Here is a 72,089-nt window from a genome sequence, read left to right as displayed (position 1 = left end):
GAACAAGATCAGGAGAAACCCAAATTGATAATACCAGAATCCCATACATTTTAGAACATGTTAAACTACACGGTTATATAACAACTGGATATGTATGCAAGTATGTAGGACAGTATCTACACCACTGCTTCCCAAACTGTGGTACGGGTACTCCCAGTACAATGGTTAGACATTATTTTGAACTTCCTGCCTTATCAGAATGTTTAAAGTTTTTAGAGAGAGAAACATGTTTGTATGATGTGTGAAGCCTCCAGATATTTTTTCTCTAATTCAGCTCATTCAAGTGACTAGCATAATAAATTTGGCTACTGACCTGACGATGCAGGTGAGAGGATAGAGGCTGGCACCGAACACGAAGAATGAAAACACAGACTGCATGTCTTTTTTTTTTAAACTGGCAGCACCGCCCATAGATAACAAATGCCCGCCTGTGTCTACAGTAATGTCTCTGGTTTAAAATAAATCATGTGAGCAGCTGAACTATACTTTGTACGGACATGTGCAAAGGAAAACCAATGGAAAAAATATGAATCTATATTGTTTTATAGATGTTTTTGTCAGTGGTCACTTATGCCTTTATTTTCCTAAGTTTCTTTTTTTAAATGGAAGCCTGGTGGTTAATACCATTGCTGATTAAAAAAAAAAAAAAAACAACTTACATACAAAGAATGAATTACCTGCTGTGAGTTTGGAAAAGTTCTCCACCTTACTTCTCCCTCTCCAGATTGAGTGGGCCGTATGTACCATCAGACTACGAGGAAACAAAGGCAAATTTTAAGATCCTTCACTATGACAAAATAATTTTCTTTCACAGTAAACCAGCAAAAAAATGACACAACGTGTGTATAACAAACAATTAAATTAAAAACAGTTCTATCCATAAACTTTATAAAACATTCTATTTATTTATTAAATAAGACTTGAGGTGCATCTCTCTTTCGTTCTTCTCATTTACTTGTGCCCCATCTTCATTGTAAAAGGTTAGTTCAGTACTCACCTGTTGTACATGGCAGAAGTCTGATGCAAACGATCATAAAGGCTTTTTATACTTGACCGTCACCTGGCACTGCCCTCTGGGGATTACCGCTGCTTTCGATTGTCATTGTTTTTATTGTCTTGTCTTGTGCCATGACTTCTAAACATCATTGCTGAACAAGGGCTCCATCATCTGCCTGTCTCTTTTGAAAAGTTATTTCTTTCCCTGAAATGCTTCACAGTGTGACTTTAAACTCATTTATCATGAAAATACTATGCAGTCTTTCTGAGAGCAGATGTGACCTCTGACTTATCCTTGTGGCATAGCAGAGTGTAGACATTCTGCCAGAAAAGTTACACAGTGCACTTTCAATTCCTCATCGTCTCATCTCTTCAGCTACCAACCTCTAAATGTTATTTACATTGTGATAGACACTTTATAATTTGTGTGTAGAGTAGCCACAATAATGAGAACTATATTCTGCTACAATGAGCTTATATTCTGCGTGCAATGTCATTTACAAAAAATCATGCATCACTTCTTAAAAATCATGTGACATTGTGTTTATATTTGGTGTTGATCTTGAGTATGACAGCAAGGTTTATCTTTCATTCTTGTATTTACATAACGATAGTTTTAAAAGGACACCGTTCTAAACTGGACTGAGCCACCAGTTTTTTATTTTGTTATGTTTTTGTTTAGAGGTAACTATCTGAGCACTGCAATGAAATAATTATAGAAATATTTGAAAAGGCACTGAATACTGAAGGATAAGTCGAAATCAAATAGTTCTTTACGGATATTTAAAGGGGCTCTAAGTTCTATTTTTCATGCATAATGTTTCATCTTTCTGTGTATATTTTTTTCATGCAGGGCTCCCTCTGGCCCCATGGAAACTGAGTTTTTTGATACCATTCACTGGTTTATGTTCAGTCTCGCTTACTACTAGACAGTGTTGGGGAGTAACGGATTACATGTACCCCCGTTACGTAATCAGAGTACAAATTATGAGTAACTGTATTCCGTTACAGTTACTGTTTCAATGAGTGGTAATTGGATTACAGTTACTTTGCTGAAATAAGTGGATTACAAGGCAGTATTTTCCTGTTTTCACATTTTGTGCTACATCCCATTTATTTATTTTTTTATTTCGGTAATTCCACTCATTGCCTGAAGCCCAAACAGAACGCGCGCAATAAGAGCGATGGAAACGTCATATTAAAGTTGGCGGTGTCAGTCACACAGTGGAAGCAGCAGTGCATTGGTAAAAACGCATTTGTGTCTTGGAAATTCTTCTCCCGATGTGAGATTATATATAAAAAAAAAAAAAAAATATATAAATCGCCTACAACTTAAATGTGAAACCGGAGCTACTGGCACTGGTGAAAACAACCTGCACATAGACTCATAATATCTGCACCACTGTCCTATACAAAACACACACAACACACACACAAAACACAAACACACATACAAACACAAACACACACAAACACCTTTCATCGTCATCAACCTGAGAACCGCGGACCACGTCTCCTTCCGTAGTTACGCGCGGACACCGCCGTCTCGTGCGCCGCGTGTGGACGTGTTTTCTCGCGTAAACCGAGCTTCCTCATGTGCACCTCTAAACCAGAACTAACACCAGGACTAAACCAGGACTAATCCAGGACTAAACCAGGACTAAAGCAGGACTGAACCAGGTTTAAACTAGGACTAAACCACGACTAAACCAGAACTAAAGACCTGGTCTAGACCAGGTCTAAAAATCAGGACTAAACCAGGACTAAACCAGGTCTAAACAACATGACACCTAACAGTAGGTTGACATAATTTAAGGTGATCTCATATAAAAAATAATTTCTCTATCAATAATATTTTTAATATTAAGGAAGGCTTATCTTGTTACTGTTTTTTAACAGACAAAACCTCTATATTAAGATATCGTGGTCTTTGTTTCTCTACAGCAAAACAGATGCTTATTCATGGAGACTTGGGCTCAGACAATTTGAAGACAACAAACAAGAATTTTGAGGATGTGGTTGCTACATTCATGTCGTTTAAAAAAACATGACAATATCAAGTAATCCAAAGTCATCAGATTACGTTACTCACTTTAAGTAATTTAATGGATTACGTTACAAATTACATTTTGGGGTGTGTAATCTGTAATCTGTAGGGGATTACATTTTAAAAGTAACCTTCCCAACACTGCTACTAGATTTCATTATTATTATTTCAGGGTTTTATAATTTTAATCTGTCCCTCATCTGGACAATTCTCATCCACTAACTCGAGCCTTATAAATGCAGTTTCATAGATTGTTCTGTGGTGGTAAACTACTATTGTAGCCACAGCTGCCCTGGGACAGACTGACAGAAGTGAGGCCACGACTACCACTCAGACACACACATTCATACGTGGCATTGTGGGTGCGTGTTGCAATACAAGTTTGTGCCAATGCTGCCCCAGTGTGACACCTGATATTCTAGTGGTCTCCCATCCAAGTGATAACCAGACCCTGCCCTGCTTAACTTTCTGGGAAAAAAAACAAAAAAAAACAACATGGTTCAGATTTCTTTGAAGGAGGTTTGGCTAAAAATTACAAATATTCCACACAAGTGTATTTGGCTGCCAACAGTAACAAGCTCCATAGTTGACTGGGAAAACACATTGCCATTAGGTTGGTGTAAAAGAGCATTCGGTCTGAGAGCTTGAAACAAATGGTCTTGGAGTGACTCCACTTGCACTCTGGAGCAGGGCAAGTGAGGTGTGAAAGCACCCGACCTTGTGCCAACCTTTGCAGTCCGTGCTACCAGTAAAGTGCTTAGAATTGGATGAAAAATGCTTGAATCACATATATTTGTATGAATGGGCACTGTAGACCTGCAGTTTAACATGTTTGTCTGCACAGGTGAGCCTGCCTGTCTGTGAGCTAAGTTTTGGTCTGTCTGTGTGGCATTCAAAAAGGATATTCAGTCCTCATGGTGTATTCAGCCACAGATGAAAGAAAAGACCATTGTGTATTGCTGGATTTCAGATGACATCACAACATTCTATAGGCAGTAATGTTTAAGACAGATATGGGCAGCTAAAATAAATATTTAGTCCAGTTCACTATATACTTTTGTGGGAATTTGCTAAACTATATATTTTTGGAAAGGTTATTGTGTATAGAGTCAAAAAATCAATGTTTTCATTTCATTAGATGTCTGTATGTAAGAGTTTTTTGGCAGTCTTTTTTTTTTTATTATTCAAAATGGCTGCTAAAAAACTCTTTTCGAAATATGTCAGCCTCTGAATAAGTTGAAATGTTGATTTTAACTGCTAAACCCACATTTTTAGGATCAGGGAATCAAATGGTGCTAGTTACAAAGCTGTAAGACTTACCCACATTAACCCTTAGATGAATAAGTGTGTCACAAATGACCCGGTTTGTTGTTTTCATGCAATTTCATTGTAATATTCGCATGTAATACTCCATGTTCCTCCATGTCTTATTCTAAACTCACTTAAACTGATTTTACTTCTCTGTTCATTTGGCGTTCAAACTAGATATGGAAACCTACAGTCTTGGGTTAAAGGGAAGGTGATGTGTTTTGTATTTGGTTTGGACTGAACTGGTCTAAATGTGAACCAGATTTTGACTGGTTTATGTGGGGTTTATGGTGATGACTCATCAGTGATGTATTAACACAAAAACATTTTTAAAATTTTATATTTTACACTTTAAATTACATTTTCTGAATAACATACACAGAATATGGGTATATGCTCAGAATATACAGAATTACACAGTTACACAGAATTACACAAAATAAGTGATAGCCCTTCCTATTCTTGAGAAGAACCCCTGCAGAGAGAAGTGACTGTCCAGCACAAACACATCTGTGAGTCCCGAAGATATGAGGCTCTGTAGCTCATGGTGGATGTCAAAGGCCGAGTGATTGATCAGCTGCTGCATCCTCAGTTGATCTGTGGACCGGAGGAGACTCGCAGACCCTGAGGCAAGAACTAAAGATGGGAGGTAGTCACTGATGGGAGCCAGGAAAACTGCCAGGCGTTTCTCTACTTTTACATGACCCCCAATGGCTCTGGCCTTGGTAAGTTTTCCAATGGCCTTTTTAATGTTAACAGTCAGAAGTAGAAAGACTTTGCATCGAGTGTTCTGATGATGGTCAAACCTGGTGAGTGCAACGAAGGGCACAGCCCCCAGATGTGCTTTGGAATATCTGTAGACAAGATCCTGTTGGAGACAGTACAGCTCCACAGACTTCAGGGCCTCCTGGAGGTCTTCTAGAGCCTGGTCTATGCAGTCTGGGTCTTGGTTGTTGTCCTCCTGGGCCAATCGTGCAAAGGCTCGGTTGTAAAATGCGATGGCTGCCCAGCAGTGGTCCATCTCTATGGCCCTGGAGTACATGAGGATACTGTCCTTGAAGTGTCCTTGTTTGAGCAGCTTGTTTCCAAACAGAGTGTAGTGGTGCAGATTGGACATAGGAGAATGGCCCTCTCTGAGACTGTTTCTGGCTCTCTCCAGATCTGAGGACAGTTTATTCTTTTGGACATCACTGGGCTCTTTGTCATTGTCGTTCATGAGGAGCCACATGCCCCAGAACTCATGCAGTGCACTGACATCAGACTCTGCAGGCTGGTTACTGTTGCTTTGGTAGAAATCATCAATAAACATCTTCATCTCTGGAATTACAGTTTCCAAATAATCTTTTAACTTCTCTGCTACACTTTCATCTCTAACTTTTTTAGCCAACTCTACTCCACTATTGGGTCTGCTGGACAGGATCTTAGACAATGTTTGGGACAAATCAGTGTCATACTGACCACTGCAACGTGCCCTTAGCTGCATCTCAAACTGGTCTCTATACAGTGGTACTAGAGTGAACAGGTCCCTCAGTAGTGTCAGCAGACCACGGCCTAGCACCAACATTTGGAGTGTTTCTGGGAGGTGTTCTGAGTAGATGATGAGCTGTGCAGAACCTGGACTCCCTTTTCTCCCTGTGCGTCCAAAGGCCTGAGCCTCGACTCGGGCGTTCAAGGGCATTAATGTCTGCAACACCAACAAACCTCCGGCCGAATTCACAGATTATATTTTAAAATGTGTTAACTCACAAACTGAATTCATTTTTAAAGACCTTGTTGACATGTTTCAGATGCTAACTACAAGCCTTTTTCAGGACTGTCACCACTTCTGTTACTTTCTGAGACTGAGCTACCTGACCATGCCTTCTTTCACCCGATGCTATTTGTACCTCGCTTTCTGATTTTCATCATCTCCCCTCCTTGACCCAGTGTTTGAACTTGTTTTCTGCTCTGTCCATAATGTTCTTTTACAGTGATTTTACAGTAGCTGATTTCATGCTTGTCCTGTTTCATCTATGTATGATGATTTTAGATGATTTGCAATAAATTTATTAAATCTATATTGTCTTACAGTTTTGTTGTTGTTGTTGTGTTTTTATCTTAAGGATGCACTAACATTCTGCCAGAATGTGTGTTGTATTACCTTACATAAAAGGAAATGGAAATTATAGAAAAATATATCAGCACAGTCATGTGAAAAATCATACATAGGTGAAATAGGACCATTTTATCTCTCTTCACCAAAGGGAATATAAGGAGACATAGGGAAGACTCACCAGATGAAAAAAAGAAAAACAGATCATTGCAAAAGGAATAATCACAGCATGGACTAGGACAGGGTAGAAAACACTTGGTAAGGACATTTTTGAAATCAGGTACGGATGGCATCAACATAGATGATGGAGCATTTCTTCTATCACACACCTGGGACACACTATTTACACACTTGTCACCCCTCTCTCTGTAACTGCTGCAGTGAACCTCATCATTTTGTTCTTCAAATGTTCGTATTAAACTGCTCTACATGATCCTGATGTCCCGTCAAAAAAAATCTTCTTCATAACATAGAGCCTGGCTCCAGATTCTCTTCTGTAACTGTGAGCATTAGCACTCGCTTAGTCCACTTCTTTTATACAGTCTATATCTTAATGTCTATCGTTAATACTTATCAGAATCGGGTCGGATTTAATCACTGCTATGTCGGACGTGGGCCGGGCTCAGACAGAAAAATTCGTCCCGATCCACACTCTAGCTAGCCTATAGACTTAGTTATTGTGAATGAGTTGAATAAAGTTAATAATTAATACCCCATAGAAATGTAATATCCCATATTTATAAAAGAACCCATGTTTGCGAAACTTAAAAGAGGACAAACTGAATGTGTTTGTATTAATAATGTTTTTTTTAGAGTCTGTCTGTCTGACTGAAAGTGTTGTTTTTAGTCTTATTTTTAACATCTCCTTTTGGTTATCTGACAGTAGCTCACAAGAACATGCTAACAGTAAAGGCCGTGATTTAAAATACATCACGTGAGCAGCTGTACAGTGGTTTGTACGGACATGTGGAATGGAAAACTCAAATGGCATACTTTTGCTTTTGGCTTATTTATCCCGTATGCAGTATAAATGCCTATGTCATCAAAGCAAGTGTAAAGAGGTAAAATAAATATATATATATACATATTTATTTATTTATTTTAGCCAGCTCAGATGTTGTCACATTATTTACCTACCATCTTGGATCATCCATTCCTCAAAACAGCCCACAACAATGGGTAAAATCCTCCATCTGAGGTTCTGACCAAATCTGGAGATGGGTCACTGCTCCTGACAGATTTCCATAGCAGCTGTGAAAGATGGGTCAAAAGCAGAAGACAGATTTCCCTATGAGGACAATAAAGTGTACCTTAAAGAAGACCTTTTGTGCTTGTGTCAGCTATATAGTTATAATCTATGACACCTGTGGATCATTATGTTATAATTTGGACATTTTAATTGCAATATTCATCTAAAACGACTTAATAAACGATACAAGTCCACTGACTTCTGTGTTAAAAAACTGCCCAGTGGGACACTGAGATGGGTGATTTCCCATAGAAAACAAAACAAAACAAAAAAAACCCCAGGAATGAACCAAAACTGAAAGTTGAAAGATGTTTTGTTTAAAATGCACTGGAGCATCTTGATCTCATAAAAGGGGAACAAAATGCAAAATAAACATGAAATGTTTATACAACCAATGTGGTTGGTTCCTCCCAGAATTCCCCTGTGGATAATTCATGGGGCTGTCACATGCACCTATATATGTCTTTCATTTTCATTATTCTAAGGAATGTTTTTTTTTTTCATAATTGTATTCATATATTTTTCAATTCCGTTAAGTAGAAATAATATATACACATGTTATTGTATTGTCTTTGCAACATACAAAAATGAAATTACAGTGAAAATGCAACACTGTACCTTTCACAGATTAACAACCCTAATCTCAACCCAGCCTACCCTGCACAGTACCAGTGGTGGGGGACTAATAATAAATTATTAAAAAGGTTTCTGAAACCTGTGAATGAAACATAACTGTTTTTGATGAGGTAACAACATTCTAACTAGTGCTGTCATGCGATTAAAAAAATTGAGAGATTAATTAATTATGATCTGTAATTAATTAATCTAATTAATCTCATTTTAATCTCACCTAAAAATGTCTGAGAAAAGCCTTCAATTTGAGGTATTTTCATTTAAATTCATTATTACATTATTGTGGCAGATCAAAAGACTGATATAGATTAAAAAAAAGTGACTTTATAAAGTCATTTATTGTTTAACAAATCTCTTCAAATTGGCTGTTGAGCCCAAGTCTCCATGAATAAGAAACTGTTTGCTGTAAAGTAGCAAAGACGAGGAAATCTGAACATAATAACTTTTGTCGACTTAAAGACAATAAAAAGTCCAGTCTTTCCTTAACCATATTAAAAATATTATTGATAGAGAAATGCTTTATATATGAGATCACTGGTTTTAGTCCTGGTTTTAGTCCTGGTTTAGACCTGCTTTAGTCCTAGTTTAGTCCTAGTTTAGTCCTGGAATGGGTTAATCCTGTTTTAGTCCTGGTGTTAGTTCTGGTTTAGTCCTGGTTTAGACCTGGTTTAGACCTGGTTTTAGTTCTGGTTTTAGTTCTGGTTTAGTCCTGGTTTAGTTCTGGTTTAGACCTGGTTTTAGTTCTGGTTTTAGTTCTGGTTTAGTCCTGGTTTAGACCTGGTTTAGACCTGGTTTAGACCTGGTTTTAGTCTTGGTGTTAGTTCTGGTTTAGAGGCGCACAGGAGGAAGCGCGGTTTACGCAGCGTAGCGAGAAAACACGATCCACACGCGGCGCAGTGTCTACGGAAGGAAACGTGGTCCGCGCGTTCTCAGGTTAATGACGATGATGAAGGTGTGTGTTTGTGTGTTTGTGTGTGTTTGTGTGTGTGTTTGTGTGTGTTTGTGTGCGTGTCCCCTCATGTGGCAGGTCACTATAGGACAGTAGTGCAGACATCATGAGCCTATGCAGGTTGTTTTCACCAGTGACATTTAAGTTGTAGGTGATTTTATATTTGTTATTTTCTTTTAAATTTCACGTCGGGAGAATAATTTCCAAGACACGAATGTGTTTTTACCTGTGCACTGCTGCCTCTGTTCTACTGGCTCTTCGACCTCGTCCATTGTGTGACTGATGCCGCGAACGTGAACATGACGTTTACATCACTGTTACTGCACGCGTTTTGTGTGGGTTTCCGGCAATGAGTGGAATTACCGAAATAAAAAAGTGTATAAATGTGTTTTTGTGTGTGTGTGTTGTTGTCCCAACAACACATAAAAACAGGTTTTATAATAAAGCAACTCACATACAGAAACAGTAAAATTAGAGATTAAAAATGAGATTAACGTGATTAAAAAACATAACGCGCTAAATATGACTGTAATTAATTAATCGCAATTAACGCGATAATTTGACACCCCTAATTCTAACATTACTTAGCGCTCACAAGAGTCGTTTTGCATAATATAGGACCAATAAACATGGTTTAACAAACTAAGGTCTTGTTATTTATTTTTATTTGTCATATAATATTTTATTGTGTAATTCAGACAGGTTTTGGCCCTTGTTATCATTATAGTTCCTAGGTAACATATCACTAAATAGGTCATATCTGCTGCTCATGTTTGACCAGGAAGTAGAATTATAAGCTTCACAAAATAAAAAAAAAACAAATACAAAAGACTACAGGCTCGTTTTTAGGTCAGATTTTAAATATAATGATGGCAATTATGTCTAAGGGAGATTAGTACTCTGCCCTGTCATGTGCCTTTTAATAGAATCCTTATAGTTTAACACTGAGCTGGAGGACAAGGTGGATTTCTATGGTGAGATTTGCTGTTTAACTGTCAAATTGCAAATTTGCTTATTTTTATGGTTAATATCTCTGGAATTACTGGGATTATCCACATAAAATGTTTTCACTGTCAGCAAAAATAAACAGTAATGAAATCTTCTTTTCACAATAGTTTCAGGAAGTTGTGCCTTTATTCAACCCCAAAGGACTAACTTGTGAGCTGAAAGGACTTTCAACCATAAGCTTAATATAACACATTTGTTTGTGGATGCAGTGCCTTACAAACACTGATACATTTGTGGATAATACATTTGGATATTTCTCATAGAGTTACACAGGCCCATGATCGCCATCTAAGATTATGATCAAATAAAATTCAAGAAAGCAGCCAAAAGCACTACGCATATTTTCAACAGGATTATCAAACTAATCTGTATAAACATTACATCAAAATGTGAGCTAACAATAATACCAAGGTGTATGAAACTTCCACTTTTTCTTTCGATTTTGCCTTCACCAGAGACATTAGCAAAACAAGCTCTAGAACAGTTCTCAAACTTTTCACACAAACTGCAAAGAGTTTGTCAGAATTATTTAAACATTTTTTGTTTCTTGTATTGCTTCTTCAGAAATTATGCAGTTCTGTTTATATATATATTATTTGAAAAGCAGTTTTTGTGCATTATTTATTTTAATGATTTATTCTTCTATTGCTGCAACTTAATTCAAATTATAAATCATATGTTATGTCCAGACAGTTACTCTTTAGGTTACTCACACTGACAGTAGTTCTTTGGCCAAATACTACATTCATACCATACTGCATACAACTGTACAACACTTCACCCTTATGTAACAGATAACCTTATAATCATTATTTCATCTTTGCACTGTTTATCCTTATGACCTCTTTTATATAGCTGATTTATATTTATATTATTAATTTCTATATTTTATTTTACTTGTACATACATTTATACAATTATGCCTTATTTGACACCAGTCTCTTGCTATTTTTGCTACTTATTTCGAATCTATTTTTATCATTTATATTTTAACTCTTTGCTATTATAATATATTGTGATGTGTGCACTACTGTGTCCAAATAATTTCCTAAATACAGTTTGAGCATTTCTATGTTAAATCATCTTTTTATAGATCACAAACCTGACATAGATCACAGACCTGACATGGAAAGTCACGTACGGAACATATTTGTAGGTACTCATATTTTATAATTGAGACTCTGTGGTGTCTATGATGGAGAGGAGGACATTAGACAAGCTGCTCTCTGGAAAACAGTAGTCACTCTCTGAGCTAATGCTGGGGCAGAGGTGCTCTTTTATCTGCTCCACAGACACACTGTCCTTTTTACTTGGAGCTATTAGACTTTAAAATACATCAGTGTAAGACAGGGGTGAGCAGGAGAGAAATAATTTATTGATTTTATTGTATTTATGGTTCTGACAAAAGCTTTATGTTGAAAATATTAAATTAAATGATTATGTTTTTCTCATTTTTGTACTCTCTATTAACCCTATACATATATAATTTAAACCTTTCAGTTAACCCAAATATATCAAATGTTACATCCAGTTACAATACTCTTACTTGAGCCATCATTTCCCCAATTAGCCTATTAACATACTCTTACATGAGCAGTATAATTTTGAAGTAACACTACTCACACTTGAGTACAATTTTGGTTGCTCTACCATCTCTGGTAATCTAAAACCACTGGATTATATTTCTATATTGAATTGAACTGAATTTCCCTTTGGGGATCAATAAAGTATTATCTGTCAGTCTGCCTGTCTGTCTGTCTGTCATTATTTTATTTTACTGGTGCATATACATTTATAATTAGACCCATACCTTATTGACACCAGTCTCTTGCTATTTTTGCTACTTATTTTTTATTTAATATTACCATTTATATTTTACTCTTTGTTATTATAATTGGATACTGTGATGTGTGATCTACTGTGTCCAAATAATTTCCCTTGTGGCTCAATAAAGTTTGTCCAAGTCTAAGCTCAGTAACTTTGGCGCCCTCTTGCGGTTGACAACTATAACAGCAACATCATTCCCTGTGTGTGTGATCCTCCACCAACCTGCACCTTCTCATGAATTCATTTTATTGTTACAGTACATAATATTTTGACTCAGAACATTGATTTTCACTCTGCAAACTTGTGGTTGAGTTATTTGACAGTTTTTAGTAACTACTTTTGAAAACGTGCAACTATTAAAAGCAACATTTCAGAGGCGTGTCTGCAGCTGGCGTCACTAACCGGGTCACACCGCCCGGTTGAACGGCTCCTGTAACCGGTCCGGGCGCATTCATTCTCGGCTGTCTTCTGTGGGATGGGAGCGGAGGAGAGACCAGGGCCAAGCATCCAGGAAGCGAGACAAAGTACTTCAAAACAAAATCATGAGCGCAAAATGTACCAAAGATAGTGTACCGAGGTAAGGACTTCAAAATGACACTTTATTTCTCGTTATAAACATTAACATTAAATTTACAGCTAAAATAAATACATTCATGTGATGCTGTTGAGCTTTAATCAGTTTAGAAAGAATATTTTATCAATTAACTTTTATTTTGAAAGGGTGTGGCCCAGAAGTGTACCTATGTCTACGCTTGTGCTTGTTACAGGTGAGTGAGTCAGTCAATTGCAGCATGTCACTCCAGCACGCGATTGTTATTTAAACCAAGCGTCAACTTATTTCCATATTTCTATCTACAATTTTAACAAAACTTTGGTTAAAATGATTGGTGCGGCTATGGTAAGTTAAATTAATCCATTTCCAATTCTGAAAGTTTAAGAGGACAAATAGGTACTGTTCATTTTTTAAACTAAAATGCATTTTCATCTGTATTCAATCTTGTTTTAGGAGACTGTGGAAGAAAATGGCGGATTAAACGAACCAACTTCACTTAGAGACAGACGACCAGTAAGTTTTTGTATTTTTATTTTGCGTTTTTAGTTTTTTTTCTTTCTTTCTTTTTTTCTTTCTTTTTTTTTTTTTAGCTAATAGGCATTAAAAAAAATTGCAAACCTAGCAATCCTGTGTTCATGCAAAACATAAAGAAAACGAAGATTTGCGTGTGAAAATAAATAAAATAATATAAACAAAAACATACAGATGATGAGGGTGAAATGTACTGATATAGTGATAGTTCTATGAAGGGTATGCTTGCTAATTTTTCTAGTTTGATGTTATGGTTAAAGATCGGAATTGCAGACAAACATTCTGATATAGTGGCCTACATTTGGAGCTGTACTATTATAAAGATATATTACAGTTGCAATCCCTGTAGCCTTTAATAGTATTTTAGATGAGTTTGTCTTTTTGTTTTTTATGGTAATACACTAACCTAGATGACTTAAGGGATTAGGCCAGTATAATAGAGAAATGAGTTCAGTGATGTCAGTAGTGAAAACCATGGCTTAGTGTTGTTTAACTGGTTGATTTATATGTGACTGATGCTTACAGGGCACTTAATGACAACTTTGGGAAGAAAATAAAATTGAGTTTGTATATATATTTTTTTCCGAATCAAAATTCTGTTCATTGTGCGTGTTTTAATCATGTCCAGAAGAGAGAAGACTGAAATCTGAACTGATAAACTAATACAAGAATCCCATGCATTTCAGAACATGTTTGTAGAGGTTTAAGCTACAAGATTACCCGTTTTGCACAGAATAAGACCTATTTTGAGATAGAATATTTTGTTATTTGCATTCAAACCTAATTTCGCATAATTTGCGAACATTCAACTGTGATTAATGTTGCAGGCCTAGTCAACTACAACATTTGACATATAGGTTTATTTCAAATATTCTGCCTTATAGTTTATTTATCAATTTATTTTTCCGTATATGTTTTATAATTGGTTTCTGACCCTGTGTGCTTGGATTACATAATGTTCATTTAAGTGTTGTTATTGTATATTGCTGTTATCTGATCTGAACACGTGTTAGCAAGTCAGTTAGCACGTGTCAATTAGGGATGGGACGATGTCGTGAGATAAAATCACCACAAGATTGTTCACACATAAGGAAACAGGTCTTGTGTGATTTTTGTTGTGTTTTGAATAAAAAAATAAATAAAAAAAAGGTTAAGTGCTGGTGAGTTACATTTCAAGTTGTTAAAAGGGCATTGGGCAATTTTTCTGGTGGAGGGTTCGTCGCCTGCTTGTCTTCATGGAGATGTTTTTTTTTGCTTTGCCTGGAATGTTCCACGGTAGAGACTTAACCTTTCTATTTCAAGAGAGACAACTGGAGGCTACAATTACATAATCAGATCTGTGGAGATGCAACCATATTCACAGATAAAATGACTGTATTTTTGAGCAATATAAACACCCATAAAGAATACATGCTGGATAAAACGTGTTAAATGTCAAACCACAGAACATCCCAGGCAAAGCATTAACGTCTCCATGGAGATAAGCAGGTCATGGAACCTCCACCAGAAAAGTTACACAATACACCTTTCACTAAATCAAAAATAGTAGAGACAAAATTTTGAACTGCATTGCACAACTTATTCAGTTTTATTCTCATGGACCCAACCTCACATCTCAACCGATGTCAGTTAATATCAGTGCAAAAACATGGACCCTCTTAAAATGAACGTTGTGTTGTGTCTCTAACTCCAGAGTGTTGAAGCTCTGCAGAACATGCTGAAGAAAGTCTCTCAAAGTCCTTTTCACAGCAAGTACCAGGTAAATTGCTTTTACCTGCTCAGGTACAGGGCTATGGGGAGAAGAGCTCATATTTTACTGTTGTATTTTTCTCTTTAGACTTAACATCTGAAGAATAATTCACAGAGTTACTGGATTCAAACAGACAGATAAATGATCAAAAATAAGATATTCACTACAAATTTAAAAGCCTAAGAAGTTACAAGTATTAAAAAAAAACTATGAATAATTATAGGTTTTGGTGTTGTCTTCAGAATCAGAATTTATTTGTCATTTCAGTGTAAAAATACACAGACACGAAACATTGTTCTCACATCCAAGTTATCAGCAGCATAAAAAACAATACATCTTCTTATTTGTTATGCAACAGTTCATATTTTTAAATAATCTCTCACGTAGACTCTGACTCAGGACCTCCTCTGGGCGGTCCAGACTAAGTCCATGTCTGAATTAAGCAGGGTTGGGCCTGATTAGTACTTGGATGGGAGACTGCTGGGAATATCACAGTGGAGCAGCAGTGGCTCTAGTGGAAACTGTCAATGTGTCTTTAGGCAAGACACTTCACCTCTATACTTAAATACTATTACTCACTGAAGTATATTATTGTTTTATTGTCCTCAGAGCGGGTTACTGACCATGGATAAAGATCTGTCTGCAGCTACACAGGTAAAAATAAACTCGCTTTATTTTTAGTTTTACCGATCCTCATTATGTAAGCTTGTGTTAGCGTTGTGTGTGCAGTATTTGTGAATGAACTCTTAAACCTTTTATCATGACCCTCTGATCTTTTTGCTTAATACATTTCCTGTTTCTCTGTCTCATGATCTGTGTTTTCTGCTGCATCTTGCATTGATCATGATCTACTGTCTGATACCTGAGCCACCCACCATTGTTCAGTGGATATCAAAAATCAGACATTTTTATACAATGGAAATGTTAATGACTCAACTACAGCTAAAAATGCCAATCGAAGTGGGGTCCAATTATTGACTTTCTCAAATAGAGCACTTATGCCTTAAAAGAGCATTGTGCAACTTTTTTGGTGGGGGGCCCGTCAATTGCTTTTCTCTAGCTTTGTCTAGAATGTTTCACAGTATGTTATTAAACCATTATATCTTTACGGAGACTAAACCAGACCAAGTTATAGGTCAGATCTGTGGAAAAACAACCCCACTCACAGTCAGAATGCTTGTTTTTGCTAGATATTTTTGAGCAATTAACCCACCTGTAAATGAATAGAATAGATAGAAAGATAAAGCTGTTTAATGTCATACTGTGGAACATTCCAGATTGGACAATGACATATTCATAGAGGTGACGGACCCGCAACCGATAAGTTACATAGTGCAAAGTGATTTTGTCTATTTATATAAAAGTTAAAAAAAAAAGATCATTGCGCTGTGTCATTGCTTCTGTTACACGTATCAAACTTGTGTTTGTTTTGAAAATCCTGTTTGCTGAGTCATGCGTCTGTCATCTGCTCAGTGACAAACAAAACAGAAATGTCTTCCTCTGTTGACAGAATGGAGTCCACAAGCCCTCAGCTAACCCGTTCTACTCCTACTACCTGGTGAGTGTTCAGTGACCGACCCTTGCACATCTCCTTTGCACCTCTTGGTTTGTTGTTTATGCAAAAAAAAAAAATCCAGGCTAAAATTTTAGTGTAGTTTATTCTAGTTTTGCAGTGACAGTAATTCTAACAACAACTAGGATGCTAACTTTGTACCTCCTGATTATCAGACAATAACAAACTTTTTAATTAGATGCAGACAACAGGCAGCTTATTTATTTTGACCTCTAGGGGTGCTCACACAATAAATCTATACTGGGGCAAGAGAAAGTTTGCTTACATATTAAAAAAAAATGAGTACAGGACATATTTTTTAAAGAGGTTATGTTTTATTCAGCTTTACTAATAAGTAGTTATTTTATTGCAGGAAAGCACCAGTCCATCAGAGGAAAATTCAACTGAAACATCAACAGACCCTCCAAACATGGACTCCATCTTTGGTCTTCCTCCTGAATCTCAGAGTTCGCTAATGGACTCACTGGCATCTGTGGGAAACCAGTCTAATTTATATCCACAAAATGACTTTCTTTCTGTTAAACCAACTCAGGATATTTTCCTAAAGTCAAAATTATCTCCAGATTTTCATGACGTGACTCTTGATTCGCCGGATTTATTTAGAACCACGCCACCTTCCGCCTTGCTCAGCAGCAACAAGTCAGACACTGAGGATTTAATTGTAGCAGCTCATTCAAAGGAAGTGAGCCAATCTTTCAACACTTCTGACAGTTTGTTCCACCCTACACCATCCTCAAACCCATTTTACTCAACAAATTCCAGTAATTATGACAAAGAAAACCAGTCCCCAGCATCTGTTAAAAGCAATGATATTTTCAGTACAAATGCAAATGAGAAATTGGATATTTTTTCACCGTCCAGTTTAAGCAGCGTGGACCCATTCCCGAGTCAAGTTACGAGGGATATTGACTTTTCCAGCTTAGAAGATCCGTTTGCAGATTCCCCTTTGAAATTTTCCGATCCCTTCCAAAATGCATCGCTGGATGCTTCTGATGTTTCATTTTCACCCAAAGCAAACAACGCTGTTGATACAGTTAAAGTTCCACCGAGCAGACCCAAACCTCCAAGGCCCACTCCTCCCGTCCGGACCCCCAAAGCCACCTCCCCTTTGTCAGATAAACCAAAAGAGATCGTCCTCACCACTCCACAGGGGTCCCAGCACAGTATACTGCAGCCCACTCCATTTGTCCAGGCCAACAGCCCGTCTGAGTCACCCAGCCAGTCACCAAAACTCACAAACGTATGTAGTTTTTATTTATTTTATTTTATATGACCACATGGGCTGATTGTACAATACATTTTAACTCATTTGATAAATTGATTGATTTATATGGGCGCTATGTATGTTTCTATGTTTTGGGTAATTTTTTATCTAATATCTCTTGCATTTATTAATTTACTGGTGTCTTTTACATTAATTCTTGCCATGAACTACTTGTCTTCATGGAAATAGAGAAGTTAAACGCTACTGGGAAACATTCCAGGGATACACAATAACATTTCCATGGAAGTTACACTGATTCTTGACCATAGGCTGATTGGTTTTGTGCCCAACAGACTGTGCTATAGAAAGACAATAGAAATAGAACACTGACTGGTTAAGTTAAACATCCAGGATGATAAAACTAAGCTCATTATCAGAGTATTATTGATAAACGATTGAAATACAAGACCAGTTAGTAGCCTTAAAGGTGCACTAGGTAACTTTTCTGGTGGACATTATCCATCCTCTGCAGTTGACCCATTCTAAAATCCCCTGGGGCAAACTGTCGTGGGCAGTGGGACCCATCTCCAGATCTTGAACTAGTCTTGGTGAGGATTATTTTAGCTGGAGGATCAGATCTATTGCACATGTTTTAGGTTGATGGGGCAAACTTGAGAACCCAGAAGAAACCCACTGCCACACACTACAGGAGAATTTGCCTGATTCTGGCTGCACTTTCCTTCTGAGTCTGCCCTGAGTTTGGGAAGGCGCGGCCTGACTTTGTGTCTTGTTTGCGATTTTGTAGCCACTGCGTGTGTGTGGTGTCAGCGTGACTCTGAGTTGCTCTGTCAGATCATGACCACCAAAAATCTGCAACACTACGGTAACAGGCAATAAAACAGTGTCGGGGGCAGAAGAGTGATGGACATAGAGGCGCAAGATACAAACTCGAAATAGCGCAAATAATTATTGCTCACCTCTCGTGAAGATGTACATTTAAACTACAGCATCTCATACACGTTCTCCATATAATTTGTCCTCCAAATAATGACCCCTGGTCCACAAAACAGTGCTGTTAATCCAGTTTGAAGCATTCTTTAAAAGTAAAAAGGTGAGAGTTAGAGCCCGACCGATATGGATTTTGTTGTGGCCGATATGAAACCGATATAATGAAAGTTGGAGCTGCCGATAGCCGATATAATCACCGATATATTTAGTGATGTAAAAATTCACTGTAAATCTTGAATTGATTAAAAAACTTAGGTTTGGCTCTAGTGGATTCTAAATTGGGTTTATTTAGGCAACATTTATTGTTATTTTGACTCTTTACATCATATTTACAAACAGTAGATTGGCCTAATGGCATTTTTGCATCACATTCTAGCTACTAGTGATGGGTATTCCAGTTTTTTTTTTTTGGAGAACCGGCTCTTTTGGCTCGGCTCACTAAAGTAGCTGGCTCTTTCGGCTCCCAAGCGACTCTTGAGATTGTTTTGTTGCAAGCAGGACTAAACCAGAACTGAACCAGGACTGAGTGTCGGGACTCGGTTTCTATCTCTCTCCCTCACTCGAGCCCAAGATTAGTCCTGGTTTATTCATTTTATGCTGAACTGCAGCCAAATATGCACTTTTTTTAAAATCATTTATCATTTAGAAGTGCAGTGCTCTGATCTTTTGAACACTTAAGAGTCTCAAATCGACTGGTTTTAGATGGGAAACAGCTGACACGATCGCACTCACAACTGTGTAGACTACAGTCCCTGACAAAAGTGTTGTCGCTTATCCATTTTGTAGAAACAAAAGCTTATAACTTGACTTTAAATTAATCGATTGGTTTTAGAAATGTCTCATATGAAAGCTAAAACCCTCCCAAATTATGCTCAATATACTAAAAAAAAATTGCTTCACTGAAAAAAAGATTGATCATTTAATGAACACAGAAAGGTCAGATTTTGGCAAGACAAAAGTCTTGTTGCCTTGTCATATGATGCACCCAATCCTAGATTACAGCCTCACCTGTGATCAGTTACTGATCAATCAATTAGTGGGTGTGTATAAAAAGAACCCCAGCACACCAGACCTTCACATCAACTGCAACTTGACCTCTGACAACATGCCTAAGATCCACCCTGAGACCAAACGTTAATTATCAAGAGGCTGAAGACCAGATCCACTGCTGAGGTGCTGACACCTTCAATGTGTCTCAGCGTCAAGTACAAAGAATAAGAAAAAGATCTGAAATGACTGGAGATGTTTTTGACAAGCCCAGGTCCGGCAGACCCCGCAAGACAACTGCTCGGGAGGACCGTTTGTTGATTCAAAAAATCAAGGCCAGCCCCTTTTCCACTGCAGCAGAGCTCCACCAGGCCTGGTCACCTCAAGTCCCTGTGTCAAACAGAACAGTTTGTAGAATTCTGTCTCGAAATGGCCTCCATGGTCGAATCAGTGCACAGAAACCAGCACTAAACAAAAGGCAATTAAAAAAAACCGTGTGGCATTTGCCAAGGCCCACAGCCTGCTAAAAGGATGGACACTGGAAAAGTGGCAGAAGGTGGATTTCTCAGATGAATCCTCGGTTGAATTACATCACAGTTGCCACAAATATTGCAGGAGACCTACTGGAGCCTACATGGATCCAAGATTCACCCAGAAAACAGTTAAGTTTGGTGGCAGAAAAATCATGGTCTGGGGTTACATCCAGTATGGGAGTGTGCGAGACATTTGCAGGGTGGAAGGCAAATATCAATAACCTAAAAATATCAAGAAGTATTAGCTACCTCTTACATTCCCAACCATAAAAGGGGTCAAATTTTGCAGCAGGATGGTGCTCCATCGCATAATTCTATCTCGACATCAAAGTTTCTCAAGGTGCAGAAGATCAAGGTGCTCCAGGACTGGCCAGCCCAGTCACCAGACATGAACATCATTGAGCATGTCTGGGGTAGAATGAAAGAAGGAAGCATGGAAGGCAAAACCAAAGAATCTTGATGAACTCTGGGAGGCATGTAAGACGCTTTCTTTGCTATTCCTGATGACTACATCAACAAATTGTATGAATCATTGTTGGAACCGCATGGATGTGTCCTTCAAGCTCATGGAAGTCATACAAGATATTAAATATGGATCTCACAGCACCACTACTTAATTCACTGACGTTATGCAACATATTTTTGTATTTGAAGTAAATTATTTGTTCAATTTTCTGTAGGCGACAAAACTTTTGTCTTGCCAAAATCTGACCTTTCTGTGTTCATTAAATGATCAATCTTTTTTCAGTGAAGCTAATTTATTTTAGTTTATTGAGCATAATTTGGGAGGGTTTTAGCTTTCATATGAGACATTTCTAAAACCAATCGATTAATTTAAAGTCAAGTTATAAGCTTTTGTTTCTACAAAATGGATAAGCGACAACACTTTTGTCAGGGACTGTATGGTCCGCAGACATATCCCACTGCAGTCTTTGTCACTGCAGATTTAGAATCTCATACGTTTCTCCTCATGTCTGTGATGTGCACTTTTTATCGCACATTTAAAAAATGTTTAAGACTGAAAGATCCTGTAGTGTGCGGCGGCCTTTATCTATTGCCATAAACACAAGCAGGTTATGCTATATAGGCCAAGTTTTAGGTCAGATCTGTAGAGAGATAACCTCACAATAAAAATTTTACACCTCTAATTGGATTAATTAAGTTTAATGACATGTCAACAATCAACATTCCAGGCAAACAAATAATATCATAAGACATCAGGCTGGCTGATGGCAAATGCTGAACCTTTAAAATCACACACAATTTCACATTTGTCCTTTGTTTCTCTCCAGGTAACGAACTTCAGACGTCCTCCTAAACCGCTCCCTCGGATCAGACGCTCCAGACCCTCCGTCACCTCCAACACCTCCAACACCTCCAACACACCCAATACCCCCAACTCCCCCAACTCCCCTAACTCCCCTAATACCCCTCTTAGCCCCACAAGCCCCACAAGCCCCAGCAGCCCCAAACCAACCCCTCCCATAAAACCTCCCAAACCCCAGAGACCCTCCCCTCCTGTTCTGCCTGCTCTGCCTGCTTCGGTAACACAAGTGAGTATCTTTCACTAGGTGTGGTTATTTTGTCTTTTTTTTCATACATTAACTTCTTTTTCTTTAACAGTGCACTGTGTAACATTTCTAGTGAAGGTTTTGCCAGCTGTTTGTCTCCATGGAAATGTTACTGCTTTATCTAGAATGTTCCACAGTGTAAATGAAATACTTATCACAAGAGAGACGAGCAGGGTGCAGCATGACGCTATGTTCGATCCCAGCTCATGTGGTAATTTATTTTCCTTGTTTTAGGATGTGTCTGAACCAGGTGAAGCAATGAAGTCCCCAGAACCCGCTGCCCGCAAACCTCCCAAACCTCCAGCCCCCAAACTGTCCCCGAAGCTCACCTTTAAAAAGCCTGTGCTCCAGAAACCAGTCATCCGCCGCAAACACAAGGATACAGTAAGGCACTATGCAAAATATACATGTTTGTTTATAGGCCTGCACCATTTGGGAAGCTGTATCCATTTTCTTAATATGATTCAGTTCAAAGTTCACATTTTAAATAGGTCCAGGAGAATTGCCAGAAAAACTGAAATATGAACTGACAAACAAGAATCACATTCAGAGCAAGTTTTGTACAGATCTGAAGCACCATAATTTCCTCCAAAACAACAAAATATATTAAATCTTATTCTGCATAAATCCGCTAACCCTGTAGTTTCGATCTTCAACATGTTCTGAATTGTGATTGTTGCATTAGTTTTTCAGTTCATCTTAAATTTTATTTTATTTTTTTAAGGTGAATAGAATCCTATGAATCACAAATCCAATCAGAAAAATCAAAAAAATGTTTCCCCAGTGTTCAGCCCTAGTCCTCATACTCAGAAACAGCAGAACATTTACATTCACACCATAAATCTGATCATAATCTGATTTCTGGAGTGATGAGATCATTGAAATGTAATGTAAACAGTTACATCTGATGTGCGTAATCTGATTTCTTTCTGATGAGGTAAACACACACCAAAAATCAGATCTAATTATTGGAATATATGATTATTCTTATCTGATTTGACTGGCCATGTAAATGTGTCCACTTTGAATGGACCTGTGAAAATTTACTTTATTCTCATTTTATCTTTTTCCTAATTTAAAACAGGACAAAGTAGTGGATCCAAGTGATTATGTTGCTTTTGAAAACATCCTTCTCATTGGTCAGGTACGTTTAAATAACGAAATTTATTTTAGCCACAGTTTATGCTTTGATTTGAACTAATTCAAATATTTTGTAAATTGGGAAACAGGAGCACTGTGTTGAAGACTGGCCTGAGGACAGTCCTGAGGTCCAACCCGACTTTAAACCAGTAAAGACAACTTTTACAACCAGTTTGAGCATTTATTAATCATGGATGTTAATACAGATGTTTTTCTTGTAGCGTGGCACATTGAGACTCCGCAGAGAGTCACTAATGGTAACACACCAACTTAACTTTTTTTTGAAAATTGAAATTTCCTACGGGATTAAGAAAATATATCTGTATCTATTTATTTAACTTTACTCGTCTATTCCAGAACAAAACAGACTCAGACAATGAAGATCTTGATGAACTAGGCAGCAGTACAAAGGTGAGTCTGAAAAAATTTTGTCATAATTTTCTTTTTATTTCGCAAACTTCTAACACAAAATGTTTCACAGAAAAAGGACAGGAAGTTCAGCTTAACCATAGGGTCCAGAAGAGACTCAAAGGTAACAGTGTTGTGTGGCACATGCAGTACAAAAACAGTTTTCTTTCTTTTTACTTTTTAATAATAATCACTAATCAAGTAAAACTGATTTAACTACTGCTACTTATATGAGCTTATTAATATGAAAGGGTTTTAATTTCACATTGTAAATAAATGTTGCTTTAAAGCTTAACATAATCACAGAATGTAAGAGATTGTTAACGAAAACTCTCAAGCACTTAATCAGTGGCCCAGTTATTAAAACAATTAGCATTATTTCAAATATATAATTAGGCTCAGTGTTTAAATGTTGTAAAACCTTCTTTGATGAGATGACTTCATTTTATAGGACCGGTTTTCTGATGAGTGTTCCTCAAGCAGAAGTAGGACATCTTCACGAAAATCATCTAGGGTAACAATCCATCAATATTAACATTATTCAAAAATCTATAATCTTTTTTTTTTTTTTTTATCGTGCTGTTTAGAATAACCACAGTATATTTGTGTTTTTAGGAGTATTTCACAGACAGTCCTTATTCTTCTCAAGAATTTAGGAAAGACGATAAAGAAGATCCAGACCAGTGGGTGGACTACAAGGTAAAGTATTTGAATCCCATGGATGATCCACATTAACCAGTGCAGTTAGAATCCAAGACAGAGTATGGAAAATAAGCACTGTTGTCATGGCAATTAACAACTTAAAACAAAAATTATACCTCCTGAATAGTAAACTGTCCTCAAATATTGACCGATCTGTCCTAGAAAAGTTCTAGAGTGATAATATATAAATTTTTAAAAATTTCAGAAACCCCATTTTAAAGATAAAGTGAACAGTATATTGAGGAGATCATCAGCTGCAGCTGTTCTCTCTGACCAAAAACACATGAACGGAAATGTGCCTCACGAATCCAAGGTAACACAACATAAGTTATATTCATAGGTGGAATAATTTAATGCTATATTTAGAATATGCTGTTATTTATTTCACAACAGACTCCTGAGTTTAAAAAGAGCATAAAGGATTCATTCAGACGCCACTCAGAGGTAACTTATTTTGTTATTTTAATTTAATAAAACTTGTACATGAAAGAAGTAATTATTTAAAGACACAATGTAACTTTTTGTGTGGAGAATCATTTGCCACCTGCTTATTCCCATGGAAGTGTTATTGCTTTTCCTTATATGTTCCACAGTATGGTATTAAACTTGTATTTCTATGAGACATGCGGGTGGCGAACCCTCTACCAGAAAAGTTAAATAGTGCACCTTTAATGTACAGTTACACAAGTATGATATTTTGTGTTTTTACTGACAGGGAGCCATGATAGATGCAGAAACAGAAGATGACTTTGAATCTGTGAGTATTTTCTTGTAAATACCAAACAAAGTCGGTGAGACAGAAATCTTGTTAAACTATTACTTCTTTTTCTTGTTTTTTCAGAAGAAATCCAGGAAATTGAAGAGTTTAAAATTTCTGCCCAATATAGGATTTGGCCATAACAAGGTATTCACTGAACCTTGTAGAAATGGACTACAGTAAAGGCATTTTTTCTCTTTTGATTGTGTTTATTGCATGAAAAAAATTGGCAAAACATGCATGCTTACTCTGAGCAGGCTTGTATCTCCACAAACCTGACTCTTATTTGACCTGGAGGAGGAGGGCCTCATCCTGCTTGTTTCCATGAAAATGTTCCTTTGGCTATAATATTCCACAGTATGGCATAAAACCTATCTATCTGCATAGAGAATGTTCTGAAGTGTGGTTTTAACTTTGGATGGAATCATGCAGGTCACCTCCAAAAAGTTCTATACTGTACCTTTTAAATAAGCAACATTGGCTAAAACCAGTGGCATTTTATTTTTTTCTGTTTATGCGTAAGCTGAAATAATCTTTTTTGTACTATTTTTAGAATGGTGACGGTGAGCCAAAAGGAGCACATGGATACACACCTCAGAAAGGTTCAAAGGTAAAATATTTAAGTAATTTTATTTTTATATGAAAACTATTTCTGGTATTGTTTTCTTCACACTGTTGCAACATGTCTTATCTTTTATCTTAGGAGGACTTGTTTGGCACACATACTAACTTCTCCACACGGTCAAAGTCTATGGTATTATTTTTCAAATATATTTTATAAATATAACATGCAAATCTGCATATATATATATATATATATATATATATATATATATATATATATATATATATATATTTGCACCTTATTTAATAAACTTTAATTATTGTTTTACTCCTACACTTTCACCATGGCCATTTTTCATCTTGTAGTTTTGAATAGCAGTATCCAAAAGGAAATCTCCTCAGATTACCACATGTTTTCAAATGAAAGTCAGATTTATTTTTATTGTCATTGTCTGAACAGGATTCACAGACTTAAAGGTGCACTATGTAACTTTATGCAAACTTTTTCCGATGTCATTGCTCCGAGTGGAATGTTCCACAGTATGACGCAGTATTATAACTCAAAAATATCTAGAAAAACAAGCACACTGACTGTGAGCAGTGTTGCCTCTCCACTGATCTGACCTTTAACTTGGTCTGGTTTGGTTTCCATGAAGATAGAAAAGTTTAATATCATACTGTGAAATGTTCCAGACAGACCAACAACATTTCCATGGAGAAAAGCATCTGACGGACTCTCCACTACAAAAGTTACACAATGCACCTTTAATGCAAACATGGAATATGGAATAAAAGACATGATAAAATGACATACAAAAGTAAAAATGGATAAAATATAAGATTAAATAGGCTAAGAATTATATATTTTTTGTAATCAAATGCAAATTTTGTAATCAGTTGATGTAATATGCCCTTTAGGATGATGGACTGGAAGAAATGAAAAGTCAAAATCTTCATCCCCTAAACAAGGTACAATTTCTCTAAAATATTACTTGTTGCTTTCAAACTTTTATTATTAGTGACTGCTGTGAACTTGATGTGATTTCAATGTTAATTTGTTTAATTTCTCAGGCTGGTAATATGAATGGGGCATATTTAAAAAAGTCCAAAACGCTCTCACCCACTAGCCTGAAAGGATACGAAGAGGATTATGAAACTGACCTCAGCTCTCCTCAGCAGGACTATAATGTAAGATTATAACAAATATTCACAATTTATAAAACAGTATTATACTGTAAAAATATGTTTTTTTAATTTATTTTTCTGACAGGGTGAATTTGAATTTGAAGATATTGATGCTCTTAAAGGGAAACAGGCTCTGAGTCCAACTGAGATGAACTACTATGAAGAGGATGAGTTTGACGCCCGTGAGCAGGTAAAACACCATAGAAACACATCAGATAAACTCAGCATGAACTAGGGCTATGTAAATAATAACTTTATTCAAATCAAGATCCACTTCTTTCACTGTTCAGTTAGGTATTTTTAATAGAGGCAGAGGTATAATATTTGAGACTTTGTTTGGATGTGTAGCTCTGTGACTGAAGATAACAAAAACACTCTTCTCTATTGGATGCACTAGTCATTGAGACAAGTGTTGTCATGGTACTGATTTTGATCTAAGAATAGAGAACGTTAATTAAAAAAAACTTTTAATCGAGACAATAGAATGTCTGTTTCAACATTAAAGCAAAGTATTTTCTTTTATATTACTATGTGATGTTATATGTGTGTAATCCCTCAGTCGTCCGGGTATGTTCCATCGTCATCCATAGGTGTATACTCGTCTATGTGCTCTTGTGCTTCTTGTTCTGATACAGCTCAAGATCATTCTAAAGCTATTCAGAACTGTTTTATTTCTGACCTGTGAATGTGACTTTTTTAGTATTGATACCTACTGAAATGAGTATCTAGTTTTAATACTAGTTTTAGTATTATCTAATTTTCGATACTTTTGACAACCCTACTTGAGACATGACTTGTAACTGCCATTAAACTTAGACTTGGCTGTCTTTTATTGGGACTTGGAGACGTCTACTGCCTATTCCGAAAATTGTGATTGATCCAAAATATTAAATTCATCACAGAATAAATTGTAATTGTGTGTCCACAGAAAAAGCCTTTCAAAATCAAAGCCTTTAAGAAGCTTAAAACCAAGGTGAGTCATTCTGCTTACTACATCATGATTTTAAAATGTTTTAATGAATTAAATAATCTATGTAAATTATTCAGAGCAAGTCCATGGATCTCCTTAGTGAAGACCCTCCAGGAGCAACATCTAGTGACTACATGTCAGAGGCAGCAAGGGTGAGGATCTGTTTAGCTGGTAACCTGTAGTTTTGAGGTGGATACTGATAATTCACTATTCACAAAATCAGAGTAACCCAAAAATAAACAAAAATACTATATAGCAAAATACATGACTGGTAGATTTCCAGTAAAATTTCTTAAACATGATTTTCAAGGTGTAACTTTTCTTTTTATGGCAGTTTTTTGTTTGTTCCCTTGAATTTTCCACAGTATAGCATTAAACTTGACAATCTAGCATTTATTAATTTTCAGGTGTTTTTATTAGTTAAAAACATCTTACTGTGAGGGCGCTGCCTCTCCATAGATATACATATAACTTGGCCTGGTGGCTTCACCTGCTTGTTTTTGTGGAGATAGGCATGCTTAATGCCAGACTGTGGAACATTCCAGGCAAAGCAATAGCATCTCCATAGACACAGCCAGGTGACAGACCCTCTACTAGAAAAGTTACATAGTGCTACTTTAAAGGTCCTATATTATGCAAAATAGCCTCTTGTGAGCATTAAGCGATGTAATAATGCTGTTACCTCATCAAAAACATACCTAAATAATCCTGCATTATTAATCTGTCTATATCCAGAGCTCAAAATGTTCTGTTCCACCTTGTGATGTCAGCTACCATTAACCTTTTGTCCAGTTGAGATTGGCATTTCCAGGGCTCATAGTATCCAAATGATTTTAATGAAGGTGTATGGAGTTTTAAAACATAGTGAATCACTTCCTGTATGGCATGACATCACAAAGTGGAACAGAGTGTTTTCTGTTTGAGAGAAGAACTCTTGTTTCGGGCTTGTGTGTTAAAGGTGAAATAAAACACAACTGCAGGTATGTTAGTGATGAGGAAACAACATTATAATTGATCACTGGATAATATGGGCCCTTTAAGTCGTTTATCTACTTCAGATCACATTTCCATTGGAATAGTACTACACTGTTCTGGTCACCTTATCAATGGGCACATTCCTTTGACATGTGAAAGTACTGGTTCAGCCACATACCACACCAACGCATGAGAAGAACAAACTGAACTAAACCAGCCAATGAGAAAAACAAAGCGTACCGAAATGAGTAACAATAATAAATCAAAATAGGCTAGATCCATTGACGTAGGTTATTATTGTTTTCTGAAGAAAGTGTGACAGGATAATGATTTCAATTAGTTTTCAAATTAAGTCTGATTGATTTCAGAAAAATATCTAATTGCTATTTTCCTGACAAGCATTGCAAGTGAATTATATTAGATTATATAAGTAAAAAAGCATTACAAACGGATACAAAAAATAATTAAATAAAAATTGTGCAGTAGGCTATGATAGTGTGAATAAAGTGTGACTGCATAATGATTTCAGGTTAAATTCTCAAATTAGGGAAAAATATCAAATTAAATTATTCTTTTTTTTTATTTCTTTTGCAAATACAATTAAAAAACATTACAAACAGATATAAAACAAACATTTTCATGCAAGAGAGAGCGATTTATAATTTATTCCCATTTATATTTTTGTTCTTTGTTATTATAATGTAATAATTTCAAATTATTTCATAATTTCACTTGTGGATCAGTATCATTTGTTTAAGTCTAAATGACCACCTCCTCTAAAAATATGTTTCTATCATAACAGACAAGAACTAAGTCTCGATGTAAGATTTAATAACAGGATTCAGTTCAAAGTTCACATTTTAAACACGTCCAGAAGAGTTGACAAAAAGACTGAAATATGAACTTGCAAACTAATGCAAGAATCACATTCAGGACATGTTTATACAGATCTAAACTACAGGGTTAGCAGTTTTTATGCAGAATAAGAAAAGAGATTTTGTTTATGGAGGGAACAATGGTACTTTAAGAATTTATGCTTTTGTGATTTGCCAATGGTGTCCATTCAGATTGAGATTAAACTTTCAGTCGTAGTTCAAATTTGGATTAAGTTTATAATACACTATTTATATTGTTCTTATAATGCAGATTTAAACATTTGAGAGAAGACTGGAATATAAGGGTTTTAGGGCATATTTGTATTAGCTCTGTGAATTTGAATCCTTTCCTCACTTAAATATAACAAGTCTATAGAAATATTTTTTAAAGTTTTTACAATATATATTTTTAGGCGGAGTTTATGGCTGCTGAAAAGGACAAACGTGCCATGGATGACTTTGACGAAGGAGATGCAGATGGGGTCAGTGAGAAAACAGAACAAAGCAAAAAACTAAAAAATCAAATCAAATTTTGATATATCAACAAGAAAAATGTATCTCATGTGTTTTGGTTTCAGGACACGGACAGTTTGATGGAGTGGTGGAACACTGTTGAACGTGAGTCCAATAAATAATTTTTTTTTTTTAAATGAGCAATTGTATTTTCTATAAAATTTGACATTTTAATGTTTCAGAATGGGACGAGGTGCCGTCAGATGAAGAAGAAATGGCTCTACAAGAGGATGAGTCCAAGTATGTAAAATACAGCACAGATTACATGAAAATTAAAGTGAAACTTAAAGGTGCACTGTATAACTTTTCTGATGGAAATGCTTCACCACCCCCATGGTTATGTTATGTTCTTTGGAATGGCAAACATAACATGATGAATAATGTCCAAATGACTACAATACGTCTTTTATGAGTGTGTTTTGTCTGATAGCAGTGCTTCCTAATGGATGAAATATGAGTTACTTCTTTAAAGTCCCCATGTTAGTCTGTTTTCTGATCTATGTTATGTTATGTTTCCTCATCTAAAACATACCCAGAGTTGTGTTTTGTTTCATTCACACATGTTTAACACACACATCTTGCATATTAAGGCTGGCCTCTTCTCTCAAACAGAAATCTCTGTTCCACTTTGTGATGCTATGTGGTAATATAGGAAGTGCTTTTGTGTTTTTAAACTCTACATACTTTCACAAGAATCATATGGATAATTTCAGACAGAATATCAATCTCTACTGCACTAAAAATAAAAGATTGCTGTTACCTGGAAAACTATAATTACATGACATCACAAGGTGGGACAGAGCATTTTGAGCTTTGGAGATGTAGACAGACTAAAAATAAACTCCAGGTATGTTTTTGAGGAGATAACAACATTATAACACGGCTTAAAGCTCTCAAAAATCCATTTTGTGTAATATAGGACCTTTTAAAGGTGCACTGCGTATTTTTTCTGGTGGAAAAACTACACTACCTCCATGGTTATGTTATGTTCCCTAGAATGTCAGCATAATTGTAACTATCAGAAAAATGTCCAAGTAACTAGAATACTTGTATGTTATTTGAGTGTGTTTTGTCTGATCAGCGCTCCATCCTAGTTGATGAAATATGAATTTCTTTAAATTCTTGAGACAGTTTTTATTAAAAATCATTCTTAACACACACTGTGTTACATTAACAGCTACTTATTACCATGCCTGACAGATACAAAATCCACACTTCTCTATATAAGAGCAAATCACAGGCGTGTAGATCACAGTAAAGTGAAACAATTCCACTATTGAATTGATGATGTCTTCCTCCCAGATGGGGACAAGGGCCAGATTTACATAAAAATGAAATGGCACTTACTTAGGTAAATTGACAAATGTTGAACCTGGACATTTCTATTATTCTGTTGATATCAAAACTCACTGCGTTAAAACAAAAATCAGCATTTTAACAATATTAATTTTAGCTGCCCCCATCTGTATTAAATGTTATAAACCTATTGGCCTCTTTCCACTGTTAGTCTCACACGTGGCTCACACTGACTCTCCTCTCTTCCCACCTCAGGTCTTTCTCCATTCTGGCAGACAAAGTTCGGCGTGGCCTGCGTCTGTTTAACAAAGTATTTATGGAGCGAGCTGAGACCCTGTGGCAGTCTGTGATTTCCCTTCACACCATTGCAGACGACATCAGCACCTTCCACAGCAAAGCCAGGATCGCAGGTACACAGCTCTCTATTCATTTAGCCTATTTAGAATTCATGTAATATCTTAAGACTTTTCTGGTATATAGTTATAATCATGACACAATGTTATGAAAATGAAAATTCAACTTGGAATAATAGGTCTGCTTTAAAGGGGCTGTACCCAATTTTTTTCCCATGTATTTTAGCTAAATTTGACTTTCCACAGTACAGACATGTTTTATAAGTTCAATATTGAGGTCAGTATAATTTGAGCTGTGTACAGTCTGCACCTAAATCATGTTATTTTCTGAGAAACAGGAAGTGCACATTAGCATTAACACTTAACACATGTTGATGTCCCTGTTGGCAGGCATCACAGGGGGCACCACCACAGCCGTTGGGGGGGTGGCCGCCATCGCTGGACTGGCCCTGGCCCCGGTCACATTTGGAGCATCGCTGGTCGTCACGGCAGTGGGGGTGGGCGTGGCCACAGCTGGAGGGATCACCTCAGCCTCTGCAGCCATTTCAGACAACGTGAACAACGCAAATGACAGGAAGAAGGTAAGGTTTCAGCTTCCTTTCAACTTAAATGCAACTTTTTGAATGACTTTTTCCCCATTCAAAAGATACGATTTATGTTTTAATTGTTGATCACTATGACAATGGCTCTAATGTTTTCATTATTCTGAAACACAGAGGTTGCCCATAGCTTAACACTGAGCTGGAGGATTGGTCTCTGGTAGAATTAAATTTTAATCTTTCAAAAGTGTTTTGACCTGGTTTATGGTGCATACCTCTGTAATTACTGGGCCTACCCACATGAAATAAAACTGGCACAAAGTTCAACTTCTTTGTCAGAGCAAATTAACTCTTGTGATTTTGTTTGTATAATTTCTGTGAAAATCTGTGCCAGTATTCATACATGGGTACGATTGTCACCAGTTAAATGGATGTAAAACCAGAAGATTAACATTGTTTTCTGCAAATTGCACATAAAGTTATATTTCAGAAACACAACCTTTACAACAATAAGCAACAGAAGAAATGCTGTGCTCTTGTTCTCACTGTCTGACTTAGATAATTTCTCTTGTGCATAAATAAAGTTTATGTGGACACAGTAGCTCAGATCACGATATATTATGATAACAAAGAGCAAAAATATAAATTGTAATATTAAATTCAAAATAAGTGGCAAAAATAGCAAGAGACTAGTGTCAAATAAGGCACTGTTATATAAATGTATATGTACAAGTAAAAATAAAATATAGAAATATAGTTATATAAAATGTATATGTACTTGTTAATTACATTAGAATATCATGAAAATGTTCAATATTTATTGTCACTTATTTCAGAAAGTCAAACCCATATATTATTTCACTCCCTGTGTCATGAGTCTATATAATATCTGCATTTGAAGTTCTGAAATGAGTGACAAAAATATTGAACTTTTTCATGATATTCTAATTATTTTTGATGGACTAGTACAAGAGGTGGGTAATGAGGAACAGTGCAAAAATGAAGTGGTGATTAACTCCGCTCCTGTGTTATTTAGGTGGAGGCATTGCTTCTTGATAATGAAGTCCACCTGATGGAGCTCTCAAAGATCTTGCACTTCTCCAACACTGGTCTGTATAAGCTCCGTGGACATCCGTTCCTCCGCTCCGGGACGCAGCATTACTCTCAAGACTGGGAGGTGAGGAGGGACGTTCAGATGATCAGTTTGGTGGACACTCCGGTGATGAAGGCCACGGACTTCATCGACTCGGCGGTTACCACGGTGCAGAGCTTGTTTCAGGGAATGGACAAATACTTCCTGAAAGATGGAACACGTGAGCTGAAGAAAGGCTGCAAGAAGGAGATTGTGGGTCAGATCAAAGACGTGGCCAGTGTGTTAAATGACTGTATTGTAGAACTGAATGCGGTCAGAGAGGAGCTGCATGACGCTATAGGAGAGGTATAGGATATCTTAGTCGGCCTGTCACAATATTTGCACTTTTTAGCACATCGACTATCAGCCTTAAAGGTACATTGTGTAACTTTTCTGGTGGAGGGTCCGACAAATGCTTTTCTCCATGGAAATGTTATTGCTTTGTCTGGAATGTTTCACAGTATGGCGTCAAACCTTTCTATCTTCATGGAGACTGAACCAGACCATGTTACAGGTCAGATCCGTGGAAAGGCAACCCCACTCACAGTCAGAATGTCTGTTTTTCTCTGTATTTTTGAATTATAAAACCATAATTGAATAAATATACAGGAGAGACTGTGGAACATTCCAGGCAGAGCAGTGACATCCATAGAAACAAGCAGGTGACTGACCTTCCACCAGAAAAGTTACACAATGCACCTTTAAATTTCCAGCACAGGCCGGTATTTGGTATCTGAACAGTTTGTTTGCAGAAATGTCCAGTTTGTAATGAAACAGGATTGTGGATAAGTTTATTGAAAATTAAATTTATATAATATGGGGGAAATGACCAAAATCTGCCATATATATCGGCCCAAAAATATCGTCCGTGAAACTGATTTAAAGGTGTCACGTTTTAGTTGGTTACTTTTAGGTTGTTTCTTACCTGCTTGTGTCTAAGAATATGTCATTGAACTGCCCGGAATGTTCCACATTATGACATTAAACAGCTTGACCTTACTTTTATAAAATTTCAGGTGATTATATAGCTCAAAAATACCTACAAAAACAGACATTCTGACTGTGAGCCACATATCTGACCTCTAACTTGGTCTGATTTGGTCTTCATAAATATAGAAAAGTTTAATACTGCACTGTAAAATATTTGAGACAAAGCAATAAAGCTCCACACGAAAAGTTACATAATGCACCTTTAAGCCACTGATGCAAAAATGGACATTCTTATAAAAAAAAAAAAACATGAACTGCAGTGAAGAATGTAACGCTAATTAATTTGTATCTATAATAAGTAATAGAAATTACTCTAGAAACCCTCATCTGCTCTAGTCTTATGATAATACAAGAAATAACAAAACTAAAAAAATTACATGCAATATATATTGAATGATAAGTCGGTATAGTAATTATTTTTGTGACAGGCCTACATGCTGGTTTACAATAGGTCATTGGCTGTGTACATTGTGCCCAGGTACAGTTACAGTTACTGACATTTACTTTTATTTTATCTGTATGGGATTTTTGCAGAGTCACACTAAAATGTACAAATATATAAAAATCATGATATGGATGCCGCTGATAACGCGCTAAAGTGGGGGTATTATGCAAAATCAGCTTTTGGGGGGCTTAGTACCATGTTATAATAATGTTCCCTCATTAAAACATGCCTGAAGAGGTTTTATTTTTATGTCATCCTACCTGTTTGAATAATCCAGCGATCTCTCCAGAGCATTATTTAAATTGTCTTTATGGTTAGCTGCACGATTCTGTTCACAGCTCAAACCATAAGCCTGTGTCACTCATTTTCTACAAAAGCTTGATACAAAACCATGCACTACAATTTCACAAACCTGATGTACAATGAAGCATCAAATATGAACAGTTTTTTTTATTTATTTTATTTATTTTCAGTACTATACAGACCATTTGTGTGTCTGTATCACAATTCTTTTATTTTATTTTATTTTTTTTTGCTAGTTGTCTTGGCGAATTACATAACTTAATTCGATCAATGCCAGTGCACATTTAGGAAACACCAGCTGTTACTTTTGTAAAGTTAAATGTCAACATGTGGTATTGATGTTATGGACCATTTGGTACAGCATTTTTTTTCTAACACCCATTCTTCCCACACATTTTTTTTGTTTTATTATTATTTTTTTGTGTGTGTTTTTTTATTTATTTATTTTTTCAATTTTGACATACGATTACAAAACAAAAATAAAAATACACAAAACCCACCCTCACCCCACCCCTCTCCACACTCAAAAGCACACAAAGCTATACACCTCCCACACAATTTAATCTAAACTTTTTTATTACTATTTGCAGAAGGATCAAATGTTGTGTATCTTTGTCAGTAATGTAGATAATGAAGACTAAATGAATAATACATGTGAATGTTAACATTACAATAATACTTTTGTAAATCATTGCCAAAACAAAACAAAAAGTTTTAATTTGCCACAATATTTACAAAAATTAAGAACTATTGTATATGTGTGTATATTATAAGAACGTGCATATAAACTATAAATCATTGTGAATAAAGTCTAATTCTTAATGTAATTCTGCTTTTGTCCTATGAAGCTTTTATACTTACCTTATTTTTAATTTTTTAACCGTTTTTGAAGGTATGAAGTTTATTTTATCACACCAGTCATGCAATATTTAAATTTCTACTACTTAATGACATTAAACTTGATGGACTCTCAAACAGGAAAGTTATAGTGCACCTTTAAATCAGTAGTGCTAGATTTTTAACTTCTAACTTCTTGTTTACTTCAGTAGATAAAGGACCAGTGGAGATGCAATGCACACTTATAACCACCGTTCAGATTAGAATGTTATTAAAAATTTCATGTTCCGATATTTGTTTGACTTTTAGAAGCAATATCTGATTTTTTGGTCGCTGTGTCATGATATGCATGTAGGTCTGCAATATACACTTCTGACACATGTTGAAATGTTAAGCCATGTTTTGTATAATCTTTTTGTAATTATTTTATTGACTATTTTGTTCCAATATTGCTGGTTCAACTGAATGTTGAAAAGAAAAAGAAATGGGCTACATTTAATGTCCAAATAGGTGACTTATAGATCCTTTTATTGCTGGTTCAATTGCTGTTTCATTGTTTAAAACTTGAGTAATACTAATTGTTCAGGGAGACAAGATCACTCAGTCAACAATGAAATATTCTCATTAATGTTCAATAATGGTCAAATCCACCTTTATTTTGTGATATAGGAATAATGTCAATTGACTTGGGTCACGAAGGTTTGTGACTTTTAATATAATAAGGATCCCCAGAAAAAAGTTTGGGAAACGCTGGTCTAAATAACCCAAGCCTTTCAATTTAATAACACTGCATTTTTGTTCTGTCATCATAGTAAAAAATTATTTTAAAATGTCAACTTATTTGAAGCTTATTTTTACAGTACTACTAAAAAATAAAAAATAAAAAGGTCAGTTGGACGGTTTTCCTATCTTTACTGCCCTCTTCTGGTTGAAGTGAGGAAGACGCTTTTTTGCTTATTCTGAATGAGAACAAATTAATAATTGTTTTCACCTATTTAAAAGCCTTGACCAAATAAAACAGTAACATTACTTGTAGACATAAACCTTTAGAATTTTATTTTATACTGACCTCATCCTAAACAACAGTTAAACATAAAGGAAATAAAATATAGGAAGTTGAACATATTAGCAGAAGAGTGATCTGTTATTGTAATTATGGAGTGTTTGCCCATAAGCTTTATGGGAAGTCTCTGTGAATAGAACGTTATGTCAACAAAGCTCTTGAGATCAATTATTGAGCAACCTGGGTGTAATCTTCTCCATTTAACATAACTTATGCCCCCTCCCCCTTTTTTGACTAAAAAAACGAATAGAATTTTTGCTATATTTGTCATTGCCTATTTCTTATTTGAGTAAATGTTTTTGTTACTCCCACTGTGAGTAACTCTACAAGTGACAACAACTTGATGTTGACGACAGGAAATTATTTAAGCATTTGTGGTTTTGTGCACCACTCCTTCAAATATGGTTTAGTTATTCTAATACTTGAGGTCTATCTTTTATCTAAAGGCACAGTATGTCTTCCTGGAGGTGGAACATGGCCTGCATGATTTGTTTTCACAGAAGTACAAAGTTAAATTCTCTATGGAAATGGATATGATAGGCTACTTATGGCCAACAAAAAACAAACAAAAAGTGCATCATTTCATTTTATTGTGTATTTTAGTCTAATACGTTACTGTGGATTTAACAGTTTTTTAGGTAAGGACCTATTCACTTTAAATCATAAATCAGATTTTTCGCCCAGACAGTTTAGTAAGGCCTATATGCCTAATCAGGCTACTTGGGGTAGTAGCCTACTAAGATTCCACATGTACTTTTTACTTTTAACTTTTTCTAGGAGTACTACTTCGTAGCCTACTTCTACTTGGGTAATCATATTTTGAACAGTACTTTTAATTGTGTAGCCTACCCTATTTCAATATTGTACCACGTCTGGTCTGCTCAGATCACATCTCTTCCCGTGATCTTGAACATGCTTATGGAAGCACAGCACGTGACCTTCACGTGTCCACGCCCCCTGGAGCTCCAGGTGCTTTTATCACTTTGATCTAAACACTGTGTGCTCCTGGGTTTTTGGTTTGGTTTCATACGTGGCTCCTTTTGTCCATCCTGAATAAACGTCCCGTAACATGAGCTTTCTTTAGGCTCACTCAGTAACACAACTCACACAGGGTCCGCCTCGAGATTTGGACGAACCAGTTTTCCTCCTTTCTCAGTTAGAAAGTTTCCAATGCGGGCAGAAAAAGCTCAGTGAAGGGCGAGAGAAAGACCGTGGCACGCATCTGCTTTTTGGAGTTGTTTTTTTTTCCCTATATTTTGAGCTTGTTTTGACTCGACATAAAGGTAAGCCCCATTCATGCTGATTCCGCTAGTTTTGTACTGTACATTCCTGAACTATACTCTTGAACAAAGCAGTGTTTTGTCCTTGGAATAGCTTCACCGCAAACAACGTAAAGTGACGTCCGCTTGTTGATTCGCCGGACTGCGTGTCTATTTTAGAGTATTAAACGTTGATCGGCTGTTTAAAGTAGCTTACTGAGGACGTTTGTTCATTTATGCAAAGATGATCACTATTTGACTAATATATTACAATTCGGCTCTCTTTATTTTATGTAATTACCTTTCATGAAATTGTTTTTTACGATTTAACTTCTACAATCAGATCTATTCTCATCCAAAACAAGTAGTCTGCACGTAAAAGCAATGAGTATGTGTTTTACGTTTGAATAACAGTAATGCAGTTGTAGTTCATGTTCTAGTTTATATTATGTGTGTGTTATTTTACACTCTAGCTCTGTAGAATAGAGTATTATGGTTAGGACATTTTGACTTATGTCCACGTGGGTTGACCCAAATCAGTCACGTGACAACAACACTGATATGCCTGTACGTTTATAGTAGGCTACGTGGAAGATTTTATTTATTTAAATTATCAGATCTTTAAATTTAAAATAAAATGAACTTGCTTTACTTGAAATGTTGAAAGGGAAACCATTTTTCTGTACTACGGAAAGATTTGAGTAGTATGGGTGGAATAAACAACTTGGATGACTTATTATAGATACAGCTAAGTACATAAGTATTTAATTGTATTATGTATTTATTGTTTTTTAACCATATTATACATTTAGAATATTTTTTGTGGATAATTACACTTTAAAGATATTGTGTCTGCATATATATATATTTTTTAGCATTTATTATTTATGTTTTCTTCAGCAATATATTGTATTTCAAAATCTGTTACTGTGAAAACCCTATTCAAATCCATCAGAGGGTCAGTTAATTTTTTGTTTTTAGGATGAACATGTTTAGGAGGGAACGGGCCCCAGCTCGAGCCTCAGCTCAGACCCCAGAGGTTCCTCCTCGGCCCACTCCACAGGTCAGTATTTTTCTATAAGTTTCAAAATATAGATCCATCCAGCACTAAATGTCTGCATCTAATTATTAAGGGATCTTAAAGGTGCATGGAGATGTTATTGCTTTGTCTTTAATGTTTCACGGTATGGTATTAAACCTGTCTATCTTCATGGTGACCAAACCAGACCAAGTTACAGGTCAGCTCTGTGGAGAGGAAGCTCCTCTCACAGTCAGAATGCCTGTTTTCTAGGTATTTCTGAGCATCCTGTAATTGAATAAGGTAAAGCTGTTTAATGTCATAGTGTGGAACATTCCTGGCAGAGCAGTGACATATCCATAGAAACAAGCAGGTTACAGACCCCTAACTAAAAAGTTACACAGTGCACCTTTAAGACTGTTAGGTCAATCAGTAATCGTGATTATTCAGGTCACAATAAGACCAAAATAATTATAATTGTGACAATTTTAGAAGCAAAATTAAGTCATTTTCCTTGAATCTGCATTCCAGAAGTACACCTTTATTTATTTATTTATTCAGAAAGTCTAATTTCATAAACAGGTTAGATAACATAGAGTGACCAAATGACTGTTTCTCCCAGGACATGTCAGTTTTTTGCGTTCTGTCCCAGGCGTCCGAGTTTTTTTTTTTTTTAGTGATGGAAATGTCTGGGTTTTCATTACAGTTCATTGGGGCCATTAAATTGAGCGGCTCTTGTAGCTCTCTGCACTCAGAAGGAGCGATCAGACACAAACAGACAATCAATCTGCAACATGCCGAAACGCAAATGCGCATTTAGCAATGACTTGTACAAGAAATTCTACGTTTTCCATCCCGGTCGGGACAAGTGGGAGGCCATGTGCACAGGTTGCGAGGTGAGAGTAGCTCAGTGTCGAGGCCCCACCCCCCACTCCTGGTAAGGTGTCCGGGTTTTCACAAATGGAACTATGTTCACCCTAGATAACAGGAATTAAATAATACTTTGGTTTCACCATGTTATAATGTTGTTACCTCACCATACCTAGAGTTGTGTTTTGTTTCATTCACACATGTTTGAATAATCCTTTATTATTAGTCTGTCTACATCTCCAAAGCCCAAAATGCTCTGTTCCACCTTGTGATGTCATGTAGTGATAGTTTTGAAGTTAAGAACTACCTTTAACCTTTAGCTCAGTAGAGACTGATAATTCCAAGTCTGAAATTATTCAAATGATTATCATGAAGGTGTATGGAAAACGCAGTGGAGCACTTCCTGTATTACCCCATGGCATCACAAGGTAGAAAAAAGTGTTTCCTGTTTGAAAAAAGAACTCTGCCTAAATATGCAGGATTCGTGTGTGAAACGTGTGAATGAAACAAACCACAACCCCAGATATGTTTGTCATGATGAAACAACATTATAACATAAAATAGAGTAATATGAGCCCTTTAAATCGTGGTGTTGTTTCTCACAGTAATCATAACACTAAAATTTGATAACATTCATGACATTTCCAGTGTGAAAGCTTGCAAAAATGCATGCATGTGAAAACTAGTCTTGTGTCAACAGTTTTTGAGCGCTATGATCAAGTTGATTGGCTGTGAATACCTACTTCTTCCTTTTGTGTTAAAAATCATGTGGCCTATAGCTTTATTTATATATATATATTTTTCTTTTCTGTAGGACCTGGAGAACCCCGTCACCCACAGCATACACAAACAAGACACCGCAACTGAACAGGTGAGTCAGTCAGCTACTAAATGGCAAAGGAAAAATATATATTTTTTGTATTGGACAGAAATTAATTTTGGTCGAAAACGTTCCGCATCTCATCCAAGCTGCTTCTTCAGTTCTGGTCAGATGCTGTTGGACACTGCCTTATATTTGCCTGCAGGGAGGAGCTAACTACACTGAAACTACTCTGAAACCAACACACCTACTTGATTACAGCTTCTGTTTGTTAGCTAGGCCTATTGAACTGCACTGAGTGTGGGGTCATATTAACATATTCATTCAAGCCCATGATGGAGCTTTCACACCTCTGGGCCTGACCTGGCTATCCCTATTCTTTTCTTTGTTTAGGTCTGAGGATGGAGTTGTAAATGGGAGACAGATGATGTCTGAGCCCTCCATTTCTGATCAAAGATGGATTGTTTTCCTAACAAAAATATTCTCTTTAACTCCCCTCTCAAACCAGTTCATTTCTCTGGCTAAGATCTGTACCTCATTATCTTCAAAGGAGTGGCCTGTGGTTTTAAGGTGGAGATGTACAGCAGACATAACAGCCACAGGCCACTAAACACATCAGCGACTAAGTGTATGCCTTAAAAGTCCTATTACAGAAACTTGACTCATTTAAGCCATTTTATAATGATTGTATGTAATAAAACATACCTGGAGTTGTGTTTTGTTTCATTCACACATGTTTGAGTAACCATTTATTATTTGTCTACGTCTCCAAAGCTCAAAATGCTCCATTCCAACTTGTGATGTCATAAATTGATTTCAGGAGTTTACAAGTTGACAACATCCTTTTACCTTTTGTTCAGTAGAGATAGCTAAATCCAGGGCACAAACTATCCTTATGATTCTTGTGAAGGTGTGTGTGCTCCAGGTATATTTGTGATGAGAGAACAACATTATAACATAGATCATAAAATGGCATAATATGGGCCCTTCAACACAGTGCTTTACAATGATTAGATCTTTTTATTTTAATATTTTTGTTTGTTGAAATGTATTTTTCTGTTTTGTTTCTAATACAGACACAGAGGAGTGGAGTGATGGGAGTGATGCAGAAAGTTAACCCATTCAAGTCTTCATCAGCTCAGGTAATTCTGTGGTTTTGGTGTTGTTATTTCACTATTTATACGCAAGTCAATTCCTGTTCCTAATAGGGAATTGGCTCCAAATTCACTCCTATAACTGCTAGCCTCGATGAGCTTCATGTGACTGGAGCCGAACGCTATAGGTGATGTCACACTCTCTTAATCCACTTCTTTGTACAGCTTTTTTCTGACAAGCATTGAAATTAGATTTGCGATTTATGTTTTAATAACAGCATTCGGATCAAAGGTCACATTCAAACACTTCCAGAAGAATTAACAAAAAGATTGAAATATGAACTGACAAACTAATGACATTTCAGGACATGTTTGTGCAGGTCTGAACTTCAGGGTTAGCAGTTTTTATGCAGAGTAAGAAGGATATTTTGTTCTTCTGGGAGGAAATTATGATACTTCTAAAATAGCAGACTTTGAGAGTTGCTAAATGTGTCCAAATTGCGATTTTGATTGTGATTAATTTCAGTATTTACTTTAATATGTTTAATTTTGTTTTAGCCTCCTTCTGGCGTCTGCAAAGCTCCTTCTTCTGAGTCACTGGAAAACTGCACTGGACCCTCAGCACCGGTAAAAACGAATTTATTGAATATGATGGATCAAACTTTAAAGATGTGCTATGGAACTTTACAGGTGGGGTTCAGCTATCTGCTTGTCTCTTTGGATATGTTGTTATTGTGTGGAAAGTTTCACAGTATGGCATTAATAAATTACACAAAGATATAATTCTTACTGTGAGTGGGCTTGCCTTTCCACTGATCTAATCCTTAAATTGTCCCCTGCTTGACTCAGTGTAGACAGACAAGTGTAATGCTTTATTCTGGTACATTCCAATCAAAGCAACATCTACTTTAAGGCAAGCAGGTGACGGACCCTCCACTAGAAAAGATACACAGTGCTACTTTTATTTACTTCAACTATTAATCCTATATAAACCAGTGTAATAGAAAAAATCCAGTTCTTGTATTGTTATCATTGTTTAGGATTGGTGGGGTGGTAAAATATCGTGAGAAGGCTCACTGGGACAGGCCATGTAATAGACTTTGTATGTGGTTTGCATAACATGTTAATCCCAGTGAGGTGGATGCTGACGTGCCTCTAACATGAGTGTGTGCAAAGAGAACAGGGAATACAAACTGAATGTTTGATTTGAAATTTATATGCTTCCAGTCATAAATTTGGACACACCCTCCCATTCAATGTTTTCTTTTTTTTTCTTTTTTATTTGTACTACTTTCGACAGGTATATATAAGAAGACATCAAATATATAAAGGAAGATGTATGGAAGTATGTAGTAAAGAAAAAAAGTATTTTTCGGCAAAGCAAATGGGTGACTACTTTAAGGATTTGAATGTAAAAAATATTTTAAAAAATGAGAGATATTTAACTTTGTTACATAATTCCAGATATCTTACTTACTTACTTAGAAAAAAAAAAGTTAGTGTTTAAACCTTTAACTGATAGTGTAATTCACATAGACAAATTTGACTAGTCATTTAATTAAACAATAATTATTCACATCAAGTAAGTAAAATATTACGTTGCAAGTACCACAAGAGCTAAACCAGGTCTACTCCAGTACTAGGTCTAAAATGGGACTACACTTTATATATTTTTATTCACGTCCTCAAAGTACCCACTTTTTGCTTTGTCAAAAAATATTTAGTTATTAATTTATTTATTTTCTTATTCCGTATATTTCATATCACTCTGTATCCAAAACAATGTAGAAAGTAGTAAAAAAAAAAAAACATTGAATGACAGGGTGTGTCCAAACTTTTGACTGGTATTGTCTCCTTAAATATCTGGGTTCCCAACTAAGTCCAGGACTTGACCAAGATCACGCAAATACCAACAGAAATCAGGCCATAACCGTCACAGCTACTTGCATGGAAAATTTCAAAAGTAAAAAAATAATATAAGGTTCATACCACTCCCAAACATGAAGTGCATTCATGTGGTTTTGGTTGGACAAGTTTAACTGGTTTTTATCTATGTCACTGAGCAGGACTTCACATGACAGAAATGACAGACAGTTACAGGCGGGGCTGCAGGAAGCGAGGGTGCTGGAGGTGCTGCAGCACCCCGTGGTGGCGAGAGGGATATAAAAATTAAAAAAAAAGTATAAAAATATATTGCATAATTTATAAATTCTTTATGAATATTTTGGGACATGATTTTGACACACATAGGCTATTATGTGTATTTAGAGTTTAAAGTAATCATTTTCAGACCTAAACATGCAGGTTTATGGATGATACGTTGTGAGCGTCAGGTTTCCCACTTGCTAGTTTGATAGCTAGCTTGCTTCATTCACACATGTTTGAGTAATCCTGTAGGAGTTGGAGTTAGTAGTAGTAGTAGTAGTAGTAGTAGTAGTGAGTCGTGGTAAGTATTAATTAGTAATTATTATGAATTGCTGTGTTTACAATATATGACTTTTTGCAGAATCCAGGAGGTTTTCGAGGAGTGATGCATAAGGTGAATCCCTTTAAGTCCACGTCACAGTCACAGGTAAAACACTGTACTCTCACAGCTACACACTTTATTACAAACATATCTATACCACAGTATTGGCTGACACAATAATCGATGCGGCCAAAAAAATACATACATACAAATACTACATTGACATTGATATGTACTGTTTTTGAAAGTAAAATGAAAAATACATTTTAGTTATAATTTTTCTTAAATCTTAATTCACTTTTTTTCTAATCTCTGTGAAACTGTTATTTTCAAACCAGCCTCCTTTTAGACTCTTAATAGAGCATATTTTATAAACAAAACTGCAATAAAACTAAAGAAATCAAAGACTAGCAAGTAAGAATTTTTTCCATAAAATTTAACCAAGGGAATTCTGTGTAAATGTATTTTGCAATAATATTGTTATTGCATTGCAACATAGTTGTTTGAATAGCATCTTTATTGTACTGTGCAGCCCTACATTAAAGTGCACAATGGTTTTGTATGGGCCCAGGTCGTCTTCATGTTGTGTTTTTACAGGTTTCTAAAGCTCCGTCCTCTGAGAGTTTGGACCAGGAAAAATCAGTGGACGTCAACCAGGTCAGACCCTTTTCTTTATACATGTGCAACTGTTAAAGCTGCTCTGTGTACTTCTCTGGTGGACGGTCTGCCACCTGCTGGTCTCCATGGAGATGTTCTTGCTTTGTCCCACTGCTTCTTTTTAATATTTTAAAATTTGTCTGAGAGCTTTTAAATATCAGGAACAATTTTACCAAACCACGATCTAATTTTCAACAATTTCTACATTTACAATACATGATGAGAATGGTTATGATCTCATAGTTAAAGCTGTACTATGCAACATTTCTGGTGCAGGGTCCGTCTCCTGCTTGTCTCGATGGAGATGAGATGTATAAGATGTTATTGCTTTACTTACATTGTTCCACACAGCATTTTCATGTAGACAGACAATCAGGCCAAGTTACAGGTCATATTAAGAATTAATGCCAAACTATGGGAGGTCCTAGGCAATGCAAAACATCTCCATGTGTTCAAACAAGTTGCCACCAGAAAAGTTCCACAGTGCACCTTTTAAGATGTATAGCTCCACTTTCGCCACATTATTTTTTTTATGTTTTGATTTCAGAACCCTGGTGCGTTTAAAGGTGTGATTCAGAAAGTCAATCCATTCAAGACGACAACACAGGTACAAACTACACTCAGGAAAATCTTTCTCACATAAGTCAGATATTTTTCTAAAAGTTAATAATTTCAGTTAAAATATTTGAAATATTAACCAATTAATATTTTATGCTGATTATACGTTTAACTTCTTAGGGGAATTTAAAGGTCAAATATTACTCTAAAATGAGGCATGTTAGAATGTAGTTAACTCATTTAAAACATACCTGAAGTTCTTACACAGGTTTGATTTAACCTTTTTATTATTAGTCTGTCTACTTCTCCTGAACTCCAAGTGCTCTTCCACCTTGTGATGTCATGAAGTGGTAGTTTGCAAGTTTTACCTTTTACCTTTAGTTCAGTGGAGATTGGCAATTCCAGTGGTGAAATTAGTTAAGGGATTCTAGTGACTGTTTATGGAGTTTAAAAACACAGTTGAGCACATTGTGTATTGCTTGATGACATTACAAGGTGGAGTGTGAACTTTACCTAAATATGCAGGATGTGTGAATGAAACATAACACAACACCAGGTATGTTTGTAATGAGGAAACAACATTATAATATTGATCAGAAAATATTGTAAAATGAGCTTGAATGAATTTTTAAAATGAGCCAAAAAATAGTTAATGTTGAAATGTATGTTTTTCATGCAACAAGAATACAAAGAATGACATGACAAGTGACAATGTTGAAACTCCAGAGAGTGAGAATGAGCCTCAAACTGCCAAACAGGTAAAAAAAATCTTGTATTATACTGACCTATAAATAAAGTAGAGTTTCTCTGTGAAGTTTTATGTTTTTCTGTTACCGCTGCTGTAGAATCCAGGAGTCATGTCTGGGATGATGCAGAAGGTCAATCCATTCAAGTCCTCCTCACAGGTACGACATGACAACAAGTCTTAGTGGTAGATCATTTGCTTCCCAACCAGAGGGTTCCAGCTCTGACTAGCACATGCAGACATTTCACACTTCAGGACAGAGTGTATGGAGTACTTAATACTGCAAAAACACAAGAAAAATATTCATTATTTTGAAATGGTGACTGTAATAAAACACTAACTTGAAATTGGTGTGTAGTAATCAGTCAGTGAGTGAGAGAAGAAATTAGTTTTGTTGGGACCTTTTTTTTTTTTATTTTTTTTTTTTTTAAAGGGCCCATATGTGTTATAATGTTGTTTCCTCATCACAGACATCCCTGGAGTTGTGTTTTGTTTCATTTGACACATGTTTATCACACAAACCCTGCATATTTAGGCTGAGTTCTCTCTCAAACAACAAACCCTCCACCTTGTGATGCCATGTGGTAATACTCATTGTGCTGCATTGTGTTTTTAAACTCAATACACCTTCACTAGAATCGTTTGGATGATTTCAGACCTAAAATTGCTTATCTCTACTGAACAAAAGGTAAAAGGTAGCCGTTAGCATTAAAACTGCCAATGTAGGACATCACATTTTACGGATTTGGAGCTTCGGAGATGTAGACAGACTAATAATAACTCTCACAAGAGTCTATTTTGAGCAAAACAGAACCTTTTTAAGAGGTTGAAAGAGTTTAGACGTACCAAAAAATACTAAACAGAACAATTAATTAAAATTTTCTATATTTCTCTTTGTCCAGGCACCAAAGAATGATTCAACAGAATCACAAGCGACTAACATTCCTCAAACCAAACAGGTATGTCTAACCTGTACTTTTAGTTTGAATAATTTTTTTTTTTTAATTTAGCACTTTTTTGTAACATCTTAAATATCTTTTGTCTGTAGAATCCACGAGTGTTTTCAGGCATGATTCAGAAAGTCAACCCATTCAAGTCACAGCCAAAGGTACATGTAGTCTTATTCTATGCCAGAAGAGGGCAGTAGTGAGTTAAATTTACACAATTACATTTACTTAACAACCATTTGAAAAAAACGCCTCTTTTCCCCCTGTATGTGTACATATGTGTCTTAAAATGGTGATGTATTTGATAAACCTGTTTTAATGCATTTTATTATGTGTTTTTATCTATTCATTATAGGACCCAAAGCTCGTTCACAGTGACCTCTCGGGCAGTGAAGGAAGCCTAACTGAGAACAACAACCTGCCAGACAAAAAAGTAATTTATGATTTTGATTACAAAAATATAAGAAATAAATGATTAGTCTTACAAAGATTTGACTTTGAATTAATCTATATTATACACTGTATTTTCTTCAATTAAAATTATTTTTGTCACCTAAATACATTTGCATACAAATGTTGTAACCTTTTCTTTATGCATACTCGGTTGACAATTTGACTGGAAAAAAAAAGTATTTAAATGTTATTTGATTCTTAGATTTCCACTGATGAGAATGCAAAGACTCCAGACCTGCCACCTCGACCAGAACAACAGGTACTGTACTTTACCTCATCTTTTAGTACTTTTATTATTGGTGAGTTAAAGCTCAAAAACAGTTCATGTTTTTCCTATGTATTTATGTGCACTCTTTGACTGCCTGAAAATTGATTTTACTGAAATTGTAATATGCCATGTGACCACCAGATGACGCCAAATGACAACAAAGTCTTCTAACTTTTAAAGTAGTTTATACAAGAGTTGTTGTTTTTTGACTAAGTTGCATATTACTACAGAATCAAATTGTGCCAATAGTCTGGGATGACTGTTGTACTTGTAATGGTAATAAATAACAGCACATTATATTTGTAGGCATCTTTTTCACACAATTTCAAGATTAACTGTGATTAAAACATAGCAAGGCAGTACATATAAAATCTTCAAATATATATTTTTTCTATCTCTATGGTAATAGATTTCCATAAATAACCAAAATCCAGTGCTCCCGCCGCGGCCCAATCAGCAAGTATGTGTTTATTTGCTACTCCTAACTACTACTACCAGTACTACTACATTACTGACATGTTACTCACTGTCCACTTTAAACTGCACTTAAACAGTGGATGACTAAAACCAAGTCTGTGAGAACTTATGAGCATTTATTGTTCCATTATGTCTTTCTTTAATGTTATGTAAGTGTCTACTTTATTAGGGGCAACTAAGGTAAAAGGTAGCTGTTAACTTTAAAACTACCACTGCATGACATCACAAGGTGGAACAGAGCATTGTGAGCTTTGGAGATGTAGACAGACTAATAATAAAGGATTGCTCAAACTGTTGTTTGAAACAAAATATAACTATAGGTCTGTTTTTGATGAGGTAACAGCTTTGTAACATGTCCTAAAGCTCAAAAGAGTCAATTTGTGTAATACAGGACCTTTTATTATGCACTACTACTGCACTACTACTACTACTACTACTACTACTACTACTACTACTACTACTACTACTACTATTTAAAAACTACTACATTGACTACTATGATTCAGCACATTTTGCGTTATATTTTTGTTATCAGTCATGCCACTAGGTCGAGCCAGAGATTCCTTTAATATCTCATTTTGGCATTTCCCTTTTCACTCCAGCGTCATTAATAGCTTCCATTGTACTCATAATGCACTCTGAGTGTTCTCTATTGTTTGTGCTTTATTGTAGAACCAGGGGGTATTTAAAGGCATGATGCAGAAGGTCAACCCGTTTAAGTCCTCCTCCTCTCAGGTACAATACAATACAATGCAGCTAATGCATTTATATTTGAGTAAGGATTTGGCGTACTCACAACGTCCATTGTTTGGGTAATTGTGTTAATGACTACCAAACCTCTATTACCACCATGTACATGAAAGCATACACTCAGAGGAAAAAGATTATATACATGTGTATGAATGTATATATTACACAATACACACACATATAGTTTATAAAATATAATTTTAATATAGCTGTTTTAAAGTTTTACTCTTCTGGTGAAAGGTCTGCCATATGGAATCCTAAATAAGCAGGGTTTGTGTCTTAAACATGTGTGGATGATAATGTTATCGCTTTGTCTGGAATGTTACGCAGTGTGGTGTAAAACTAAAACAAAAAAGTATATATTATTATTTTATTTCCTTAAATATTTTCCCAGTCCCCTAAATTATTATGTTATTGTTATGTTCGTTGTCTTCCTTTTAGTTTAATTTAAAACAAATCTGTCCATACATTCATTTGTAAAAAGACACAATGAAATGTGTTTATTTAAAAAAAAAAATTTGTGTTAAATTTATTTATCTCCATGGAGACGAGCATGTTACAGGTTATAGGCCCGAGCAACTTAGGTCCTACTAATATGAATTAAAAGTTTTCAAGATATGTTTTAGTAATGAACAAGATATTTGAATGAATGCAAGATAGTAAGATTTAATGCCATACTGTGGAACTTTCAGGCCTAGTGGTAACATCTCCATTGAGACAAATAAGTAGTTGATTCCCAAACAAAAAAGTTGTATAGAGTTTAAACTGAATGACGCACTTAGATTTTTCTTTTTTTTTTTTTTTACATAGTTAAGCAGTGTTTCTTTGTTTCTTGTCTGGAGATCAAGTTTCTTTTCTCTTTCATTTCATGAGAAGAGCAAACCAGGTGTTCTATTTTGAGAAAGTAAAAAGAAAAGAAACAATCCACACAGCAACTTGTGATTAATAGTGTTCACCAGACTGTGTCCGTGCACCAGGTTCAGACTGACCACATGTCCTTATTTACCCACGGCTGAATTAGTGTTATCACGACACGAACATTTCAAACATTTCGATACTAAGAAATAGACTTGATACTCAATACTGATGCAGACACCACAGTGATCATAAAACGCACTTTATTTAGAATAGAAAGTGTTTTTCAAGGCAAGTTTATTTGTAAAGCTCATTCCCATACACAAAGTAATTCGAAGTGCTTTACAGATTAAGAAAGATACTCAAATCATTCAAATAAATAATCATCAAACCATTCACATTAAAAGTATCAATATTGGCAATGGAAATGAAAACTCTGGATAGGTGCAACAACACTGAAGACCTATTTAAGGCTTCTTATATTATATATTTACTTGATTAGCTGTTTCAGTTAGCTGCATATGGGCAAAAATCTACCTTTTTGAATAGTCTCAAACAGTCTGAAACCCATGATTACTACATTAAACTGTGTTCATTTGTGATTTCACCACTATTTCACAGGTGCCCAGTGAGTGTCAAACTGATTCTGCTCCAAAACGACTGTCTGCAAAAACACAGGTACTTTACATGAATACTCTCCATGAATAGGTAATACACAATGACATTTTTAATCAAATTTAAACATTTTAAACTGAATCTAATTGCACTTGGGTTTTTTTTAGGCTGCTCAGGGTCTCGAAAGCTCCTCCTCTTCAAGTTGTGAAAGTTTAAATGACGAGACGATTCAACCTCACGTAAGACATCTTTTTATTTTTATTTATGCAACTGCCTTCATTTGTAAATTAAAGTTTTCATGACAACTTTGTGAAAATCCAACACATATTTGAAGAGTTCTACTGTAAAAACTCATCTCTGTTTGTCAAAAAGTATTTATGTAGTGTATTTTTTCTTTCCATCTTCAAATATTATCAGTGCTAGTGATGATTAATGGATTTTAACAAGGAAGGATGAATCATATTTTGATAGCAGTAAAATGCATTTGGCTTTTGAAAACATTACTGTAAAAAGGGTGAAACATGACTTTTTAAACTAACACAAATGATGCTTATCTGATTTTGCGAATAATTTTGTTTTGTTTGTTTTTTTGTGATTTTACTCTCTCTTGTTGCTAATGTCTGTGCGTGTTTTAATGCTGCAAAAGGACTTATCAGATTGAAAGGTAATGGCGCAAATGTGGCAGTACAAAGATAATCAGAAAAATTTATGGCACGAACGAAAATATTCTCAGCCAACAAACAAGTAACAAAAACAAAAATCTCCATGAGGGCATCTGGAACTTTCTGAACAACAGGTTTTGCTTTGCTTCCAGTCAGAAAGATATCATAAAATGTCAAGTGCATATGACAGGTTTTCATGTGTGTGTGGTGGTTTAGTTACAGGTGGGAAATATTGATTATAGTTTTACACCAATTATTACAGGACGCAGCTCTAAAACAGGAATCCCTCCACCTATGTCAATATACTAAATTCCAAAATACAAAGACACAGACATTTTTGACAGGTGCTTTGTTGTTTAAAGTGTCATTTTATGCTATACAATTTTTTGATTTCAGTTTATTTTAGAGTGAACTTAAAGGTGCAATGGCGCAGCTTTTCTGGTGGAGGGATTTGTCACCTTCTTGTCTTCATGGAGATACTGTTGCTTTGTCTAGAATGTTCCACGGCAAAGATTAAACCCATCTATCTCTAACTATAAGCGACATTACAGATCAGATCTGTGGAGACGCAACCGTATTCACAGGGAGATATTTAGTTTTTTGAGCAAATTTTAAATGTCCAAGAGAACATTATATTCAAGACATATCTTAAAAGTTGTAATTTCTCAAATGTAGTGATGTTTAACAACTGGGATACAAGAAAATACATGACAAATGTACCTTTTAAATTTGTTAAGGACCATGAATCTCATTAATTTAAGAAAAGAAAAAAAGCTACAGTGTCTAACTTATTGGAGGGGGGCACGTCAGCTGTATGGTTATGGAAATAAAAAGTTAATGGATGGAGATACATAGATTCCAAGTTTTGTGCCAAAACTGAGCATAGAACAATATTTCCATGGAAACAAACAGGTCACGGTCATCACTCGTTCCAAATGCACTGATATGAAAACTGTAGATTTACATGGTTTTATAACATGGCTTGTATCACTGATGAACTTTGTTGTGCTTCTATAGTCCATTTGGTACACAGATGCAGTCAGCACCGAGGTTCAACCAGAGCAGCCAAGAAAGAAGAGGACTATGGTGAGTACTGTTACAAAGTGCTATAACATTTCTTTACTTTAGTCAGTCATAAATAAATAAATAAATAAATCTTCTTTTTCCTTCTCCAGACGTTCCGCCTAAAGAGGATACTGCCCACTGGTTTGTTTGGCTCAGGAGCACAGGTAATTCTTATAGTTAGTGCTATATTCTACTCAACAAATTTTTTCAGCTTTTAATTGTTATATTTCACAATGGTCCATAAGTAAAAGAGAATTCAGTTCGGTCAACTGGACAAAACTTAACAGAATTCAATTTTCTGGTCTTGTTTTGCTGTTGGTGTTTTAAAATTAATTAAAGATAAGTTCAAAAATGATTTCTGATAGTGAAAGTGTTTACCTTGGACTTAATACAGTCTACTATGATGGTTTTGTAAGTATGTCGCCATCTTCTTTTCTATCTCCTTTTCAATCAATCAAAAAATAAATCAATCAATCCATTTTAACTTGTAACATCTACTTATCAAACTGTTATATTCTAAAGCTACTTGAGATGATTTTGATGCAGCCAGATAAAGGTGGGGTTAAGGCTTTTGGAGAATTACAAAAGTATTATTCATAAAAATCCCAAATTGCTAGTTATGGCATTTTGATTTAATAGCCCCTTTAAACTTTTTGATGAATTGTTTTTTCAATTTCAAACAAAATAACAAATAAGCATGCGATTTTGAGTCTGTATAGTCCAGATAATGATTTAGGATAAGGAAAATGGTCAACGCATATTTCAGTAGTAGTTGATTAATCATTATTTAATTTTAATATGTGGCTGTTTCAGTGTTTGTCCGAATGTGTAAAGTTTTTATTTTGACTCATTTCAGAATTCTGCTGCATCAGAAGTACAGGCCCAGACACAGGTTTGTACAATTGAGTGGTTCTAAAAATATATTTCACATGGAGGACAGGGGCCTATATAAATCTATGGGTAAAAATAAATAAGTACATTAAATAAAAACAAAAAAAATGTATATATATAAATGTTGAACTATATGTATTTTTTGCTGGAAAAAAACAGACTTGTTGATTCCAGTGACGATGCTGACAATGACAGCTTTTTGACAGACTAATGCTTCCTCATTGTAATAAATAGCTCGTGTTACTGATAAGTTTTAATTTGATGTGGATAGGTCCAAGTAATTACAGAGATATTTACCATAAAATAGGTCAACAAATTTGCAATCTGACATTTAAACAACAAATATTCTACCACAGAATTCTTAGCCACTCACTTCCCCATTTTAAAAGGTCCTATATTACACAAAATGCCATATTATAATGTTATTGTGTTTTGTTATGTGTGAATGAAATGAAACAAAACAAAACAACAAAACATGTTTGAGTAATACTTTATTATTAGGCTGATTTATATTTCCAAAGCTCAAAATGCTCTGTTCCACCTTGTGATGTCATGATGCGGTAGTTTTGAAATTAACAGGTGCTTTTTACTTTTAGTTGAGTAGTTATTGGCAATTCCAGGGCTCAGATTTTACAAGTGATTCTAGTGAAGGTGTATTGAGTTTACAACACAGTGGAGCACTTCCTGTATTAACACATGACGAAGAGAAGAACTCAATACGCCTAAATAGAAATATGTAGAATTTGTGTTAAACATGTGTGAACGAAACAAACCAAAACTCCATGTATGTTTTTGATGAGGAAACGACATTCTAACATACATCACAAATAGTGTAATATGGGCCTCTTCTAGGTAAAGGTTCCTCAGGATGTTTTAAAGTCACCCAGACAAAACCTGTTCAGAAGCTGTTAAAAACTGGTTAAAAAAGACATTTAAAGACTAGTTGTATTGAAAAAAAAACGTTTCCAGTGCATCTGAGGGTGAATCTGAAATGGAACAGTTCACATGCTAACCGCTTTGCACATTCATTATTTCCAAGTATGTCGACAAAAAGTACATAGATAAACAACTGAGTCAGTCATGTGAGGTAATCATTTGACCCAAGAACAAATTTCAGAAGAACACAGTGGCAGAGTGGTTAGGATTCAAAATGAGAGGTCATGTACTTTATTCTTTTCCCCTTTGTTTGGGCAAAATATGTCTTGAAAGTACAGCTATATTATATAAACAGCTCTTGAGATCAAAATATGTCCACTGTGTACTGTCTGGAGTTTTATTTTTCCATTAATCAGGAAATGCGAGTCAGCATGCAACTTGTTGTTTGCTTTAATCTCACGGGAAAACGCCACACTGGTCTCGGAAAGTTATGATAAACTCATCACGGTGAGTAATTATGATGCTCAGAAGTTGTCTTCCTCTTTTTTAAGACAATTCAGGTACAGCGCCTTTACTGTGATGAGCAGTTACACCGAGCGGGGTCTGGAGGAAAGACCACTTTAATTCCTGTACATGAGCATTCAGTTCTATTCAAGTTAATTTATGTAACACATTAAAGAACAAACAAATTTGAGCTTACCAAAGTATAACACACAAGCAAAAAAATACAGTACAGTACAAGCCAAATAACACTATATATAGGAAAAGTACTATAAAATAACAAGTTGAGGCTACTCCTCCAGGTAGTACTCCTGGCCATGATCCTAGGTCAGATCTAAAGCTGCTCCCTCCTGCTGATGGGATACTTTAATATCCTTTGATAATTGCAAAGGATATTAAAGTATCCTTTCAGCAGGAGGGAGCAGCAAATACAGAACATTTTCACACAAATAGTCACACAAATGAGAAAAACTACATTATCTAAAGGATCGGTGCAAGAAACACAAATGTTCAGATGACTTCATATTGTCAACATGTAACTTTTGTCATTTGTAGACTTACTCACAGTGGGAAGAGTAACCACTTTTACTCAAGAGTATTGTTACACTGACAAAATAAGTTACTCAAGTAGGAGTAAAAGTATGCTGCTAGAAATGTACTTTGAAAAGTACAATGTATTTTGTTAATCAAGTAAATACCAAGTACCACCCTCGTTTATAATAAGTTTAGTTCGTAATCCGTAGTTTGTTTTTTTTAAACCAGACTGCGCCCACATGTCCGATTATCTTAGAAATCTCAAATTCTTTTCCGTGCCGTAAACGCGGAGATATTTGGCACAGTTTCATTTTGGCAACAGGTCAAGCTCGTCTTGTGGCCTCAGACTGTTCTATTTTTAAACCTATCATGTGCTTCAGATAGCTACAGGAATATATGGCCTATTATTGAATTGTTTAAATAGTTTGGGGTTTCCTGGTTGGATTTGCAATCTCTGATTCTGGCAAAGTAATTTTTTTTCCTGTAATTGTTTATATTTAGTAAGTATGGGATAGTGCATATTAATTAACATGTTCAGATAGTACATCATGTAATTGTTCCAGAGTTGGCAGGTCGATGACATGACGGCTCAGTGGAATACTGTCAGAAAATAATACACAAACAGTGTAGAATTAAACAGTATCAATCTCCAGTAACCTCCAGCTGACTGTGGATTAGATCACCTTGGTCAGAAAAATCAGTGCTCGAGACTTTGTCAAAGTTTTACGTGCGCACGGGGTCAACGTGTGAGCCTTCACACTCCAACCGCTTACTATGGCTGGATTGAGCAGTCTCCCCCCGTATGACCTCGGCACAACCCTTTTATTAAAAACACATACATAGTTACACAACTTTGCGACAGTTTCCACTTCCCCCCACCACCATCTCCCGCCTCATATCTCACTTTCTTAGAACACAGGTTCAAGGACTTTCAGTTCCCCGTACATCTGCACCTAGACTGTTACAGTGACCTTTTGCACTTCTCTGTTTGCACAGACGGTGATATACAATGCAGACATAGCACAACATAATTTCATGGTTTCAAAACACTTTAACACATATAGGTAATGCAGAAGTTTCCATTGCTAGCTTATGTACATTTTAATAACTTTATTGCAACTTAAGCATTTCTCTAACAAATACAAAATGCAGTCATCTTAGTCAAATGAGAGAACCCACTATAAACACACACGGTACACAAATGAAAGACAATAGACAAAAAAAAAAAATCACAATCTCTCAACAAGACAGAGACTTATTAAAATGTTTAAACACATACAGATTAGTCCATTTTATGCTCACATGTCTGATTGTCAAGTTCAGTGTTTCTTCCAGTTACCAGGACACTGTGTTTTTCCCTTGCCTGGAAATCCAGAATGATTTCTCTTTGTATGTGTTGAGTCTGGAATTTTCTAGGTAAGGCAAAAAGTGTGAGGCTACATTAGTGTTGCAAATTATGCTTTTGCTCCTTTTGCTTCTGTGAATCATAAATTTAATCTTCACTAACTTCTCCTTTTTGCTGTTGACCCATAGAAATCCTTATATTATATTTATATAGCTAAATATAATGATTAGTTTACAAATACAAATTTTGGTTGACTGAGACACCATCAACCAATAAACGACTAAACGACTTAAGGCCTACAGCCCTAAAATAAAGTAAAATAAAGGCAAGACGTTTTCTCAATATTACCATCGTGACTATTTTTGCTACCACTATGTCTTACTGCTCTTACTACTACTATTACAATGATTACTATGGCTACTACTTACTATTCTCTACTACTACTTCTTTTCTATTTTCATTCGTTTTCCGACCATCACAGCTACAGAATTGCTACATAACTGAAGTAACACTGATATCAAGTAGGGTACATGTTTTTATACCTCGTTGAGCTCACATTATAAACTGTATACTTCTAAATTTGTATACTTGTAACACAAAAATTTGATATTGTGACATCTCTGCCATATAGAATAAGAACTGGCTACATTAGTGTTCTCTGAGACGATCCTTTGAGTTCATTGCTTTCACTGGCTTTACATGTTTAAACCAGTCTGTCCAGTGTCTTCTCTGGCCTTATACAACCTCATGTTTTATGTGAAAGGTCTCATTTGAAATAGTTGTTGATCTCAGATATGGGAAATGCTTTGCCTTCCTTATTCTGGTCTTCATCTGTGGCACGTAGTCATACATGTCTGAAATGAAGTGATTAGAACACTGGATTAGATTTGTAACTGGGATAACTAAGGGTTCACACATGTTCTAGTCCAGTTTGAGTTCAGGGTGTAGTTCCATCTTAGTCGTGCAAATGTGAACGCATCCTAAACTTGGTATCAAACTAGGTGCACTATGTAACTGGTTTATGGTGTTGAATCCACCATTTAATCTCTGATGTCTTCACGGAGATGTTATTGCTTTGCCTGATATATTCAGCAATATGATTCTTGTGCTTTTTTTTCTTTGGACTGTATGGTTTGTGAACTTCCTGGTTTACCAATATGCCACATTTTTTGGTTAAGATTCAAATTTTAAAGGTGCATTGTGTAACTTTTCTGGTGTAGGGACTGTCAATTGCTTTTCTCCCTGGAGATGTTATTGCTTTGTCTGGAATGTTTCACAGTCTGGCATTAAACTTTTCTATCTTCATATACAGTGTTGGGAAGGTTACTTTAAAAATGTAATCCCCTACAGATTACAGATTACATATCCCAAAATGTAGTTTGTAATGTAATCCATTAAATTACTTAAAGTGAGTAACGTAATCTGATTACTCTGGATTACTTGATATTGTCATGCCTTTTAAAACGACATGAATGTATTGACCACATCCTAAAAATTCTTGTTTGTTCTCTTCAAATTGTCTGTTGAGCTCAAGTCTCCATGAATAAGACACTGTTTACTGTAGAGAAGCAAAGACCAGAATCTTAACATAAGGTGTTTTGTTTTGTCTGCTAAAAGAGAATAAAAAGTCCAATCTTTTAAAAATATTATTGATAGAGAAATTATTTTTATATGAGATTACCTTAAATTATGTCCAACCTACTGTTAGGTATCATATTGTTTTGACCTGGTTTTAGTCCTGGTTTAGTCCTGATTTTAGACCTGGTTTAGTCCCAGTTTAGTCCTGATTTTAGACCTGGTTTAGTCCTGGTTTAGTTCTGGTTTAGACATGGACTGGGTTAGTCCTGGTTTAAGTCTTGGTGTTAGTTTTGGTTTAGAGGCTCACAGGAGGAAGCGCGGTCTACGCAGCGTACGCGAGAAAACACGTTCCACACGCGGCGCACGGGAGGATGACGGTGGTCCGCGCGTTCTCAGGTTGATGACGATGACGAAGGTGTGTGTTTGTGTGTGTTTGTGTGTGTGTCCCCTCATGTGGCAGGTCATTATAGGACAGTAGTCCAGTTATCATGGGTCTATGCAGTTTGTTTTCACCAGTGCCAGTAGCTCCGGTTTGACATTTAACTTGTAGGCGATGTTATATTTGTAATTTTTTTTATATTTCATGTCGGGAGAAGAATTTCCAAGACACCAATGCGTTTTTACCTGTGCACTGCTGCCTCTGTTCTACTGGCTCTTCGACCTCGTCCATTGTGTGACTGATGCCGCCAACGTTAACATGATGTTTACGTCGCTCTTATTGCGCGCGTTCTGTTTGGGTTTCCGGCAATGAGTGGAATTACCAAAATAAAAAATAAATAAATAAATGGGATGTAGCACAAAATGTGAAAACGGGAAAATACTGCCTTGTAATCCACTTATTTCAGCAAAGTAACTGTAATGCAATTACCACTCATTGAAACAGTAACTGTAACTGAATACAGTTACTCATAATTTGTACTCTAATTACATAACGGCGGTACATGTAATCCGTTACTACCCAACACTGTTCATGGAGTCCACACCAGACCAAGTTACAGGTCACATCTGTGGAGAGGCATCCCTGCTCACAGTCAGAATGAGTGTTTTTCTAGCTATTTTAAGCAATAAAACCACCGTACCAGAAAAGTAACACAGTGTACCTTTAAGTATACTTTTTAAGTAAATTAATGTTTAGAGCATTTTAACTGTAAAGTGTTTTTCCATTTCAGGAGGCAGTGCAGATTGAGACTCTGGAGTTTGCAGATGTCAACAGTGAAGAAACAGCCCTAGATCCTCTGGATGTAGGTTTAAAAAAAAAGAAAAGAAAGTTTACTTCTTGTTTACTGCTTTATACATTAGTGACAACACCAAATATATGAGGCAAGAAATGTGGAAATATCCAGCCAAGACAAAACATATTCAAATAATGCAACTTAATATTTGTTTATATATTAAGTTTTCAATGTATCCATCCCTTGCTTTATGGACAGCGCTACAAACCATTTGCCTTCTGTCAATGATCTTTATGATGAAGTCTCCTAAAATGGTTTTCACTTCACAGCTGTGCCATGTCACACTTGAGAAATGCCAGGGTTCAAAGCAAAGGGTGGATATTTTTAAAAGCCTAGGGATATAATGTCTGAAAGAACCAGACAAAGTAGAAATGAATCATTATTCTCATTATTTTATAGAATTCCAGGATTATCAAATCTGTAACATGTACAATGAGAATGGTGTAATGTTTTTTTGGTTGCCTTATCTGTCTTTAATTCTGTCTTTAATTCTGTCTTTGATTCCAGGATGAAGATGGGCTCCTGTCCTGGTGGAACACAGTGGAGGGTAGGTCACATTTGAAATCATGAAATATTTTTAAACAGACATTTGGAGCTAATGATTTGTCGTTTTTAGGTTGGAATGAGTGGAACGAGTCGAAACAAGATGCAGAGGCTGAAGAGTAAGTGACTATATGACACCTGTAGGTTTGGTTTGCGATCTCCTCTTGCTTGGTACAGTCAGTCAAATATATTCGTTAATCTGTTAAACAGAATTAAAAGTAGAAACTTGTGTTACATTAATGAGGGCCCATGGGTGGAGGGCAGCATTTCCAGATACAGAAAAATCTTAAACAAGTTTTGAGTTATTATTCATTTTTCATTTGCTACATTGCATATTTGTCCATTGATAGATTTAATGTCTTCAGTATGAATCTACAATGTAAATAATCATGAAAATAAAGAGGAAACATAAATTGTGTTTAAACTTTTAACTGGTAGTGTGTATCTTACTTTATGCTGGTGTTTTCTCACAGTGTGGTGGAACAAGCGGCTGATCGTGTGTTCATGGCTGCTCGCCTCTTCGTGCGTCTCTTTAACAAACGCGGTGGCTCTCTGCAACAGAAGATCCTGGAGCTCCTGTCTATGGCCGATGCTGCTGACAGTTTCCATAAGAAGACTGTGACGGCGAGCGTGGGTGGGGGTGTGGCCAGTGTGGCGGGTTCAATCACAACCATCACTGGGCTCATCCTGGCTCCCTTCACCGCCGGGACCTCGCTCATAGTGACCGCCGTGGGGATCGGAGTGGCCACAGCGGGGGGGATTGCTTCAGCTTCAGCCAATATCACAGACACAGTCCACTCCAAAACTGACCGCAAGAAAGTGGAGAAGATGATCCAGGACTATCAGGATGAGATCAAGGACATCAAGGAGTGCTTGGACTTTGTACAGGTAAAGACACAACGGTTATGTTTAAAAGTAAGGTAAAAGTCAAATAAATAAACCATTTCTGTTCTTATAAAAGAAAAGCCTGGGAAAGGTAGTAGCCAACACAATCAAATACATATTTTTCATCTCAAACACTTACACAAAGATTTGTATTTCTAATTTTCTAGAATTCCTTATCTTATACCTGGAAACACAGCAAGGGAATCAAATGTTGACTTTGCTGTTAACCATTGTAATGTTTGTTTTTATTCTTGATTACAAAAACTTGATTGGCAACTTGGTTGTTTTCATTTGAGATACAGTCAAGAAGCAGAATGAGCCTTACAGTTTCACATTTGGGTTGTCTTATTTTAACTCTCACTACCTATGAGGCCTGTCCATGTACTGAGGATGAGAAAGATATGTATGTGTCTTCTATATGCAGCTTAACGTTTTGCTCAGACTGCACCTGGTCCAGCTGCGGTGTTCTGCGGTGCTTTCATACAAATGAAACAAAAATTGACGTCTGCTCCCACTGGACACCACAATTTTGTAAAGCGAAAGTCAGCATTACAACGTTGTTTTAGATCAATGTTACTATTTTAAATGTTCAAATTACAGTATAATATAATGATCCATGGGTGTCATAGATTCTAAGTATACAGTAGACAAAAGCACAGTACGTCTTTAACATTTGCTGTGGGCTTATCCGACCCACAGGAGGGTATGGAGACCCTGGAGGAGTGGAATTTCGAACAATATGCCGAGGCTATCTCCAAGAAACACCTGAACCAAAATGTGAAGCATGTGATGAAGGAGGGCGGGCGCGCAGGCAAAGCTCTGGTCATCAACACCGAGAGCCTCATCAACACCGTGCAGGTAGTTTTTAAAAATATGGTTAGAGCACAGCCATGTCGGAGGATTGAGTTATGTCATTGTTTCCTTAAGCAACACATTTCACCCACCCTTGTTTTTTTCACTGTGCAGGTTCTAAGCGTAGCAGGAGGAGCCGCTAAAGCTGCCCAGGTGATGAGCGTCACCACTGGGGTCATGTCCGGACTCTTCCTCGCTCTGGACGTCTTCTTCTTAGCCAAAGACTCAATTGAGCTCAAGCAAGGAGCCAAGACGGACTTCGCCGTCAAAATCCGAGAAGTGTGCAAAGACCTCCAAAGTGGACTACTGGAGCTGAACCGGATCAAAGAAGACTTACAGAAGACTATGGATGGGATTGAGGTGGAGATAGAGGAGGAAGAGGATGAAGAGTTGTTAAAATCAGATCTGAAAAAACTTATCGAACTTGAAGAATGAAGCCAAAAAACAAAACAAGATATGACCTAAGTTTTTTTTTTTTTTGTAGAAAACACTGAAGAAACTTTTAGCATCTAGCACTTTTAGATATTTGATCACTGACTTTTTATTAGCTTCTTTTAAATATTTATTGTAATGAATAAAGATGAAGTTATTTTATTTAGTAATACTATTTAAATGTCATTATTATAGATAGTGTCTACAGTAAAGCTTTATTTCTTCAAGTATTGATTGTATTTCTTTCAAACGAGGAAGAAAATGGCCAAAACATGAGAGTGAGATTTCCATTCAATTAACATGACTCTTTTTATTTGACCCAAAGCACTCACAAGTCGACACCTGCAGGGGAGTAAATGCAAAACCAACTATTCATGCAGACAAAGGTACCACGAAGCAACGTACAGTATGTATTTAAAGATAGCTCAAAATCTTCAACTTTTGCTTTCTGCTGTTGTCCTGTATATAGTAAATCCATATTTACACAGGGGTTAATACAAAATCTATTCAGCAAACTATTCATGCAGCAAAATGTACCAGGGAACAATGTATTTAGATTATCCATTATATTGCCGACTAACGCTCTCACTCACCAACTTTTCCTTTCTGCTATTGTCCCGTATAAATCCTTGGAGTCTAAATAAAATGAGTCGACTAATACATTTTGTTAGGCTAAGACACAGTAGACTGATTAACAGGCTACAACTAAAGTAGTGTAGTCTCAGTACAGTTTAATGTAGTAAGTTTAAACATGTTATATTGTGTAATTAAATATTGATACTGGAAGCTGTGTCCTTATTGAATGAGGAAGGCAATATTTATATAGCACATTTTCACTGTAACGTTTCCACAGTGCTGCACAGAAAAACAAACACAAAATAAAATAAATAACATGGACATGGACATGAATCAGATAACAGAAAGAGCTACACGACTCTAATCCGGGTATCCTTCGTTCATTCGTTTTTCAAAATAAATAAATAAATTCAAAAATAAGAAAATGAAAAGAAAAAAAAAAATGTCTTCACTATTCAGTTTTTGATTTTTTGTTTAAATGAACAATGAAAAAAAAACTGATAACAGCCGTTTCCTGTTTACGTGAGTTAAACTGTGATGCCTGACTGAACCAGGACTGAACCAGGACTAAGTGTTTTCAGTCGCGGTCTGGTTCCGGTCTGGTCCCAGTTCAGTCTGGCATTTCAGTTTAAGTCACATAAACAGGAAACGGCCGTTATCCATTTATCCATCCATTTTTTTCATAATTCATTTAAACACAAAATCGAGAAAAAAAAAAAAAAAAACTAAAACAAATCATTATCTGTTTTTTCATTTTGGTTTTGGAGACAAATAAAGAAGAAAACAGTTGTTTTATTTGTTTTCTTATTTTTGGCTTTATATTGAAAAATGAATGAACGAATGATACACGGATTGACTCTTGCCTCTTCTGAGCTGTTTAAAAACAGGATTCCCTTGTCATAATTCCTTTTATCTGCTGTACAAATCCAGCCAGTTTTAACCACATAACTAGGACTTCCATTTTTGACCTTTACAGGCTTGACAAGACACTTTATAGCACTGTGCTGACGTCATTACTCACATTCATTTTACAGACTGTTGTTGTGTAGCTACAGCTGCCCTGGGTGAAACTGAAGGTGACGCTGCCGATCTGTGCCTTCTGTTTCTCCAATCACACACTATATTTAGAATAGGATTTTTTTTTTTGTCATTGAACACAATTTGCAAACTAGGAATTTGCTTCAGTGTTATGGTGTGATGTAACAATGAGTAAAAATAGTGAATATAAGATACGATGAAATAAAAATAATCGGTAAAGGTTTTCCTCAAGGACACAATGGCAATTTGTGTTTAATTTTACAGTGCACCAAAAGGCAAGTTTAATTTTTGTCAGAATCACTCACCCCAAGCTACTTCAATATTGCACATATTGAGGCATAGGCTTGTGGTTGCGTAGATTTGTATGCTTATTTCAATGTGCTCATCATCATTGTTTAACCAATATTAACCTTATTACCCTGATGTAAAACTAAAATGCCCTTTGTCAATAACTTCTCTCTTTCATGTTTCTTGACTTGTGAAGGACATGGCATCAGTACCAAACCGAGCAGTAATAAAATGCCACGAGAGCAGTCGGCAGTGGTCACGTACACTGTACAGTAACTCTACGACTATGAGGCCCCAGGCGTTTCAGAGAAGTACTGAGTCAAAGCGGCTCCACTGTGTAAATATTAGATGTAGTTAAAGAATTCAAAGGAGTAATGTCACTATAACTTACTAAAACTTAGCCAGTGTCTTAACCTGCATATAGAGGATACCTAAAAAAAATCTCTTTTTCTCAGTATCTGGACAGTATAAATGTACAGCAGTAGAGGCACTGATTGACTGATTATATATATTATGTATAGCGCTTTTAAGGACCCTCAAAGATGCTTTACAAAAAGGAACCAACAGGAAATGGTGGAAAGCAGCGATGGAAACCACGGGGGGAACAGTTTGAATAGGTGAGTTTTTAGTGATTTGAAGTGCTTTGATGAGTCCGAGCCCTGATGGGTTGTGGGAATGATTTCAAGAGGGTGGGGGCGACGGCGGCAAAGGCTCGGTTCCCCAAGATCCGGTGCCATGTCCAAATGAGGGAGTGAGGAGGCTGGTGTCTGCTGATTAATTGCTAACCCATAACATATTTAGATCACCTGTTACCTTTTATAATGTTAAAAATATTCAGTGAAAACATGTTTAATATGTTTCACTTTAATTTCTGTTGCCTTGATTCCCCCTCCCTTTGCTCACCCCCCTTTCATAACACAATCATCGTGCATACCGCGAATGAAACTACGCACATCGCATCAGGTTTGTGAAGTTAATGTATTTATTTATTTTTTTGTATATTTATCTAAAATGGTTGTACTGAAGTATGGGTGACAGACTTGTGGGCTGGGCACAGAATTACACTGCTAACCATAAGGAGGGCCCAGGAGAGATTGCTAAAATACTCAAACATGTATGGACGACATCTAGAGCCTCTTCAGATCCACATTATAAAACAACATTAGAAAGCTCCAAAAAAGTTGATTTTGCGTAATACCCCCCTTTAATGATTGGCCACAGGTTAAGCCTGTTAAACACATGTCCGTGTTTTTTCCCATTAGTAGAAGAGTCTATGGTTTAAACCTCTAATAGTCTAAAAACAACCTGAAATATACATTGACATAAGAAAATGACTCTTTGTTGCTCATTGTATTGCTCTAAAAAGTTACTATACAAAAATAGTAACAACATTACTTAACATTAGGTATTTTATTATTATACTCCACAAATATTTTGTATGAGAAATAATATGAATAGAAGGATTTTTTGTGCCACTCTAGTCTGAATGAACTCTATATAATAATAATATTCCAGTTGTGGCCATCTAAACCTAAATACGGGCTCTACTCTTCCTCCACTTTCCTCTTCGAAGAAATGCTGTGTAAATATTTTGTGTGATGATGACTTTCTATATCGTGTTGCCCTCATTTATTCAAAACTTGAATCCTGTGGCTCCTGATTCTATCATAATGACATAACCTGCCTTACAAAAATACACATCTGCTTTAATGTCATTTTGAATTCAGAATTTTCTTTTGTGGTGCAAGAGAATTTATTTCAAGCATGAGCACATTGTTTGTAGTTTATTATTTATTTTGTAGTTTACATAAGTTAGTACTCTCATTGCCGGCTGTTATATAAGAGTAAAATGTTGCTTAAAAGGAGAATGTTATTATATTGAGTATTTTCCACATACATTTTTGAATTTTTTTCTATATTCTGGTGTCATTTTCCAGATGACACGAAAAATACTATATGTACAGAACTGTGGGCAGGGGATGGGGGGGAGGTCATTTTCTTTTTTGTCTTTTGAAAACGCAACCTCTGAATGCAGGATTACTCATAAAACAATGATACTTCTGTATTTTTTAACAGAGGGATATCAGTCTGGTCCCCACACTGTCTGTTGCAACTTCAGAGGTGTCATATTTTATTCCTTTATTTTTTTTCCAATACGGGTGGACCACGTGTGTCCCCACCTGTCAATCAATTCCATCTGAATACAGGGAGATTTACTGGAGACCAGACTGATAACAAACATGCATGAATCACTCAAACAGCAAGTCTGTAAATAATAAACAAATAAACAGTCAAACACTCCATGAACAGAACAAAAATGAAATAGATCATTGGGTACTTGTCCCTTTGGACAAACAGCAGTGTAGATGTGTTTCCGTTGTGGTTTTCCATCCAATAGTTGCATCAAAAATTTTGGACTTCCGGTCATTGTGCAATGCATACTGGGAAGGAATATCAGAAAAAGTGAGCATCAAACCACAATGTTTGTTTTTCAAGTCTTTTGAAACATATCGCTTTTGTTTCTGGTTCTGATTAGTTGTGGGATTTGGACATCGTGACTGTGTGGTTGTTGAATGTCCTAACACCAGAAAACGGCTCGAGAAATTTGTCTGTGAACTCCATAAGTGGAAAAGGGAATCAGATCTGTGTGACTGCAAACCTCTGTTCAAACTGTTTCCCTTCCCAAAGGAATTGAAAAATAATGAAAGGCGAAGGCGATGGGCACAGGACAAAAAAGGAAACCTTTGACTGCCTAAATCATCCCGAGTTTGCAGTGAACATTTTGTATGTGGATCAAAGTGGGATCCCGTTTGTTAAGTGAGAGGTGCGGAAGACAAACAGGTGTTTCTTGATGAACAGCTGGTGCCTTTTCACTTTTTTAATTTGTAACCAATGCTGAGTGAGGGATCGGGATTTTGCTTTGTTGGCACTCACGTACAAAACGTTCGCTGCAAACTCGGGATGATTTAGGCAGTCAAAGGTTTCCTTTTTCGTCCTTCCTCTGGATCAGTACTGCCCATCGCCTTCACCTTTGACTGTTTTTCAATTCCATTGGGAGGAGAAACAGTTTGAACAGAGGTTTGCAGTCACACAGATCTGATTCCAGTTTGCATTTATGGAGTTCGCAAACAAATTTCTCGAGCCGTTTTCTGCTGTTAGGACATCCAACAACCACACAATTACGATGTCCGAATCCCAAAACTAAAATATGACAATATCAGAACCAGAAACAAAAGCGATATGGTTCAAAAGACTTGAAAAGATTGGCTTTGTCAATAGGCGCATCCCACTGGGAAAACAAACATGGTGGTTTGATGCTCACTTTTTTGGAAATTCCTTCCCAGTATGAATTGTGCAATGACCGTAAGTCTGAAATTCTTGATGCACCTATTACATCTGCTCACAGACAACATTGCTTTTGTCCAGTTGTTACTTTATCACTTTCGAAACAATAACTCTACTGTACTTAAGTCTGATCCAACCACATTCTGTTTATATTACCTATTCACAACACAAGACATTATTTTTACAAGACATTCTTTAAAGTGGAAGTATAGTGCAGAGCAGAGTCTATCATTATAAAAGCAGCTCACTGTTTTCTAACAGAAAGAGTCTGCCACTTGCTTATATTATTTCTTTGGAAATAATATGGAATGCTCCATAGTATGGCATCGAGCATATGGCCACCTTGCATGTCTTCAATTACATGTGTTTCTATTAAAAAAAATAAAAAATAATGTCACTAGCCTGTCTCCATGGCCATACGAGGTTGCAGGGATATTGCAGGGGTGTTTAAACTTTTTTCTTCTAAGGTCATAAATCAAAACACAGAAGAAGTGAAGGACTGATCAGTAGTGAACAATTAAATCTGTGCTTCAATAACAGATCAGAATGAGCGACACTAGTCATGCTTAGATATTCAAAAGGACACACTAATCATTTGATATTGGATTTTGCGAGGAAGATTTTCAGAAACTTGCAGTAAAAAAGTACTGCTTAAGACTTCCTATTCACATGGAAGCTCGAGGGCCAAGAAAAATAGGTCTGAGGGCCACATTTGGTCCCTAGGCCACAGTGGACATGTCTGGTTTAATGCCGTACTGTGGACCACCAGAAAAGTTACATATTGCACCTTTAACACTACTGAGAGCAAATCTAATCTGAACCTGTATTTACAGTGTAATCTTTGTCAATTGTTGTTGGGCAGTGTGTGTGTGGCTCCTTGGCTCTTTCTGACCAGACCGAGTTCACACGAGGTACTCCCATGTGATACAGGTATGTGTTCATAATTATATATTTTATAGTGCCATTGGTTGTTAAACATCCTCCTTAGTTCTTAGCTCATGTACTTTATAGAGCACATCCATGGTTTCCTGCGGATGTTTCATTTGTTTGGCTGGAACTTTTGGAACTGTCTTTTCCAAAAGGTAAATAAGTATTTTATTGATAAACTTTTTAACAAGATTCTTAGCTAAGATTTTAGTAATTTCAAAGGTGTGTCTTAAAATACAAATTTATAAATGTCCTTTATAATGGACACTTGTGTTGTATTCAGTCCTATAGCTTGGATATTGAGTTGTCCATTCTTCTCTGATGGTTCCTTAGGCTGGAGAACCAAATCTAGATTGGTTCGGATTAATTCCAGTAGTTTTTAAAGAGAGACTAGAATGTTTCCAAGTTTTCAGGACCAATCTGGAGAATTGCCCCCAAAGGGACTCTAATGAAGGTGCAGGACCATCACAGTGTTCGTCCTGTAGGAACCTTTTGCAGTTCCTTTATAGTAGTCTACCACTCTCAAATTAAATCAAGTTTATTTAAGAAGCACATTTAAAACACTTAAAGATGACCAAAGTGCTGAACAGCAACAATAATACAACAATGGTATGGGCATTAAAAATAAATAAAAACACAGTATAACATAACATTTTAAAGCAGCATGTCACTATCTCTAACTCATAGCAAAAGGCAATAAGAAAAGGTGTGTCTTTAGATTGAAAGTGCTGCAGTGACTGTGCGGCTCAGATATGTAAATGTAGCGCAATATTTTACTGTATACTTTCACACAGGGGAGGAACTGTTTAGGGCCACTGTTTTGGGATTTTTTTTTTTACATCCTACTCTGAGAAGATATAAGGGTACTCTTCCTTTGACAGAAAATATCTGTTTGGTGACATGGCTGCATAGTGAGAAAGGTATAACACACATTTGGCCTTAATATCATTTTCATCCTTTCATATTTGCTTACTTGAACTCTTGTGTAATTGGTTTAAGTTACTTCCTACCCCCCATAACCCTGACTTTATTAAATATTAAACCTGCAAAGTGTATATATGGTTCCCAGTCCCCCATATTCTATAGAACTCCAACCACCAAGCGATCCAGCAGCCAGTTTTATAGCAGTGCATTAGCTTTCTCTGTGTGCATTAGAGGTGGGACTAGGTTCCTCTGACTAAATATGGCTGGGGGAGTTAGTTTGTGGTTGTACTATGATGACAAAATAAAAGGGAGTCTGAAAACCTTTTGAGGCCACTGTAGGGTCTTGTCAGAGATATTGGACCTCAAATAGTTGTTGTTTTGTTGTTGGGTTGTTAACTTAACATGGATTTAACACCAAAATGTCCCTGATGTCCATTATAGAGGACATACTGTGAAATTATAAATAAAAATAAAATCACTACACGCACTGAACAAGAGGGATGGGCTCGTACAGCTAACCATAAAGAGGCTTTGATGTTTTTGAAAGAAATAGAAATTGAAAGCTCCAACAAGTAGATTAATACCCCATCTTTAAAATGACCTATAGCCTTTATTTCATTATAGCTATTTCATTAGAAGATTAGATTATCTTAGAAATATGATAAAATCTATGCATTCTTACTGCAAACGGTGTGAGCTGGATTTGACCTCCAGATTGGTCCTGCAGCGTCATCAGTTTCAACAGAGATTGAGAGAGACAGATAACTTTTCAAATCTGTTGAACCGAACCGAAGGAAGAAGGAAACCAACTCTCATGCACCTTTAAAAAAATTTTGATAGAATTCACACAGTCCAGTTTTTCACCACACCCTCTTGTCATATCATATTGATAGTCTTTGTTGCACTTCATCCTCAGTGACAGAGCTGCAGGTTCAGCAGATTGTCACACAACCAGCTGCGTTAAAACAACCAGTCAAAGACATCTGAGGACCTCCACTACACTACACATCAGGTAATTACTATTGTACTACTCTGACTTTTAATGTCTTATTAACAATAACAACAACAATAGAGCTGCAATAATTTATATGAATAATTCAGACTAATGAACTGTTCAAATATTTGTCAATTTTAATAATCATTATCCTGGCTATAAATATGACAAAAGATGTTGAACAGAAACCGCTGTTTAAAAAGAATAAACAATTTGTGCAGATGCTCTATTGTCTAGAAACCTTGAGTCGTTTTATGCCTTTATTTCAATTCAATTCAAATGTATTTGTGTAGCACATTTAAAACCATTTCAGCTACCAACGTGCTTCACATGAAAGTAAAAATAAATACATAAATAACTATTTGGTAAAATTATGTTTAAAAAATGATCAAAGTGCAATAGAAATAATTAGGAGTAGAATGAGACATCTACAAGAACAGGACAAGATGAGATTTTGACATTTGTTATATGTCTATATGATGCCTGAGTCATCCATTTAGGATCCACAGCAAAAGAATCACATTTTACAATCCAGTTTCCAATTTTATTCTCACCATTTTTGATTTATTAGGCCCGAGCGCCATGGGTAGCGTAGGGCCTAGTGTTATTGTTCAGCTGCGGGAAGGCGTGCGCACAGCGCACGCAACAGAGTGCGAAGCGCTCTCCCCTTTCCAAACACACACTCACATGACTGGTGCCCGCTGACATGGCACAGTGGCATTGCCCGTGGGCCGCGACAGCGGCCTAATTGTTATTGTTCATTCAAAATGTAGACTTCGTTCACGATGTCAAGTGCGCCCGTGAAAACAGAGCGCGAAGCACTCTCCCCTTATCAAACACTCAGTGCCACTCAATAGTGACACTCATGGCATCCAATAGTACAGACTGGCATTGCCCAGTGCCACGTCAGCAGCATAACTGTAATCATTAACTCTCGTAAACGCCAAAAACATGCATTGGGTATGTGAGTAATCGAAGAGGTCGTTACTGGACACGAGCCCTTTCCAATGATATATATATGTGCCACCATAGGTGGCACTATATTGTTATTGTTCTGTTTTTTTTTCTTATTAATATTATTTTTCTCCCCCCCAAGCACAGTTCACACACTTCCCCCTGACGAAAACTCACGAAATTTTGCACAAAATTCAAGATCACCAAAATAGGAATTTACAAATACTCCACATCAAAAAACTCCAAAAAAATGGCTTGACAGCGCCCCCTGCAAAATCAAAATACATTGCGCCTATGGCTATACCCGAAAAATCAACTTTGTCGTAGACAAACGAAATTCGGGTGATGGATAGGTCTGGTCGTTCCAAACAAAAAAATATATTACGCGGTTGCTAGGCAACCAACAGGAAGTCGGCCATATTGGACCGATCAAGCGACTCGGCGCCGAGGACGCAATTTCCTGTCCTCGCATTTGAACGAACTCGTCCTAGGGCGTTTGACCCAGACTCACCAGAATCATTCTGCACCATCTAGACAAGTGCGACATTAAAAGTTGTTAAAAGCTTTTTAAAAGGTCAAACGGTGTTGTCGTGGCAACAGTGCAAATTTCGCGTTCGTTTTTGCGGTTCGCCACCAAAACTTCGACAAGTGATAATTCACACAAACTGTGGCCGATTTCACTCAAACTTTAATCGTTGGTGGACACCCCGACCGTGAACAGATTCATATAAGAAAATCTCAAATGGGTGCAATAGCGCCCCCTAGGGAGATTGTATGGAACAATAAAATTGTATTTTTTTGTAGACATACAAAATTTGGTACACACATTCGTGACATGGTCTTGATGAAAAAAGTCACTGACGCCCACACTCCATCTCACATTGTGTTGCCATGGGAACAGGTCAAAAATCAGTCCTTGCCAATAGGA

General features: G+C 36.3%; 2 protein-coding genes across 4 annotated transcripts; both read left to right on the top strand.

Moving 5' to 3' along the window:
- The first annotated feature begins 12,888 nt into the window (after positions 1-12,888).
- Positions 12,889-35,787, top strand: si:cabz01007807.1 (uncharacterized). Of its 2 annotated transcripts, XM_020924899.2 has the most exons (32): positions 12,889-13,007; positions 13,116-13,175; positions 14,887-14,952; positions 15,553-15,597; positions 16,454-16,501; positions 16,869-17,756; positions 21,541-21,801; positions 22,054-22,203; positions 22,904-22,963; positions 23,049-23,108; positions 23,181-23,216; positions 23,317-23,370; positions 23,441-23,491; positions 23,819-23,881; positions 23,983-24,066; positions 24,275-24,382; positions 24,463-24,513; positions 24,785-24,826; positions 24,911-24,973; positions 25,380-25,436; positions 25,530-25,580; positions 26,309-26,359; positions 26,462-26,578; positions 26,661-26,765; positions 27,504-27,548; positions 27,623-27,697; positions 29,809-29,877; positions 29,974-30,013; positions 30,091-30,148; positions 31,460-31,614; positions 31,948-32,138; positions 33,133-35,787. In XM_020924899.2, the coding sequence occupies exons 1-32, from the start codon at positions 12,990-12,992 to the stop codon at positions 33,538-33,540; spliced, it is 3,630 nt and encodes a 1,209-aa protein (XP_020780558.2). In that variant the 5' UTR covers positions 12,889-12,989; the 3' UTR covers positions 33,541-35,787. The 2 variants fall into 2 exon arrangements, with proteins under 2 accessions (XP_020780558.2, XP_055012383.1); XM_055156408.1 differs by lacking the exon at positions 14,887-14,952.
- A 2,090-nt stretch (positions 35,788-37,877) lies between these two features.
- Positions 37,878-62,342, top strand: apold1b (apolipoprotein L domain containing 1b). 2 transcript variants are annotated; one of them, XM_055156418.1, is made up of 27 exons: positions 37,878-38,149; positions 39,107-39,188; positions 40,828-40,884; positions 41,910-41,975; positions 42,486-42,554; positions 44,434-44,499; positions 44,992-45,051; positions 45,599-45,658; positions 46,293-46,367; positions 46,455-46,514; positions 47,257-47,313; positions 47,403-47,462; positions 47,657-47,734; positions 47,957-48,013; positions 48,432-48,482; positions 49,172-49,234; positions 50,726-50,782; positions 50,887-50,958; positions 52,399-52,467; positions 52,557-52,610; positions 53,303-53,338; positions 59,341-59,412; positions 59,911-59,950; positions 60,020-60,065; positions 60,420-60,834; positions 61,531-61,689; positions 61,798-62,342. In XM_055156418.1, exons 2-27 carry the CDS (start codon positions 39,108-39,110, stop codon positions 62,116-62,118), a joined length of 2,301 nt encoding a protein of 766 aa, XP_055012393.1. In that variant the 5' UTR covers positions 37,878-38,149; position 39,107; the 3' UTR covers positions 62,119-62,342. The 2 variants fall into 2 exon arrangements, with proteins under 2 accessions (XP_055012393.1, XP_020780557.2); XM_020924898.2 differs by lacking the exon at positions 48,432-48,482.
- Positions 62,343-72,089: the final 9,747 nt, after the last annotated feature.

The sequence above is a fragment of the Boleophthalmus pectinirostris genome, unplaced genomic scaffold (genome assembly GCF_026225935.1).
Source record: "Boleophthalmus pectinirostris isolate CB_2022bp ecotype Guang Dong unplaced genomic scaffold, ASM2622593v1 HiC_scaffold_20, whole genome shotgun sequence".
Taxonomy (NCBI): Eukaryota; Metazoa; Chordata; class Actinopteri; order Gobiiformes; family Gobiidae; genus Boleophthalmus; species Boleophthalmus pectinirostris.
The sequence above is the reverse complement of the archived record's forward strand: the minus strand, read 5'-3'. Positions and strand labels throughout refer to the sequence as shown.

Excerpts from the sequence above, each read along its gene's own strand:
- si:cabz01007807.1 (XM_020924899.2), top strand. Across the intron at positions 13,176-14,886 it reads CACTTAGAGACAGACGACCA|AGTGTTGAAGCTCTGCAGAA; the intron begins GTAAGTTTTTGT and ends CTCTAACTCCAG. Across the intron at positions 15,598-16,453 it reads ATCTGTCTGCAGCTACACAG|AATGGAGTCCACAAGCCCTC; the intron begins GTAAAAATAAAC and ends CTCTGTTGACAG.
- apold1b (XM_055156418.1), top strand. The coding sequence starts at position 39,108 with ATGAACATGTTTAGGAGGGAACGGGCCCCAGCTCGAGCCTCAGCTCAG. Across the intron at positions 47,735-47,956 it reads ACAACCTGCCAGACAAAAAA|ATTTCCACTGATGAGAATGC; the intron begins GTAATTTATGAT and ends TTTGATTCTTAG. Across the intron at positions 60,835-61,530 it reads AGTGCTTGGACTTTGTACAG|GAGGGTATGGAGACCCTGGA; the intron begins GTAAAGACACAA and ends TCCGACCCACAG.